At 32.1% G+C, this 72,089-nt stretch overlaps 1 long non-coding RNA gene across 1 annotated transcript; it reads right to left on the reverse strand.

The window, feature by feature from the left end:
* Positions 1-12,871: 12,871 nt before the first annotated feature.
* On the reverse strand, positions 12,872-59,804 carry LOC141559829 (uncharacterized). Its single transcript, XR_012487578.1, has 2 exons — positions 59,543-59,804; positions 12,872-13,011 (listed from the first exon to the last, which is right to left on the reverse strand). It is a non-coding gene; the product is annotated as an uncharacterized LOC141559829 (long non-coding RNA).
* Between the last annotated feature and the right edge of the window lie 12,285 nt (positions 59,805-72,089).

A 72,089-nucleotide genomic window follows, 5' to 3' on the forward strand; every position in this document is an offset into this window, starting at 1 on the left:
TCATTTCCCCATATATAAAATGCAATAATACTACCTATCACCTTCCTCATAAGGTTGTTATGAAGATAAAATGAGTTACTATTTGGAAGGCACTTTTCAAACTCAAAAGTACTACATAAATGCTAGTTGTTCTTAATAGGCATTTGGGTGACATAGTGGATATAGTACTAGGTCTGGACTCAGGCCTCACATACTTACTATGTAATGCTGTGTAAGTCACAAAGCTCAGTTTGCCTCATTTTCTCATCTGTAAAATAAACTAGAGAAGAAAATGTCAAACTACTCCAGTATCTTTTCCAAGAAATCCATTAATTGGGATCATGAAGAGTCAGATATGACTGAAAAATAACTAAAGAGTTATATTTGAGGCAAAAATCAGGATACAAGTAACAGTAGATATTCCTGGGCAGGAATGAGGAAGGGAATTGAAAATTGAATTGGGGAGAAATCCCTTTCTTTTTTTTTTTTTTTTTTTTTTGGAGAGCTTTCTGAGGCCTTAAAGAAGTAAATCAATAGGTATGTTCTCACCTCCAAGCTACATCAGGGTCTATTGTTCCTTTTGAATTCCTCCTAGCATTGCCATATCTTAGCCTTCTTTTCAACCTCTCCTTTCAGTTGTTGCCCCTGTATTGCCAATTTCCCCCTTGTGACACATTAAAACCCATGCAGAGTTAGAGATCTTATTCTTCTACTATACTATCTCTATCAAATGATATTTAGGGTTGAGAGTAAATGTTTGACCATCCACATTACAAATCTCAGAATTGCTGTCAGTTCTCAAGACCCTATTCTATGACCCCTTTAAACATGTTCTCTGCCCTGATACCAAACACGTTTATTTAGGGAGATTCAATGCATGCATAGTCACATTGAATTAAAGGCCAAATTAATGTCATACCTTGGATTTGTCCTCTTCATTACATGGTGGGCAGCTAGGTGGTACAGTGGGTAATGCATTGGGCTTACAGTCAGAAAACCTAAGGTCAAATTTGGTTTTAGACAGTTGCTAACTATATGATCCTGGGTAATTCACTTAATTGTGTTTGCCTCAGTTTTCTCATCTGTAAAATGAGCTAGAAAAGAAAATGGCAAATCTTTACTAAAAAAAAATCCCCAAAACTGAGTCACAAAGGGTCAGATATGACTGAAATGATTGAAGAATAACAATTTGCCACTGTCTACATTAAGGTTCATGTTCTATAATTAGTCATTTTCCAATTTAAGAACTAAAGGGAAAAAAAAGTTGTAATAATGAGTCTTAGATTGAATTAGATGGAATTGTCTTAGATTATTGTATGTCTGAGAAGAACTGTTTATCAAAATTGATCAATGTGCAATGCCGTGTTATTACTGTGGAAAGTGTTCTGCTGGTTCTACTCACTTCACTCCATATCAGTTCATGTAGTTTTTTTTCTTTCTTTTTTTTTTTTTTTTCTGAAATCTACTTGCTCATCATTTCTTGTAGAACAATTGAGTTACATTGCATTCATATACAACATTTTCTTGACCCATTCCCCAGTTGATGGGTATCCCTTCAACTTCCAATACTTTGCCACACTCAATTATCTCTACCAAGAAAATGCCAAATAGTCAGACACAACTGAACAACAAAATTCCATTTCAAAAATTAATCTGACCATTGATGACTGGGGTAAACTTCCTGAGGAAACATCCAATGTATGGGCTGAGCCATTAGTAGAGGGCCTAGATACCCTCAAATCCCTTAAAGGTATTAGAAAACCCTAGGGAGAAAATTGAGCTCTATCATATTCACCTTGCAGGCAGTAGGAGCCAGAGTAATCTGTCATTACATTTAATATCTTATTCTTTCCCCCCCCCAAAGAACAGAGTACTTCAAAACAATAAAAATTAGGCAGTAAAAATAAATTCATTTAAAATATTTATTAAAGCAATTTTCACCTTTGTTCTTTTTATTTTTAATAACAGATTTTTTATTTGTGAAATACATGTAAATAATGTTTTCAACATCCCCCTTGCAAAACCTTGGGTTCCAAATTTTTCTCCTTTCCTCCCCACTTTCTCCCTTCCCAAGATAGCAATAATGCAATATAAATTAAACATTTACAATTTTTAAAAATACATTCCCATATTTATCATGCTACACAAGAATCAGATCAAAAAAAAAAAAAAAAGAAAAAATGAGAAAGAAAAAAACAACCAAGCAAACACAACAAAAAAGATGAAAATACTATGTTGTAATCCACACTCAGTCAGTCCCCATAGTCATCTTTTTAGATGCAGAAGGCTTTCTCTTTACAAGTTTATTGGAATTGGCCTGAATCACCTCATTGTTAAAAAAAAGCCAAGTCCATCACAGGTGATCATCACATAATCTTGTTGTTTCTATGTACAATGTTCTCTTGTTTCCACTCACTTCATTTAATTAGTCTAAGTAATTTAAACTAATAGAAAATTAGTCTAACTCACTTAGACTAATTACATGATTTACAGATAATGTAAGCCAAGGCCTGATCATTTCTTATAGAATAATAATATTCCATAATATTCATACACCATAACTTATTTAACCATTTCCCAACTGATGTGCATCTACTCAGTTTCCAGTTCTTCATCACTACAAAAAAAAGGGCTGATACAAACATTTTTACATAGGTGGATCCTTTTCCCTTTTCTATTGATCTTTTTTTAAAATTTTATCATCCCTTAAATGTTGACATTATGGCATAGTAATCAGAAAAATATTCTGCCTATTTATATTATAACCACATTATAATTTGTTATATAAACTATATTGATGATTAGTTGTGATAAAATATTTAAAGTTGTTAATATAATTCATTCCTGAATAGTTCTCAACTTCTTTCAAATAGAATTGCATTTGATTTCAACTGGTGAAATGTCAGCAAATCTATTTCTTTAAAATAAACCTCTTGAAAAGATGAATTATTTTTTTGAAAATTAGATGTTTTGTCAGAAAAATTCATGTCAGAAACAATTACTGATAAAATATCTCTTCTATACAGAAACATTATGGATTTATATTTTTTATAATTTTTAAAATAATTTTTATGAACTCCTTATAGTTTGTGTCTATATGCTTGCTATCATTTATTTTGTGATCACATTTATCTAGCTCTGAAGAGAGAATGTTGAGATTTCCCTTAGTATAGTTTTATTGTATATTTCCTCCTATAACTCATTTAACTTTGCCTTTAATTATTTGATGCTATGCTGTTTGGTGTATATGTATTTAGTATTAATAGTATTTTGTTGTCTATACTTTTTAGCAAGATGTAGTTTCCTTAACTCTTTTTATTTTAGGTCTACTTTTGCTTTTCCTTTGTTTGAGATCATGATTGCAACCCCTGACTTTTTGTGGCTGAAGCACAATGTATTCTGTTTTAGACCTTAATTTCATTCTATGTATATTTCTTGTAAAGAACATATTGGGTTTTAAGTTTTAATCCATTTTGTTACACACTTTTTTTTCACAGGTGACTTCATCCCATTCCCATTCCCACCATGATTACTATATAATTCCCTCCATCCTATTTTCCTCTTTTTATCCTTCTTTTTCTCTTTTAACCCTGTCCCTTCTTAAGAGATATTTTGTTGACTCTGCTGCTACAGAACTGAATTTGAAACGTTATTTTAAAGTTGTTTTTAAGGGAAATGTTGAAAAAGCTATCTGTAAAGGTTTTTTTTCCCCTACTCCACTGTTTCACAATTTCATTAAGTAGTGCTTTTTCTTTGTACTATTTTAAAAATCCTACTGCATACAAAGTACTGAGATAAGCATTGGAAATACAAAGACAAAATGGAATAAACCTTGCACTAACAGTTTCTATTCTACCTATATATTATAATTTGTAGATGGATAAATAAATACAAAGTTGTATTTTGTTTTGGGTAGAAAATAGTGATTTCACTGAAATAAGAAGCTTCTTATAAGAAACTTCTGTGCTTTTAGATCTACAACTCTGACGTGATTTTTTCATTCTGAGGTACTCAGAAATTATTTTTTTCCCTCTGGAGCACAAAACTATTGTATATCAGGGGTAAGACTTGAATCCAAGTTATCCTGATACCAAGGCGAAATCTCTATCTAAAGTATCATGCTGCCTGAGTTAAAATCTGGCCCCAGACACTCAGTGACTGTGTGACCTTTGCTAAGTCCTTTACCCTGTTTGCCTCACTTTCTTCAACTCTAAAGTGAGCTGGAGAAGGAAATGGCAATCATTTCAGTGCCTTTGCCAAGAAAAGCCCAAATGGAATCATGAAGAGTAGGATATGACTAAAAATGACTGAGCAACAAGGAAAATCACTACCAGGTTGATGCATTCTTAAGCTAGGAAAACATGATAAATTCTTGAATTAGGGTTGAAGCAGTTTGAATGGAGAGAAAGGGGTAGGTGTGAAGAATCTTGTGGAGGTTTTATAGAAAATACAACACTCCAGATGGAAGCTTTTCTGTGTCCTGGGCTTTCTTTACTCCATATGGTCTCCATAGCTCCAAAACACTCAAGTCCTATCCCATTGTCTTCCAAGACTCTTTTGTTCCAGATGGTGATATCAGCCCTGGGCTGGTAGGTTTCAGATTCCTTGGGAAAGCTAGTGGGGAAATAAGGGTGGCAGAAAAGCTTCAGTCCAGCATGAGGGCAAAGTGGAAGTGGAATTGGCCCTGAAGAGTCTCCAATGGGACCTGATTCATTTTTATTTTATTTTTTTCTTTACCAGCTTGAAGGCTTCCAATTTATCTTCCTGATGCTTCCAGTTTCCAAAGCAGTGGTGATCTCCTAGCTATAAGCAGAGGAAGAATGATGACTAATGTTGGTGAAAGAAGTTCTAAGAAGTTTTTTTTTTCCCCCCAGGTCTCTTTTGTCAGGTGAATATATATGAAATCAAGAATTTGACTCTAGAGGAGGGTAATTATATGGGAAAATCATCCATGAAAACCTCACAATAAATAGTAATGAATAAAGTCAAGTCTTAAGGCAGATGGAATATCTTATTATACATCAGAGGAATCAGACTGGGTAAAAATCTTAACGGGGAAACTTTCAACTATAACTCATATTTACTATGCATGAAAAAATTCATACTAGATTAAAATCATACAAACATATTTAATGTGAGAAAGCCTTCAGAGAGACAGGAAACCTTGCTACATATCAAAAAAACTTATAGTAGAGAGGAATCCTCTGAATATAATGAAGGTAGGAAAAATCTTTAGGCAGAAAAGGAAACTTACTGTACATTAGAAAATTGATACAGGTAAAAAATCATTTAAATATAAGTCCTCAAAGATAAGGCATATTTTATTGTACATTAGAGAATTCATACTTGAAAAAAATTTAGGTAACTATATATGAAAAAGCTTTTACAGACAAGGGTTACCTTGCTTCATAGATTTTATACTAGTGAGAATTATTAATGTTATGTATATAGAAAACCTTCACAGACAAGGGATATATATATATATATATATATATATATATACATATATATATATACATATATATAATAAAAAGCTTTTCAAGAAAAGAGATAATTTATTATACTCATAGAATCCATATTGGATAGAAGTTTTATAAATGTTATAAATGTGGGAAAGCCTTTTGAAAAAAGAAAAACCTTGCTGTACAACAGATAATTTATTTTGAAAAGTAACTTTTAAGTCAAAGAATATGAAAAAGATAAGCAGAAGACTTCCTTTATCATAAGATAATTCATACTGGAGAGGAACTCATTCATTATAATCTGCATGCAAAAGCATTACTGAATATTAAATCATGGAATTATTGGAAGTGACATTTGGAATCTATCCCAATGCCTTGATTTCACAGATGACAAAGTTGATGTGTAGGGAAGTAAATTGAGTTGATCATGATCACAGAAGTATTGAATAGAAGACTTGTGAGTGAAACTGATGTTTTCTTAGTTAAATACATTCTTTTTTACACTATATCATGCTATGCTGTAATCCATAATTTGTAAATCCACATAATGGAATTAGTCTTTATCAACATGTTCCATATAAACAGTATATCTTACTCTAAGAATTTCTTTATAGGAATAGATCTCAGAAAGTGTCTAGTCCAACCTACATAGGAAGGGAATCTTAGTACATTATATGCAACAAATGACAATCCATTGTACAATGAGGGATGAAACACTATCTCTCAAGGCATCCCTCTCCTCTTCAGGATAGCTCAAGAGTTGGAAGGGTAGGAGTGTGTGTGTGTGTGTGTGTGTGTGTGTGCATATGTTGAATATGATGTCAAACAAATGACATCAATTGGAAATGTAGCTGTGATTGAACAGAAAGTATTGGTTCACTTTGGTAGGAGGAATTTTCTCCTTGAGAATTTCCTAGTTCAGTGAAATCACTGGTTTGAGAAAAAGACTTTACACTTAATTGAGTGTGTTCAGAAGGAGAGGAAAGAGTTTAAAATTACTTTAAAATAAAGACCTATGTTACTGGGAGATGTTAGTCTCATTTATAAAAATGTTTACATTTGGATTAGGTGTTGGTTTGAAGAAAAATAGAATTAGAATAGTTATGATGTAATATGTTTCTCTTTCACATATCATAAAAATTACAATTAAGATGGAAAGATGAATGAAGCTGATTAAGAGGCACCAATAATTATTTGTGTATAAATGTAGTTTTTAGAAATAAAGGAAACGATTAATTATGATGAAAAGGAGAAACAAAAATTATAAAAATGATTTTATGCAAAATAAGATAAAACATATGTATTGTTTGTATGTAGAGGAAATAATAGGCCTTAAATTGTCAGTTAACTATGCTTTTTAAGAAAAAGTTATGTTGGCTGCAATATTCTGGAAGTCATACCCCACCATGAAATCCCCCATTTTGTTTTCCTCCTACTTATGGCACCACTTCTCTGTAGTCTGCTTTGTTGGATCATTATTATTATTCCACTGAATGAAAACATCTTTTAAAACTATCCTCTCCATTCTTTTCTCTTCACCCTATTTTCTCTTGGTGATTCCATGAGTAGTATCCATCATACAAATTATTATATGTGTATAGTCACATACATATATGTGTGTGTGTGTGTGTGTGTGTAGTCACATTCATATATATATATATATATATATATATATATATATATATATATATATATATATATATATGAATGTGACTATACACACATAATAATTATGCTTCATTTTTGGGGGGATGACTTACTTCCTAAAATGTGACAGTCATACCTGGAAACAATTTTTCCCTATATTCTGACTAGGAAAAAAATCCAATCCAGTTATTTCTTCCATCCTCCATCCATTAATGCTGCTTAGGACCTTTTTAGAGACGATGTGGTGTAGAAATAGAGCACTGGATTTGGAATAATAAAGACATAAGTTTAAATCATATAATTGACATATATTAAATCAATACTCTCAAAAAATTACTAGAAGTTCTTTAAAAGAGTTTTGTTCACAAAAGAATTAAGTCAAACTGTTCATCAAGAATAAATCAAATGAAAGAAGAGTGTTAATTGTCCAGTCTGATATACTGTTCAGAAATCTGATTCAGCAGTACATCTCTCTTCATTGGATATCTTTTGGGGACAATAATCAGTAAAGAATTGTGTAGGAGGGGGAGAACAGGTCAGATTGTATTTAATAAAGGTCAGATTGTATTTAATAAACTATGTATTTCTTTTAAAAACTACAAGCTTCTCCCAAAAACAAAAGCCCATATTTTAAATAATAAAATGTTTGATAGTCTGTGGCTACAAACCATGGAATATCAATCTCAAAAACTTAAGTAGATCATGCAATATCCAATAAAGATATTATCAGTGAAAATAAATAGGTACTGATATTTTCCTAACAAATATTATCAATGAGATAAATGATGGGAAGAGGAAGTAGACTAGTCATCAAGTGGGAGTGAGAGATGACTGATAAAGAGCCCTGGATACCCACAAGTTGTCTAGAGATATTTAGATAAATAATTATAGTACAACATTTAGGCCTTTCAAAAGATTTTTATGATAGGGACACAAGTCATAGAATAAGGTGCATGGCTAGCAAAATAAAGCAAAGTAAAAAAATTAGAAAACAAAACAAATTGAAGGAGGAGATTAAAGGATAGCATGGTGAAATCTATAGAAGTCTAGTCCAAGGCTAACATGGGAATACCTATGCCTGGAGTGGAAAAGATGACAGCTAGTTTTGGAAAATTTAACTTAATACTTAAAATTGTGATGTAAGAACCGACAAGTAACCTAAAAAAGAACAAACATTTAAACAAATAGGAAGAGAAAATTTCAGTGACTTTAATTGAGTGTATATTTGTATTTCTACTGCATTCCAAATGTAAATTGATAGTTTTTCTGTAAGTCACTTCAAAGTGTGGTCCTGACACCTTAGAATTCCTCTGTGATCTTTTCAAGGAAGCCTAGGAAGACAAAATTATTTTCATTATAATTGTAACATTTTAATCTCTAAAATGAAAAATCATTAGATGTAATATACAAATGAAAGTTGCTTAGTGGAAATGGGGTCCTGCATACTTTTTTAATTGTGCAAATGATTTCTGACACCAGAAAATTTAAGAACAGCTGCTGTAAATAAAGTTAAAGAAATTTATTTCTGCTCCAATTTCCAGGTTTTTAGCAAGAATGAAATGATCATAAAAGAAAGAGGATCAAAAGTTTTATGTGAAGAGAGGATGTTATGAAATCTGTGGGAGGAGATTTGTTTTTTGTCAACACATTGAACAGTGGAAGCATTAGACAGAAGATAAACAGAAAGAAAAGGGAGAATTATACAATTAGAGCAGCATTTAGACTTTTCCTGCAGAAGACAGTGTGGGATATTCTAAGGAGGAAAAAGTTGCTCACGTCTCAAAGCGTGATATTATAGACTCAAAGAAAACAGAGAGATCTTTAATATCAGTTGTAGTTGGCAATTTCTTATTCAAAAATATGAAGGCATCTACTTATTAACCTGATAACAATTATAAAAAAGTCTGTTCTCTTCTTCAAGTATATCTCTAAAACAAAAGAGAGAATCTTTAAAGTCTTAATTAAAACAAAATGCAACTGCCCCCTTCTAGTGATTTGGATGGCCACAAATAATACCAACAGAAAGAATTTAAGTATTTTAATATGATTTTGGAATCTCAGGGAAGAAACCAGAGATTATAATGATATTTTATGTTTTCCACATCCATTGAAGGAAATGGATGCAGAAGAGAAAAATTAACTTCGGGAAAAACAAAACAAAACAAAACAAAACAAAACAAAACAAAACAAACAAACAAACAAACAAACAAACAAACAAAAAAACAGATGGCTAATCAGAACTTGTCTGAGAGTAGGAGGTAGACTTTTGGACCACAGTTTAGACTTATAGGGATTTCAAATTCCTGGTCAGATCTTTTGACCATACTCCTTGATTGGCCTGAATGTTGTAAATCTCTCCCTCTCAATGAAGCTACTATGCTTTTGTGAATTCTATGTTTCATCCTTGACATATATTGATCTTTAGCCTAAATTAAGACAGTATTGCTATAAAATCTTTATGAAAATAAATAGCACATGTATAGTATCCTTGATGCTGTTTTGAGAAAATGAACACATACCATTTGAAAACCATCTTGTATAGCAAGATACATATTTTGAGCCACATAATTGACTGAAAAGTACAGGAGAATAGCAGATACTATTGAATTTATTCTTCATCAATAAAGAACAAAGCACTTTGTTTGGTGAAACAAAGCTTCTCTTCTAATAATATAAATTTGGGTATCTTTATTGAAATCTTAAAATCCTTTGAAAGATGATACAAATTTTACTCAATTTTCAATTATAAATATAAGGCAAAACAATGGATATGCGTTTACTAAATATATTTGTATCTCAAGGAAGGCGTCTATGATAAAGTCTAAAAGAAAGAGAATTTCCCTATAGATAGTGATTTTTTTAGTTTAGTCTGTTAATTACAATATGATGATTGCACAAGGTCTGGAACAAACAAGACTAGCTTCAAGAAGATGCAAATTCACTCAAAAAATTGGTGTTTACTATCTACACAAGTAAATCCACATGGATAAAAATGATCTTTGACTAAACTTATTTTTTGGATGTAAGAATCATGAGGTATCAATGCAAATATAAATAGATATTATATATTTAAAATTCACTGATTCCACATTTTAACAGGAGGAAGAAGAGAGATTACTTTAGGAAAAAATATGTAGGAAAGAATTGAAAACTAAATGTCTTCCTTGACTCTATTCTTTCTTGTCTTACTCTCCCTTATATCCAATTGGTTATCTGGTGCTCTTTACTCTACCTTCTTGCCTTCATAATATTCTTTATATTCACCCTTTTCTTTTCTTTACACAGTGACTACCCTGATGCAGACCTTCATCACCTCCCATTTGGATAATTGCAATAACTTTCTATTTCTTCTTACCCAAGTTCAATATCTTCTATCTTTTGTCCATCCTCCACTCATCTGTCAAATTGAACTTTCTAAAGTACAGATCTGACTGTCATCTGCTATTCAGGAAATCCAGTGGCTTTCTAATTTCCCCAATGTCAATTATGAAATCTTTAGACTTTTTCTACTTTTCCAGTCTTTTATCACTGTCCTTATTTTCACATATTTCAGGGATTCATTGATTTTGGCCTCCTTTCTGTTGCTCATACAAAATATTCCCTGTCCCAACTGCTCACCTTTTGGATTATTCTTTATGTTTTAATTCTCTCCATCCTCATCTCTACCTTTCAATTTCATGTAAGACTCAGCAAAACACCCACCTTCTAAAGCAAAATGTTTTTCTGGGAGTACTAACTGGGACTAACTAAACTCTCTCAACATTTCTCTCCAAACTTTAAGATAACATCTCAAACCAAATTTTGGAATGGCAGAACCAACAAATAATCAGAGGTTTTTGTTTTGTTTGTTTTTTTTTTAAATCTCCCATGTAAGAGAAACAGCATAGGAGGTTGATAGAAGGAGTTTGTGACAGTGGTTTGGGCACCACATAGCAGCAACATCATCAGTGAGTGGTCCAAGGAGATGTTATAACAATGGTAGCAGCAACAGCAAGTTTGAAAGCTCTCAACCTGAATCGGTAAGGAGGTCAGACAAGTGGACAGAAAGATCATGGGAAACACTTTGCTCACACTGGGAGTAGCTGGTAATGATTACTACCTCTGCTGACCATCTGCAGTTCTAAAATATAGTTCCATGGTGGAGAGGAGTGTTTATGTTTGGTCATAAAGGTCTGATTATTGTTCCAAGACAAGGAGAAATACTAGTACTTATAACTGCAGGAGACCAAGGGACCCAATAACTGTTCTAAGGCCAAGAGGAATAATAAGAATTGTAGCTACAGGGAAAAACAGCCTCTTTCTGGGTAAAGATGAGCACAGACAAGAACAGTGGCCATACCTCTGCAATATCACATTACTTTGGAAACGATGAAAACTTGCAAACCTTTTCTTTCTAAAAACAAGCATAATCCGCCCCCCCCCCTGAAGCTTAGCAGTTTCTCCCCATCCCCAAGTGAACTTTAGAATGAAGTTTAAAGTAAATATATAGTCTGAAAAAACAAGCAAACAACAATTTGATCATTTAAAAAAAAAAGACCACTGCAATGACAAGCCAAACCAAGAGATAAACTTAGAAGACAATAATATGAAGATAGTTACTAGAAGCAAAGCCTCAAAGAAAATATGATAATTGATCACAAGGCTAACAAGAATTTCTGGAAGCTGAGAGAACTGTGGGAATTGTGTTAATGAAACTGACTACTTTTATTAAGACATAAGCTTCATTTTTCCTATAAATTCTGTTTGCTAGTAATGGGAATTGAGTGGTATCCTGTTTCCCATCTGGAAAAGGTCAGTTTTACCCCTCTCAACTCTCAAAATTCATTTTTCTTCTCCCACCACAGAAAGTGCATAATCTTTTCTCTAGTTAGAAATCAGTTTACTCAGTCTTGATCCCTGGTTAATATCTTGTTAATTATTTTCTTTCAATATATAAAAAGCTGTCTTCTTTTGTACTCAGGGTCCAGTGCCAAGCTAAAGGCATCTCATTTTGATTTATTATGCAATTAGAATGTGTCAATTAAATAAACTGATATATTCAGATGCTTGAGTCTTTGTTTCCTCCATTATTTCAAATTTCACAGATCACTTTTTTTTTTTTTTTTTTTTTTTTTTTTTGAGGAAAGAGGGAAGTGAGCCACTAAGTTCTAGGTCAGACTCCCACTCAATTATAAGTGCTTTAGAGCTAAGGTCAACCAACACTTTGTTGGGGCAGGAATTTTCTAGGTAGTCTCTTGAGAAAATAGGTGAGCTTCCATTTAATTTACAGAAGATTGCAATACATGTCATCCATCAAAATACTGATAAGTGATTTGGCTGATAGATACAAATAATAGTAGTTGGCAAGTGACTAGCAAACTGGTAGTAGGAGCTATTAGATTATGTAATTTAGCTGATGATATATTTCAGTCTCAATTTGGCAATTGTTTAAAAAAAAGAAAGAAAAAAGAATGAAGGAAGAAAGAAAGCAAACAAGAAAGGAGGAAGAAAGGAAGAAAGTAAGGAAAAAGTAAAGAAGGAAAGAAAGAAAAAAAGAAAAGAGAAGAAAGGAGAGAAAGAAGGAAATAGAAAAATAGTATATTTTAGTCTATATTTAGATACTATTAGTTTTTCTCTGGAGGCAGATAGCATTTTTCATCATCAGTCCTCTGGGATTGTGTTATCTCATTATACTCCTGAGAACAGATATTCACAGTTATTAATTATACAATATTGTTGTTAATGTGCATAGTAATGCCTACAGTCCAGTCTCCTGCTTTTACTTCACTCTGCATTTGTTCATGTATGTCTTTCCAAGTTTTTAATGAAAGCATCTTGTTCATCATTTTTTACATTACAATAATATTCCTTTGAAATCATATCACAATTTGTTCATCCATTCCCAAATTGATGGGCATTCCCTCAATTTCCAATTCTTAGCCACCTACAAAAAGAAATTCTGTAAATATTTTTGTATAAATAGGTTCCCACACACACATAAAAAACTTCTTTGCAATGCAGACCTACTAATAATTGGTATTACTGGTTCAAAGATGCACACTTTTGCAGCTCTTTGGCATATTTCCAAATTGCTCTCTATTGGATCAGTTCAAAACTCTTTTTATTAGTGTTGAATTTTATCAGAACTGCCTTGCATCTTTGAATTGCTGAGAAAATCTAAGTCTATCATAGTTGATTATCACACAATCTTGCTGTTGCTGTATACAATGTTTTCCTGGTTATGCATACTTCATTTAGTGTAAGTTCATGTGAGTCCAAACTTTCTGAAATCAACTTCTTTATCATTTCTTTTTTTCCTCTTTATCATTTCTTATAGAAAAATAATATTCCATGACTGTCATATATTATAATTTATTCAACATATCTAATAGATGGGCTTCCTTTCATTTTGCAATTCATCACCATAATTAGAGCTGCTACAAACATTTTTGTGCATGGGAGTCCTTTTCTCTTTTTTAGGATTTCTTTGGGAGACAGATTCAATTGTGACACTGCAAAAACATGTTTTATGAATGGTTGAATAAAATAAGATAAAATTATTTCCATGCCTACTGTATTCTTTTTTTTTTAATTTTGGCTTTTCTGTGATATGAAGGGGAAAACAAGAAACTGAATTATGACCTGGAATCTTAGGAAAAATAGTATGAATCTGAAGAATTATAAATAATAAAAAGAATTATAAATTACAAAATGAAGAATAATAAATTAAATATACTTTAAATATCAGTGACTAGCTAACAGATATGAATGTGGGCTAATACAATGCCCCAGTTTATTCTTTACAATTTCTACTATAGAATCAGATGCTTGTTGCTTCTTATTTCTAATGTTATCACAGAGTAAAGGATTTTTTTAGTTCAACCAATAATACATAGAAAGCCTCTTTTGTAATCTCAGAAAGCTTCTCACCCATCATAAAAACAAAATAAAATATCACCTGCTTTAAGAATAAAATCATATCATTCTATTCATGTGAATCTTGGCCAGACAAGATTACTGAGGCATATATATTTATTCAAAAATTCACACCTCCTGAGTCTTACAATATGTAATACAGACAAGATGAATTAATAATCAAGGGACTTCCAAATAAGGAGCTTTGTGCTTGGCAGATACACAGGAATTTCTTCAAGTACAAGAACAGAGATAGAAACAGAGGAAGCAAACAAAAAACACTTAATACATCCTGCCAGTGAGAAGTAGGGGGTGATATTAACAACTAGATATATTGAAATTTAGAAGAAAATATACAATTGGAGAGGAGAGTCGACTATTCAGGTCAATGTTTATTTTTTTTTTTTTTTATTTTGATCTGTCAAACTTTTGAACACCTTTCAGGAGTTTCAATGCAATCTAAATGACAATTGATCAGGATCACTTCAATAGGATCTTGAAAACATATTTTCTATTGCCCTTTATCAACTATCCCTTCATCTTCCCTGCTTTTCTATATGTGCATGGGCAGGATTTTGGTTTTGTTCATCTTAACCCTAACTCTTTCTTTTGGATATCTTCTTTCTCTGCATGAACATACTATGTGAGTTACAGTGAGGTTTTACTAATTTTATAGATGTAATTAATCTAGCTAAGCTACTTTGATTATTATAAACCCCATAGGAGAGAGTTTAAAATTTAATCATTTTTGTATCACCCCACAATGTCCAGTTTAAGACACTGTCAATGATAGCTATTCAATACATTTCTGCTTAATTTAATTATTATGAATTTTAAAAATATGTATTTCTCTTTGAGCTAACATTTCTCCAGTGCATTTTACATTATTCATTTTATGCTTTTAAAATACTATGAGTATACTAGTAAGTCCTCTTTTCAAAGAGAGAATATATTGTTGAATTCAGTTTGCTAAGATGAACTATAGATGAAGTCAAAAGATCTTAAACTCTTAAAACTTTTAAAGTAAATATGGGATTTCATACAAAAATACTTCTAAACTTACAGAAATTTTGCCTTATTTTATGGATTAATTGCATTAATTAAAGTTTAGGAATACCCTTACCTGGGAGGAGGGGGGAAGATAGCCCCGTGACTTTTCACAATCTTACTTAGAATTAGTAGAGTATCAGACATATTTCTTTGAGGTTTATATTCAAACTATCTAACTAATGACTACACTTTGATGAGTTTCTAATTTCATTATTATCTCTCAGATAATGCAAGTTGTGATCTTATCATAGTTCTAAACCATAGTTTCACATGAATTTACTCAACGTATTGAAAGGCTTCTTCTTGTTCTTTTAATATTATAAGGGTGCCATAGTATCATTGAGGCTGGCCATCAGTGTAATATGTGTGATAGAGCAGTGAGACTGGAACCTGGTCTGTATTTTCTTTCACAACATGACAGATATGAAAATACATTTTGCATAACAGTACATATATAATCTAAATTAAATTGCTTGCTTTCTCAATGAAAGAAAAGAGGAAGGAGGGAAGCAAATTTGCTACTTAATTAGGAAGGAAAAGGAAAAAAAAACAAAGGGAAGGGAAGGGAATGAAGGAAGAAAAACAGAAAAGAGAAGGGAAAGGAATAATAAGCTCAGAGATTTAGAGATGGAAAGGATCTCAGAGACCATGTAGTCCAATCCCCTAAATTTTCAGATGAAAAGATTGGAGACCCAGTCAATCATTGCCCCCGGGTGTACAATGACAGATCCAAAAATCAATCCCTGGTTTCTCAGTGCTACTTCTGTTACACATTTTAAAAAATCCTTTGTCATTCCCTATTCTCATATATTTGCCTTTTTCTGAGACCTAGAAAAGGGAGTAGACAAGAAGAAAAACAGTCCCAAGCTACCATAGAAGTTCATTCCCTGAAGTCTGTTCATCATTGTGAATGGGAAAAAAATTACAGAACCATTGATCAAGATTAATGTTAACTAATTGTACCTGGATTACGAGTCTTTTAGAATTGGAGGTAGTTACCTTGTCCAGTGAAATGAAAATCATTCTAGTTTTATATAGGATAAAGGTTTTGAGGGAGTGACAGACTAGAAAGATATTGAAGTCAGAGTTAAAACAGTAAGATTATATTGTTCTTGGTTTTCTGGAGGTCTTGGAGCAGCCTTCTTTTCAGTTCTGTAATCACAAGAATAACCAGGTGTTAAAGTCCAAAGTCCAAATTCTTTATTGTTTCCTTGCCTGGGGCTGGACAGTTTTCTGGAGAGCTTTTCAGACTGGCCTTGGTCTCAGTGGGGGAAGTGTAGGAGGCCAGCCATCAAGGTGGAGTGGTGTAAGATAAAGTGAATCTGTCTGAGTCTGAGGGCTTGTGCCTCAGCCTCTAGCCACCACTAAGATGGAGAATGGAATGAATCTGTTTCTCAGTCCCTTCTGGCTGTTATATACTCTATTATAATTACATCATCATAAGTGTGAATCTTATAGAATGAAGTACATGTACTGAACTAGAGATCTATTAATCACTATGCTAAACTAGATAACCATTGTATTATTAATTCCACTTATTTAGCACCTTGTAAGAATCATTGTTTTAAGTACAAGAGTTCTGGCCCATAACATAATATAAACAGAAAAAGGTGAAGAATGAAGAAAAGTTGAAAAATGAACAGCACATCAATCTCTCAAGTCAGAGTTCTATAACTGAAATGAGAAGCTGAAACTTATTCTTAACAATCCAATTTGGCTGAAAAACTGACTTTAAAAGGTTAGAAAATAACAGTTTATATAATAGAGTTTAATAAATGCTTATCTGTAATTCACTCATTCACTCACTAAGTCCTTAAATTAGTTAAAATGCATGTCAATAACATGGCAGGAGCATTAATATATTATAAGTGTACACTCATACATATTGGTATGTTTTAAAGGAGGATCTTGTTTATATGTGTTACTATGGGAAATAATTTATATATATTTAAGAATAGGGCAGTTAGGTGGTGTAATAGATAGAGTATAGGTTTGGAATCAGAACAACCTGACTTCAAATCTTGCCTCAGACACTTATTCACTGTCTGACTCTTACCAAGTCATACTTATCTCTAGTTGCCTCAGTTTCTTCAATTATAAAATGAATTAGAGAAGGAAATGGCAAACCACTTGAGTATCTTTGCCTAGAAAACTTTAAATAAGGTCAGAAAGACTCAGATATGAATGAAAATGACTGAATAGCAACAACAACAATCGAATTTTTAAAATAAGTTCTGGCTCAATTAAGATTATTACTATTGAAAAGTATAATTATTTATATCTGTATTTCATATCTGAGACCCAGCTTTGCTTTTGTTGGAAGAAGGTGGTGATTCATTGGATATAAAACTGGGCTTGGAGTCAGGAAGAGATGATTTCAAATCTGGCCTCAGACAAGCTGTGTGATCTTGGGCAAATCCCTTATACACTGCCTGCTTAATTTCGTCATCTATAAAACAGAAATTACAATATCACCTATGTCACAGAGTGTTATGAAGATTAATTGGGATAACAGTTGTAAAATGCTTAGAACAGAACCTGGAACATATTAAAAACCTTACAAATATTTATGCCCTTTCCCTATTTTTTTCCTATTTATATCTACCATCAATTCAATTCAACATAATATAAAACTATAATAATAAAAATATTAGCAAGAATGAGGTTAATTAACAATTTCTAATCCATTGCCAAGGCTTTTTTACTACTTCAACAACCTCTCTTGTTTCTTCAGAAATATATTACCCAACTATCTCCTCTATTCCCCACACCCAAATCCTAGTTCAGGATCTCATCACTTTTTTTTTTTTTTTATTTGTCCTTCATTTTTGAAGAGGACCAATAACCTCAGGAAGATGATATCATAACTTACAACTAATTGGATTTAAGTGAAAAAGAGCTGTGCAAAGTCATCAGTCTCACTTTATTTCCCAATCATTCAGAGTCCAGTGGCAATATATAGCTCAGGATGACCAGTGATAACCATAGATGCAGTGGGAGTACTTCTCTCACCAATGATAGAAACATCCTCCCAATTTCCCTGTTTCTAGTTTCTAATTTGTACAATTCTTTTTTTTCTCACAATTGCCAACAAAATATTCCTAAAATACTGCTCTGATCATATTACTCCTCTGCACTACAATCTTCAATATTTTTATTGCTTTTAGAATAAAAACAAATTCTTCTACTTGTTATTTAAAGCCTTCACATATTTTTTGAAGCTTATCTTTCTGGACTTGTTTCCTATTTCTCTCTTACATATACTTTGAGTATCAGATAAACTGATTTTTTTTTTTGTTGTCTCCTGATATCAACATTCCACTTCTTTCCTCCATGTCTCAGTAGAATGTCCACTAAACTTGGAATGCACTTCTTTCTCATCTTCACTTTTTAGAATTCTAATTTTTCTGATTTATGATCAAGGGATTATAAAAGCATACATGCTCTTTGACCTAACAACACCACTACTAGGCATGTATCTCAAAATATATATATATACATATATATATATATATATATATATATATATATATATATATATATATATATGTATATATATATATTTTTTTTTTAAATGGAAAAGGACCTATATATACAAAAAATATTTATAGCAGCTCTTTTCTCAGAAAAAAAGAATTGGAAATTGAAGGGATGCCCATCAATTTGGGAATGGTTGAATAAATTATAGTATGTGACTATGATGGACTACTATTTTTTCATAAGAAATGATGAGCAGGATGCTTTCAGAAAAGCCTGGAAAATTCTCCATGGGCTCATACAAAGTAAAATGTACTATGCACAAGGTAATAGCAGTGTTGTGGGATAATCAGCTGTGAATGACTGTTATTTTCAGTAGTACAATGATCCAAGACTACTCTGAAGGACTTATGATGAAAAATGCTATCCACATGCAGAGAAAGACCTGTATGTTTAAGTACAGATTAAAGCATACTTTTTAAAAACTTTACTTTTCTTGAAACTTTTTTTTGGGAATCTTTGTTCTTTTTTGTTTGTTTTTGCAACATAACTTTTATAAAGAAAGTTTTATATTAAAAAAAAAAATGTGCCCTTTCAATGTATGTGTGTTGGGGGAGGGAGGACAATGGTGAGGAAGGAAGGGAAAGAAACCAATGTAAAAATTTTGTTTTGCGTGTAACTGGGAAAAATAAAATACATTACAAAATAAAGAATTCCAATTTTTCAAGGCTCATCTCAGGTACTGTTTCTGCCTTGGGATGTTTTCTGGTCCTTTAGCAATTTCTCCTGATCAAAATCATTCTTATTTAGCTGTGAACATGATACACCCCTCCTCTCATTAGTATATAGCCTTTTTAAAGGCAGGGACTGTTTTTTTTTTTTTTAATTGTTGTGTTGTGTTTCTGTTTTTCTTTTTGTTTTCTCAGTGTCTTTTACATAATAGGCACTTTATTGCCTATCTTATTTAATTACTAGATGACATTAGCATAGAACTTTACTGTTTACAAAGGCTTTTCATTCTTTATCTGATTTGATCTTCACCACAGCCCTGGGGAGGTTATCCATCCAAAGATTACTTAAGTTAATACATGCTGATCTTTCATAAAATGCCCGTGGACAATGTCCCAGAAATTTTTAATCTTTACACAGGTTTTATGAAGAATAATTAACAGAAAGAGAATTTTTCATTTATTTTTCTCTTCTGAAGGAAAATTATTTTAATTCTCACACTTTTCACATGAAATATTTACTTTCTATCTGTGATGGTAACTTACTAATACCAATTTATATTTGTATTAATTGCTTCTTCTCTAATAATTTGAAATTAGATGCCTTTTTTCCATCACTGTAATTCAATTTCCATGGAGTTCAGATGCTGCAATGATTTAATCATGCAAAGATAAATTTAGCAGAAATCTGACAGGAAGTAAGAAAAATGTGTCTACCTAAACTACAGATAGGTTAAGTATGTAGAATTAAGCAGATTTACACTTCTTAAATTGGTGTTTGGCCAGAATGCTAAGGGAGCATTCTGGGACATCTTTGTTCCAGCTCTCAAGAAAACTTGCCAAATTAAAGAAACCAGCACCACACAGCTGCCCTCTACATAGTAATTTTCTTCATTTGGATGTTTTGAACTACCAGATGCCAGGGACTTGAACACAGATTGAAATTAAACACAGGCCTTGGGTCTTTTCCCCCAGAGGTAGGATCCTGCTGATTATATTTTACTCTAATTTATTTTTTTTTTAAATTCAGGATATAACAACATCAACATAGTTTCACTCCTGACTTACTGGCTAAAATCATAAGAATAAAAAAGTCTACTAATTCCTCATTAAGGTGGAATAAAGAGATGAAAGATCATAGTCTTACATTGTTTTATGATATGGATATGAAATTTAAGGATTATTCCTTAAGAGAAATGTGGAAACCCAGGATTTCCACAAAATTTTTAAGATGTAGCATTAATTGCTGAAAAAAGAGAATGTCTGTATAGTGCTCCATCCAGCCAAAGAGTAAATAAAAAGACCTTCAGAATTTTGTATCAACTCTGAAGTAGACAAGCCTCTGTCTTTTGAAAAAGGCAAGCCCAGGGAACTTAGAGAGGCAAATATTCTGAGCTCTATGATAAGAGAAATACCCTAGTCTAGGACAACAAAAGTGGGGAAGTGTCCCAGGGACAGGATAAAGCAGGGGTTAGCTCTGGAGACCTGTAATGAAAAGGTGGCCTTAAGCACAGAATCAGAGTTTCTTGAAAGAAGGCACAGTTTTAGTCTCCATTATCAAGGACCAGGCACAGGATAGCACCTGACCCAAACATAGACTTCTCTGATGCTGCTCCATCCCATTCACAACCTCCCGCAGACACATGCAACTGAGTCTTCTGGAATGAGCAAACAAAGGAAAATTATAGAATATACTAAAAGAAATAGCTTGATCTGAAAAATTCCCTGGGATAAACCTGTGAGGATGAAAATGAAAAAGTCTGGAGAAGTTCAGTTAAAGCTTTGTGTGTGGGAAAAACAGGTCCTAGGTATAAGACTATAAGATTATATATCTAGAAGAAATGAAACAGGAGTCACAAAATGGAAAATAAAATGTTTAGACAGGAAAGAAGGGAAAAGAGAATTGATACTTTAGGCCCAACAATGCAAAATCTCAACCAAGAATTAAATGTTTTGATAACTAGAATAAGCAAATCAGATTAATCAATAAAACAAAAAGAAATATTAAAACAAAACTGGAAAATAAAAGAAAAAATAAAAATGCAATGTTAAAAATAACTGAAAATATATCCAAATAAACAGTTGTTAAACAGTTACAATGAACAGATTACTATGCTGTTTTCTGTGGTATATAGTTTAGGAAAATAGGTGCCACCAGGTAAACAGAAATAATCATGTTGCATAGTATTATGTATTAAACATATTGGAGAAGTACCCAAAAAAGTATTACATGAGGGATCAGGGAAAAATCAAATAGGAGGGCTGACCAAAGAGAGCATATACCTTGAAAAATGTATAATTCATGTCTGATATGTTCTGTCTAGTATTAACCAGATGATGTTTCCTTTTTGTCTCCTTTACTGGATATTCATCTGGTTCATGTCAACAAACTTAGTGTCTTAACATCTGACCTGAACCCTCTTCTCTTCTTCTGTGCTATAACTTAATGATCTCATTGGCTTCTAAGGGTACAATCATCATCTTTATGAGATCATTCCCAGATTTAGATATCCATCCTTAATCGTGACTTGGGTAAGTTTATTTTCAGAAGGGCCTGATAGAAAGCCTGCCATTTACATGATAGATTCAGAATATGCAAGGTTATTCTATGACTCTTTCACAACAACTTACAGTGCAGCAATGTCTGCTATCTCACTCCCTACCCTAGAATCTTAAAGAAGTTTTTTGTCTTGCTCATCACCAGTGTAGAGAGGTCAACTTTGTATGTTCAATTCTAGTTTAGGCTCATTCAGTTGTGACTCAACAAAACTATCAAAAAGGTTATATAAAGGCTTACAAGATGTTTCTCTGGTTAAGAGTTCATTCCTCAAACATGTAGGGTACTGAGTTAAATTTATAAGTCTACGAGTCATATTGTAACTGATAATGTGGCCAAAAGGCATGAATAGATAATTTTTAGATGAAGAAATTAAAACTATATATAATTTTATGAAAAGATGCTCTAAATCATTATAAATTAGAGAAATGTAAATTAAAACAATTCTGAGGTACCATTTGACACCTATCTGATTTGCTAACAAGATAGAAAAAGAAAAAATGATAAATATTTGGGCAGGGGGAGTGGGGCACTAATAGACTGAACTAGTAAACTGACTCAATCCTTCTGGAGAGCAATTTGGAACCATGCCAAAAGGGCTATAAAACTGGGCATACTTTTGATCCATCATTACCAATTCTAGGTCTATGTTCAAAAAGCATAAAAATAGAAAAAAAAAGGTCCTATCTGTGAAAAAAATTTATAACAGCTCATTTTGTGGTGGCAAAGAATTGAAAATTGAAAGGATGACTATGTCATCAATTAGAAAATGACTGAACAAGTTGTGGTAAATGATCATTTTTGTTTTTGTTTTTGTGGTTGTTGTTGTTGAGGCAATTGGGGTTAAGTGACTTGCCCAGGGCCAGGAAGTGTTGTGTCTGAACCAGATTTGAACTCAGGTCCTTCTGACTTCAGGACTAGTGTTTTATCCACTACACCTACTAGCTTCCCCATGTCGCGATGAATACTATTGTATTTTTCTTTTTTCTTACTTTCTTTTAACTAATTTATTTAAAGCTTAGATACCAAATAGAAAAAGTTGCCATGTTCACAACAGTTTATAAGAGAGGATTTAAAATATAAGACAATACATTTTCATTTCAAGAAAGTCTATTTAATAAATATTGTACATTGTGTTAAAAGCTATCCATCTTTGCTTACTTGTGTTTTCTTTTGTTCTCTTCTTTGCACTTTTTACTTTATTCTTTTTTTCCCTCTCCTTCCTGCTCCTCTTTGAACTCCCCCCAAAAGGATACAATTAAGTGTAGCTAGATAAAAATATAAAACTATAGCTATAGATATAGATAGATACAGATGGGTAAACACAATACATATATACATGCACACATATACATATACATATTCATATATATATATATATACATATATATATATATATATTTTTTTATTTTTTTTAGTAATGATTACTAACCCCTGTTTTTGTCCAGTTCGTTGATCCTGATCAATCCTAATCATTTCCTGATCATTCTTAGGTTGTGTTATTTAACCCAAGTTTACTCCTCTGCTTTACTTCTACCTTCTACCTTGCTTTGCAATTATTTAACTTGTCCCACCTCCAAATATCTCTTAGTTATCTTCACTTCATTTCTTCCCTCTTTCTTTATTACATTCTCTTTAAGATACACACCCTTCTATATCTCTACTTATCCTATTCCTTTTACCTCTTATTTCTTAATAAATTTAGATTTTAATGCCTTTCTAGACATATATGTTTCCCCCTCTCATTCTCAATGATAGTAGATCTTCAGAACTGCCAGTCCTGCTCCGGCATTTAATTCCTCTATTTCAGTTCTTTCTCTCACACCTCATTCATATAAGATAATTACTCTTTTTGCCTTTTCCTACATGGTTAGGATGTTTAGAATCACATTATGCTCGGTACTACTTCAATCTTTCTTTTGAACTACTCACTTACTAATGACAGTCTTAGACATATGGTTTGCATTTCCACATATAAAACACAAATATTTTGTTCTTATTGAGTCATGAAGTTAATCTTTGATTTTTACCCTACATTTTTCTTGGATTTCAAATGGTCTTTTTGCAACAAAATTCTGAATATCTGGCAATTCATTTAATGTTTTTTTTATGTTCAGGATTATGCTAAATTTTGCTGAGTATGATATTTTTGGCCATAATTCTAGCTCTTTTGCTCTTCAATATGTGATATGTCAAGAATTGGTATTTTTTAATTTAGCTGCTTCCAGGTCTTGAGTGATTCTAATTGTGGTTTCACTATATTTCTATAGAATTTTGTTTTCCTTATAATATTTTCTCCTTGGTATGGGAGTTTTGAAATTTAGCTTGTCAGTTTCCCTCATAGGACCTCTTTTAAATGTGTAAGTGGATTATTTATTTTTACTGACATTTCTTTTTCTAACACTTCAGGACAATTTGTTTTAATTATTTCTTATATTATTATAAGATTCATCATAACTTTTAGTTAGTCCAGTTATTCTTATATTTTCTCTTCTTGATTTGTTCTCTAGATCTGTTGTTTTTTCTTCTATTTTTTATTCTCTATATTTTGTTTTATTATTTCTTGGTCTCATATCTTCTCTGGCTTCCCTTTGCTCAATTCCAATTTTCAAGGAATCATTTTATTCTTAAATATTCTTCTTTTCTGTTTGGGAATCTATTTGCCAAAGGAAAATCAAAAACTTTCCACACAAATAAAGTCAGATCTAAACAACTGGAAAAATATTAAGTGCTCTTGGATAGGCCAAGCAAAAATAATAAAGATGACAATATTACCTAAAGTAATCTATTTATTTGATTTTATACCAGTCAGACTCCCAAGAAACTACTTTAATGACCTAGGGAAAAAATAACAACAAAATTCATCTGGAAGAACAAAAGGTCAAGAATTTCAAGGGAACTAATGAAAAAAAAATCAAATGAAGGTGGCCTTGCTGTACCTGATCTAAAACTATATTAAAAAGCAATGGTCACCATAACCATTTGGTATTGGCTAAGAAATAAACTAGTTGATCAATGAAATAACTTAGCTTCACAGGACAAAATAGTCAATAACTGTAGCAATCTAATATTTGACAAACCCAAAGATCCCAACTTTTGGGATAAAAATTCGCTATTTGGCAAAAATTGCTGGGGCAATTGGGAATTAATATGGCAGAAACTAGGCATGGACCCACAAACACCATACACCAAGATAAAGTCAAAATGGGTTCATGATCTCGGCACAAAGAATGAGATTATAAATAAATTAGAAGAACATAGGATCATTTACCTCTCAAACTTGTGGAAGAGGAAGGAATTTATGAACAAAGAACTAAAGGTCATTATTGACTACAAAATAGAAAATTTCAAATATATCAATTTAAAAAGTTTTTGTACAAACAAAACTATTGCAGACAAGATTAGAAGGGAAGCAATAAACTGGGGAAACATTTGTTCCTGATAAAAGCCTCATTTCCAAAATAAAGAGAATTGACTCTAATTTATAAGAAATCAAGCCATTCTCCAATTGATAAATAGTCAAAGGATATGAACAATTTTCAGATGACGAAATTAAAACTATTTCTACTCATATGAAAGAATGTTCCAATTCACTATTGATCAGAGAAATACAAATTAAGGCAACTCAGAGATACCATTAAGTACCTGTCAGATTGGCTAAAATGACAGGAAAAGACAACGACGATTATTGGAGGTCATGTGGGAAAACTGGAATACTGATGCACTGTTGCTGGAGTTGTGAACAGATCCAACCACTCTGGAGAACAATTTGGAATTATGCTTAAAAAGTTATTAAACTGTGCATACCCTTTGATCCAGCAGTGTTACTACTGGGCTTATATCCCAAAGAGATATTTAAGAAGGTAAAGGGACCTGTATATTCAAAAATATTTGTGGCAGCCCTTTTTGTAGTGGCTAGAAACTGGAAAATGAATGGATGCCCATCAATTGGAGAATGGCTGAATAAATTGTGGTATATGAATGTTATGGAATATTATTGTTCTGTAAAAACTGACCAGCAGGATGAAAAAAGAGAGGCTTGGAGAGACTTAAATGAACTGATGCTGAGTGAAATGAACAGAACCAGGAGATCATTATACACTTCAACAACAATACTATATGAGGATCAACTCTGATGGAAGTGTCTATCTTCACCAATGAGAGGATCCAATTCATATTCAACTGATCAGTGATGAATAGAACCAGCTACACCCAGTGAAAGAACACTAGGAAATGAGTGTGGACTACTTGTATTTTTTCCCAGGTTATTTTTATTTTTCTAAATCTGATTTTTCTTGTGTAACAACAGAACTCTATAAATATGTACATATATATATATATATATATACATATATATATTATATTTTTCATATACTTTGACATGTTTACCATGTATGAGACTCCCTGACATCTAGGGGAGGGGGTGGAGGGAAGGAAGGGAAAAGATGGAGCAGAAGTGATTGCAAGGGTCAATATGGAAAAATTACCCATGTATATGTTCTGTCAATAAAAAGCTATAATAAAAAAAAAAGATTCTCCTTTTCTAGTTTACTGACTTTACATAATCTTTTGTTTTTCTTGGATTGTTCTTTTTTGCCTCTCAATTTCTCTCATTTGATTTTTAAAGACTTATTTTGAGTTATTCTATTAATTTTTAAGATAGATAACCATTTGATATTACTCTTTAGAGTAGTAAAGGCCCTTTTAAAATTTCAGTATTCTCATCTGAAGATTAACCTCAGTCTTTACTATTCCTACTGTAACTTTCTATAGTTGGGATTTTTCCTCTTTGCCTGCTGATTTTTGCAGCAGACTTTTGGTATAATTGCCTCTAGTCTTGGAATTTGGGGGATCATGCTTCTAGCTTTACGTTCTCCTTTGATTTTCTTCTCTAGCCTGGAACCCAAAAGCAAGAACTCCACCAATCTGTAATTACCCAGATCCAGCAGTGTTTATTCCTCACTACTTCAGCTAGGGGGAAAAACATTTTTGAAAAAACATGCTAGGAAAACTGGAGAGCAGTTTGACAGAAACTATTCATAAACCAACATCTCACACTATGCCATAAATAAAAAAAATTTAGATGTAAAGGATGATATCATAAGCAGCTTAAGGAACTATGGAAACATTTACTCCATCAGGTTTATAGGTAAGGTAATAATCTATGGTCAAACAAGAGATAAAGACTCATGGGAAATAAAATATATAATTTTGATTACATGAAATTAAAAGTTTTGTACCAACAAAACCAAATGCAGCTGAAATTAAAAAGAAAGCAAAAGAAAAGAAAAGCTGGGAAGAAATGGTGCAATTTACAACAGATTTCTTTGATAATGATCTTATTTCTCAAATAACTATCTGTCACTATTTTTCAATGTATTTATTTTTTATTACTTAAAAACAAAATAAGAAAAAAATAGAAAAAGAAAAACAGGAGAAAAGGAGAACATTGTGTTGTGTCCAGCAGAGTATCAGGGAGAATTCAAAATATGTAATAATAAATTTCCCTTTCAAAAGTATATATAGTAAAAGAATACATTGTTTTTGGAACTGTCCATCTTTCTTTGTTTCCTTATAAGTTTTTTTTTGTCTGTTTGGTTTTTTTTTTTTTTTTGTTGTTGTTGTTGTTCTCTGCTGTGTACTTTCTACTCTATTCTTTTTTTTTCTCCCTTCCTTCTGTCCCTCCCACTTCTCTTAAGTAGGCTAATATAATTTATGTGTATATGTATCTATATATATACCCATACACACAGAATACATACATATATGTGCATATAAATATATATGCATAGACATATGCACACATGCATCTAAAATATTAATATAGGTGGCATATAATGTAGATTTCTCTCTTCAGTGAATCTCTTTTTTTTTAAATTTGACTTTGAGATTAGTGATTATTTCTCCTACTTTTTTTTCTAATAAATACTATTTCCAATCATTGTTGTTGTGTTTGAGCAAATATCTTAATTCCTTTCTGTGACATTTCTTCTACTTTACTTCTACCTATTAATTTGCCTTGTTATTAATTTTCCTATTGCCTCATCCCATGGATCCCTCACTTTTCTTTTCCCTACTTTTTCTCTTTATCCCTTTCTCATCAATATATACACCTTATCTCACTCCCTTTAATTTATATGCCATCTATATCTCAATTTATCTTAGTCCCTCTCATATCCCCCATATTTTTTATAAAAGGATGCTATACCCTTCTTGGTTATTTTCTTTTTAACCCATTCCCCATGTGAGCAGATTTTTCAGAACTACCAGCTCTTCTGCCCTATCCAATTATTGATTTTTGCTTTCCCACCTCATTTGTAGAGCATAATAACTATTTTTTATCTTTTTCTACATGGTTTTGATTTTTAGAGTCACATCATATTCAACTCTATCCCAGTCTTTATTTTGAACTATACAATTTCTAATATCAATTTTAGAATATAATTTATATTTCCATATAGAGAATGCAAAATTTATCCTTATTGAGTCCCTTGAAATTATTCTTTGATATTGACTCTTATATGTTAAATTTTCTATTGAGTTCAGTTTTGTTTGAGACAAAATCCTGAAAAACCTTCAGTTCATTGAATGTCCTTTTTTTCATTCAATACTATACTTAATTTTTTGGACCTAATATTTTTGTATGTAACCTAGTTCTTTTGATGGTTAATAGATAGTATTATAGGACCCATATTTTTGTTTGTTTGTTTGTTTGTTTGTTTTTATTGTAACTGCTGATCAATTCTTTTCAAATCTAATTGTAGCTCAAGGATATCTGAATTATTGACTGTTGTTTTTGTTGTTTGTAAAATTTTCCTTTTGATCCAGTGGTTTCAAAATTTAGCAATGTTTCTTTCTAGGATCTCTTTGAAATGGTGATTGGTGGGTCTTTTTTATTTTTGTTTTCCCCTCTTGTGACACATTGTGAGAATTTTCATTGATTATTTTTTGCATTATTGTGTCTTTCTTGTCACAGCTTTTAGGTGATCCAATTACTCCTATGTTTTGTTTATCTTGAATTGATCTCAGATTTGTTGTTTTTCTTATATTTCACATTCACTTCTATTCTTCATTTTTAAATTTTTTTTTCTGAAGCACTCTTGATTCAAGAAATCTGAGATACCACCTCATGCTTATTAAATAAGCTAACATGATTAAAAAGGGGAATATGATAAATGTTCAAGGGGATGTAGGGAGGTGAGAAATGTACACTCATATGTTATTGGTAGAGTTGTGAACTGAACCAGCTATGTTGGAGAATAATTTTTAATTGTGCCCCCACTTTGCATACCCTTTGATGCAGCAATATAACTAGTATGTCTATATCCCAATGAGATTAAATACAAGGGGAAAAAAGTTATATGAACAAAAATGTTTAGTACGACTCTTTTTGTTGCGACAAATAATTGAAAATTGAGGGATTGCTTATCAATTGGGTGATTGTTGGACAAGTAACAATATATTTTTGATAATATTATTGTTTTAAAAATGATTAAGGGAATGTTATCAGAAAAAAAAACTGTGAAGATTTGGATGAACTACTATAAAGTAAAATAAGCAAATCCAGGAAAAATTGAACTTATTAACAGCAAGATTTTTACAGTAGCCAAATATAAAAGCATTAGCTACACTGATCAAAATAATGATCCAAAGTATTCAGAGAGGCCTGGAGAGACTTTCATGAATTGATGCTAAATGAAATGAGCAGAACCAGGAGATCATCCTGGTTGCAAGTGGTGGAGGTGTGAACAGTTGTGATTATATGATGGCAACAGCAAGATTATATGATTATCAGTTCTGATGAACATGATTCTCATCAACAATGAGGTGATTCAGACCAGTGCCAATTGCCTTGTGATGAAGAGAACCATCTACATCCAGAGAGATGACAGTGGGAACTGAATATGGGCCACATAGTGTTTTCACACTTTTTGATATTGTTTGCTTGCATTTTGTTTTATTTCTCATTTCCCCCCCTCTTTTTATCTGATTTTTCTTGTGCAGCATGACATTTGTGGAAATATGTATAGAGAAATTGCAAATGTTTAACATATATTCTATCGTTGCTGACTGGGGGGGATGAAGGGAAGAGAGGGAAAAAATTAGAATACAAAGTTTTGTAGGGGTAAATGTAGAAAATTATCCATATATATATTTTGAAAATATAAAAGCTATAATTAAAAAAAATAAATAAATAAGCAAAAAGATAAATAAATAATGTTAATCCAAGAGAATTCCAAAGAACCCATGATGAAAAATGTTATCTACTTCTTAGAGATTTTTGATTAACTCTGAATGCAGACTGAAAAGTACTTTTAAAAATCTTTATGTTTCTTGCTTTGTTTTGTTTTCCTCTGAATCTTGGCTAATATTGAAATATGCCTCATAAGAATTCACTTATATTGTTTATATTAAACTGCTTGCCTTTTCAATTCATGGGAGAGGTGTGATAGGAAAGGAGAATCTGGAACTCAAAATTTAAAAAAAATGTAAAAAAATTAACAAATTAAAATATATAGGAATACTTTAGCATAAACACATATCACTTTAAATAAGTAATAGGAAGGGATTAAGGACAGATATATGCCGGTAGATTTCTTCAATAAAAGTGAAAGTAACTTATCTTCAGATGGAGTCTTAGATCCAAAAGGAAAATTAAAAAAAAAAATCCTTCGTCTGCATGAATTCACTCAACAATATGTTGGCAGGCATTGAACAAATGTTTCAGTCAAAAAGATTTGCTTCAAAAAATGGAGGAATATTTCATGACACTTTTGAAACAGATCATGCTCCTTGCTATTAAAGAAAGATTTCCCTTTAATTTTTTTTATTAATACTCTACCCCTTCCATTCTCTCTCAACCAATTAAATAAACAAAAAAATGCTTTGCAATAAGTAGGAATAGTCAAACAAAACAGATTTGCTCATTATTCATAGCTAAAAATATGTCTCATTATGCATTTTGAATCTACTCTCTTTCCATCAAGAAGCAAACAGTATACTTAATCTTTGGTCCTTAGAAATCATGCTTCGGGGGGCTGCTGGGTGGCACAGTGGATAGAGCACCAGCCTTGAATTCAGGAAGACCCAAGTTCAAATCTGATCTCAGATACTTAACACTTCCTAGCTGTGTGACCCTGAGCAACTCACTTAACCCCAGCCTCAGGAAAAAAAAATCATGTTTGGTCATTGTGATCACATTTCTAAAATCTGTCTAGTTTGCTTTTTATCTATTGTATTATGGTAAGTTGTCATTCTGGTATTTCTCACTTTATAACAGGTTATATAAATTATCTAAGTTTTCTTTGAAACCATTTATTTTGTCCATTATTATGGCATGAATCCTATCAAAATTGGCATTGGTGATGTAAATTATCCTTATTTTTAAAAATGAAACCAAAAACTGACTGGCAATAAGATTAAATAACTTGTATACTATTATACAATGAATAAGTATTAGAGACAGGATTTGATACAACCACCTTTTGACTCCAAGTAATATCCTCTCAAATAATCCAAGTGTTAATAAAAATATGTCTTTGAAGCTGAAATTGCTTAATTTTTTTTTGAATTTCAAATTTTCCCAAGGATTAATTTATTTCTGAATGGTAGGATGTGTACATATGTGTTTAAATATACATGTGCATGCATATATTTATGAATACTTATGCAGATAGGATAAAATACACAATACAAAACAGCAAATTTAGTTTCAAAAAAAACCTGAAAAACATATTCAATCTATTTGAAATAATGTCAAGTTCATTCAAATGTATTTTCAATGGAATTTGATTTAGCCTCTTAGTATGAAGGGCTTAGGAGACCTACTAATACTTAATAAATACTATCTAATATTAATTTTCTATTCAATGAGACAGCTGCTTTAAAATTCCCAAAGCTTTGTTCACTGAATTAAAAGGATAGCTAAACAACAACTATAAGTAACTGAGCTATAATCAACTGGAGACACAGAGAGGTCAGATATGTGGGAAATAAATATTTTCATCTAAATCAAATCCCTGTAAAATCACTTTAATGCTAATGGTAACTAAGGAAACAGAGATAGTCAAAAGTGTTCTTGGCCTTGTTAATGGCACACACATTAATGGCTATACTAGTATTTCCTAAGTAACAGTTAACACTTGGTGGTACACTATAGAAATGCCTGAATAACCCAGGAGAGAATAAGTATTTTTGTCACACCCATATTAAAAGTCTATGCTTGTATAGGCATAGCTAAATACTGAGGAAGCATGATTCATGAATGAGTTTTTCTTAGAATTAGGAGATTGGTTCTCCTTACTATTGCTTAATATAACAACTTGCTCAATATATACTAATTATTTTAATAGTAAACAATATATATTTCTTTATAAAAATTCTCATGAACTTTATAATATACAAAATAAATTTAACTAGATAGATTTATAGTGAGGTCCTAAGGAAAAATCATATTTCCATTATTGCTCTTTGAATTTTAATAGCTATAAACATATATGTGTACAAATATATATAGAAGCATTCTATTAGAATCAGTTGTTTAACTCTAATATTTTGCTGTTACTCTCTTCTCTTTTTGATGGAATTTAACTTTGTTCAGCCAATTATTTTTAATCTGTTATTCAAATTAAATTTAAAAAATTAAGATTAAATTTAAAATATTTTCCTTTTGGAAAAATCTTACATATCCATTTCAAATGCATAGGTAGTAATTATTCAATAAAGTGTAATATATTGCTAGCTTGCAGGGTAGGTAGATGCTAGGTGATGCGATGGATAGAGTCTAAAGCCAGACCTGGAATCAGGAACACCTGAATTCAAATCCAGCCTCAGATACTTACCAGCTGGGTGACCCTGGGCAAACCATTTTTTCCTCAGTTTCCTTAACTGTGAAATGGCATGAAAAAGGAGATAGCAAACCACATCAGTATTTTTGCCAAGAGAACTCCAAATTGTGCCACAAGTAGTTTGACCCAACTAAAATGAATAAATTAAAAAGAACTTTGCCCATCTTCTTTTTCTTTCTTTTTTAGGCATAATCAATTAGCATCCTATCAAGTATATAGAGGCCTAGAATGGACCTACTTCAAGGCATGAAGCTACATTTCCTTTTTGATAGGATTTTAACTATTAGTAAATCACATTTTTAGACTGCAAGCAATAGGAATTTTAACAAATGCTATTCCATTATCAAAATTAAGTCTAGCTTCCTCAAACCCAGCATTTTACTTTTTAATCCTAAGCAATCATGTTTAAACATACATTTGTTTTTTTCACTTTTTTGTAAGATTAATGCAACACTAAGCTTCAATTGAATGTCAATGTTTGGATATGCACTCAGAGATATTGTTAACCACGGTCTAATGCATCTGGAATAAAAGACATTATTGGAAGTGTATGTTAATAATGTGAAAATGAACTGTCTCATTACAGCTTTTTTCTTTTAAAAGCTTTTTTTAGATGTACTTACATTCATAAATGAACTTCATTGACTATTAAGTAAGAATTATATTTTCATGCATGTGATTACAAATCCAAAGTGAAGGATATATGCAAATATCCTTCACTTCATTTATCAGCATATGAATTATAATATGATTTATAAGTTAACAGGATCAGTAGCCATAGTCAGGTTTTATGTAACAATCACCATTTTAACTTTTAATAAAATTGGATTAATCATAACAATAATACAAAAATCCCTGAACTTACTTTCTTATTTTTACCATAAATTGGAATTTGTTTTGTTTTATACTCTAGGACAAAGAGTAGTCATTGGCATATCAATGAGTTTCTATTCTGTACCATCAATGCTTTTCAATATGCGTTATATATATAACAAAGCCTCCACAAATTTTTCATTGAAGAGTTTTTAGTTCTCAGAGTTGAACCATTAGACATTCTATAGAAAGATGCCCACTTGATCAATATGCTTTAAATGCCTGTTCCAACATTTGATTACACTTTGCTCCTGTTTAAGCAACTTTGTTCACTAGAATATCAACTTGAGAAGTGAAAAAGAGCTTTGTGGTTATCAATAATATGGTAAAAACAAATTTTATAGTTTAAATTTTTAACATTCAAAAATTTTTAAAGGGATTTAGGTTCACTTATGAGTCTGTATCTTGCTTTCCTTTGAGGATTATGAGGATAAATGAAATTAATTATGAAGAAACTTTTTGGAAGAAGATGTACATCCACAAAATATATTTTGTTACAATCGATCTAAAATAAAGTCCCTACTTACATTATGGGATTTTGTTAAGTTTTACAATGTTTAAAATATTTGTTCTATGTGTTGATATAATGTAAGTATTTCTTCAAATATTTAAAGACTGACAGCAGCAATAAAAACAGATTTAAAATAAAAATCAACAGCTAAATTATCCCACATTTATATAACTCTTCTACTTAGATAACTGAATTAAATGAAATAGATTTGGAATAAAGGTCTAAACATGAATCAGTCAAACTTCTGGCAGAATGAAATAGCCATTAATGTCCATAAATATGATTATTCTGAAGAGAACAGAACAACCTGACTCCTAGCAGCATAAAAATCAGCAAACATTAATGTCTCTGCTTGAGCTTAAAAATTAAGATGAAACTAGGGGAGAGGAATTACATTTTTTTTTGTCTTTTTTTCCTGCAGCCATGTTCTCAATTTTATTCTGAAATAAAATAATGGTTAATTTTGATCTTATATCAGTTCCTACATTTACATTCATTTGGTAAGATGCTGACCAGTCAAGAGATCACATTAAGCTGTGAGTTTCTGAAAGTTCCTCCAGTAAAAAAAGACATGCACAAGAGGCTATTAATGGGCTACTAAGTTTGAAGACTTAAGAAAGGGAAAGAAAAAGGTCCAAGAAATAAAAAGAACATAGTGTAGTGGAAACAATTCTGGCTTTGTAGTCTGAGGACTGGAGTTTGAATCATGTCTGTAACTCCCTTTGTCCATAGGGTCAAGTCCTTCTGAACTTGATTTTCCTCATCTTTAAAATGTGGAAAATAACTTTGACACTATCTGCCTCATTGTGTTGATAGGAGAAAGTGCTTTGTAAATTATAAATATGGAAATATGAATTATTATGAATCAATGAAAGGTAAAAAGTTTGCATGTTTCCTAAAAGAACATATTTTGATAATCATAATAATATAAAGGAATGGGGTTATGAGCCCCTGGTCCTAAAAGACTTTGAAACTAATTTAAATCAACAAATATTTATTGTTTACAAGGTGGATATACCCAGTAGCTGCTGTATAGTAAGTTCAAGTTATTTAACTGATGGGTAGAATAAAGGCATTCGGAAATATAGAAATATGAAGGACTTCACAGACTAGCCTGTCCTTCATTGATGAGGAATTATTGGCCAGCTTCATTTGAACAAACACTTTTAGTAATATAAGAAGTATAATTACAATCAGAAATATTGCAGACATTGGCTAAAACCAGCTGTAAATCTAGTGACATGGTGCAATGGGTAGAGTTCAGGGCCTGGAGTCAAGACCTGAATTCACATGTAACCTCAGACACATACAAACTGTGGGACCTTGTTCTTCTTTACCTCCTCCCATATAAAATGAGATGGAGAAGAAAATGGCAAGCTACTCCATATCTTTGCCAAGAAAATCCCAAGTAGGGTTTCAATGAATTGGACAGGACTGCAACAACTAAAGAACAACCACCTCAACTACAAATCAAAGAGTTTTCAAAGGGAACTGAATGCATGAAGATATTTATTACATGGGTCTTTGTTTTGCTTGCATGCATGATCACAGATAGAGATCAACATCCTCTTTTAATAGATTAAACAGGGATATATATTTGCATGTTTTAAAACTATTATTTGATATGTCTTCTTATAATGGGACTTTAAAATTTGCCAATACCTTTTTGTGCAGATAATATCCTATTTGATACTACTAAAAATCTCTTAGAAATACACACACACACACAGATAAAATATGTGTGTATATATATATATATATAAAACTGCATATATATTTATATGTACATGTGTGTATATATATGTACACACACACACACACACATATATATATATATATACATATATATATATATATATATATATATATATATATATATATGAAATGTGTCTATACACACATATATCCATAGATAGATAGATATTTAGATAGGCTGATATATTGTGCAATGCATAAAGCTCCTAGGTGGGCACAGAGGATAAAAAGAGCAGTTCTGGAGTCAGGAAGTTGTAGTTGTTTAGTCATTTCAGTTATTTAAAGGAAAGATTAAAAGTAAAGAAAAAATGTAACAGCCTGCAAATGGGTCTACTTTGGGTAAAGACAGACTAAAGTGCTATCAGACTAAGCTTAGCGAGTATGTGTTTCAATGGCTTAAATACATAACTTTTAGTTGCAGGAAGCCTTTCTCAAATGGGAATTATTGGAATTTTTTGGAATTATTGGGATTCTCAAGAAATTCCATTTAGGAACTCTGGGTGATGACTATGAACCACTACATATAATTCCCAATCCCTCTATTTTTGTCTGTCTGCATTTTTTATTTCCTTCACAGGCTAATTGTATACTATTTCAAAGCCCGATTCTTTTTGTACAACAAAATAACTGTTTGGACATGTATACATATATTGTATTTAACATATATTTTAACATATTTCACATGTATTAGTCAACCTACTATCTGGGGGAAGGGGTGGGGGGAAGGTGGGGAAAAGTTGGAACAAAAGGTTTTGCAATTGTCAATGCTGAAAAATTACCTATGCATATATCTTGTAAATAAAAAGCTATAATAAAAATAATAAAAAAAGAAATTCTCTTTAGGCATAGTATATACTCTCTTCTGAAACTCTGAATTTATACCCAATCTGTCTTTGTTTCTCAATTCACACATTCACATCAGTTGTTCCAGAACTGTTGGTAGGACATGGATAAGAAGATGGAAAATTCAATGTCTTCTGGATTCTTTGCCAAAGTAGAAAGGCAGGACAAAGAAAATTTATGGAAATATTCAATAAAATAAATAAAAAGTACAGGTAAAATAAATAAAAATAATTATAACGTTAATATGTGGTTTGTATGGTGTCATGGCCCCCATTTCAACTGGACTTTGACAATTCTGTTGCAGATTGGAATGGTAAGAGGTAGTATGACCAAAAAGGAGTCTATCATAATAGTCAAGAGAATTGTGATGTCGGAATAAACAAGATTGATGTATGTGTGACAAAAGTACTATGACCCCATATGCCCTGTGATGTATCACCAGTATGTGAATTTCAATCAATTCATTTTATCTAGTTTCCAATATTGGTAAATAATATGTTACTAAAAAGATTGAGTTGAATATATAAAACAAATCATAGAAGGTTTCTTGTGCATGGAGTGATAATAATAAAATTGATTGATTTGTAAATCTGTACCTTAAATCAATAACTTAGAAGATGTGTCCAATAGTGCAGACATGCATCTGATTTCTTACTCCAGAATTCTTTTTACCTAAGGCAAGTTCTTTCCTCTTCAAAATTAGTACTGAATATCTTTCTCAGTGTTTGTTGACATTCGATTCCAAAATAAATATTTTTCTTTTATATCAATTTGCTCTCTATGAAGTTTCTACCCATGTATAAAAGTTTTCTTTCAGAGTTTATTGCCCAAAGAACTGCAGACTATAGAAAATTGATTATATGCATACATTCCTGCTGCCATAATCTAATTTTTTTTTAGGAATAAAGTTTTTTTTTTGGTTTGTTTTTTTAACCAATGATACTACATTCGCTTAATTAGAATGGAAATCATCCAATTGATTTGGATAAATTAATTGTTTAATTATTTATCAGTAACTCCAATCAGGTCATCTACTCTTTAGGGATACATGAAAATAGTTGTGTGATACTTTCTATTGAATATTTGAATGATGGCAAAAATAATATTTCAAAAGTTTCTGAAAGAATTCTGAATTATGTGTTATTTTTTAAATAATTATATTTATAAAATATTAAAATTTCATTCTAATTCTCACTCTAAAAGCCCCAAAGTAAAAAGCTTCTTTAATAGTTTTCTCATGAATTGTTTTTTCTTTGAAATATTTATAATACTTTATGAAAATTCTGATTTGGTCACCCTGCCATTAAGTGCTAAATTTATATTCTGTTCAAGTCCTACACAATTCTTATATTCTATAAGATGAGAGTATACCCATGCAATTTCTACTGTAAGGGTGCTGGGATATACATATATATAATATATACATATATATATATATTACTTTAAAAATCAAGTTATAAAGTTGATTCTATCTTTGCTGTGCTGTGACAAGCTGAAAGAAATATTGTGTGAGAAGAGAATGATGGCGTACATGAATAATACCAAACTTATTAAATTACTTATTTTAAGTGATCATTATCAAAGAAAGAAAAATGAACCCACATATTTAAGTGATTTCATTTGTATCAATAAAACAAGTCATGATGCTATAAAACTATTCAACATGTATGTTAAATATGTTTTTAATATTGTTATTTGTAAATACAGAGTATTACACAAAGAATTAAACCTCTACTAAATGGTAGACTAAAAATTGTTAGCATGCATGTATTGACCCATTTCCCCCACATGTATGTATATCACTTTAAAATGTACATACTGCTTATATATGTTATCTCATATGATCTTTACAATCATCCCAAGAGGTAAGTACTACTACTATCTCCATTTCATAGCTAAGGTACTAAAGGGAGGTAGAGATTAAATGACTTATCCAAAGTTACATAGCTAGTAAGTATTTGGGGCTAAATTTGAATTCAGTCTTCCTTCCCCAAATCCAGTGTCTACGACTATAAAGACTATAAATAGATGTCTTCTTCCCTTATCTCTTTTTATATCTTGGCAATTCTCTCCTATTAAGCCAGAATTTATTACAACAGCTATTTCTCCTATCCCAAATTATCTATTACTTTGCTTTTCATAACTCATAATATGCAGCCTTTTTTGAAACACTGCATAAGATTCCCCACATCTAAGAAATTTGTCCAAAATATTTCCAACCGGCTTCATTCATTACAGTAATTCACTCATTAAAATGTATATTTGTCCATCTTTGGTTCCTTGGCAGTCATGTATAGTATTGTATGTTTGAAATTGGTTTTGCATATCATTTCATTTTATATACTCAAAAATAGTGGTATTAAAATGGTACTGTCTTTAAGCATAGTGATCTCTACTTCCCTTTGACCCATACAAGATGAGTTTTTACACATGTTTTAATAGCTCAAGGATATTTAATTTTGTTTATGTGATATTCTCTCTGCTGATATAGATTAAAATCCCTTTTTAATAGAGTAAGTGGTATTTAAATATTGTCAGTGAAAACTCTATCCTTCCATATCCATCAATGTGGACCTTAGGGAATAGATACACAACCTATAATAGGGTCCATATTTAAGATTTTTTGTTTGTTTTAATCATTGTGGGACCTGCAAGTTCTTGTGCTTTGTTAACATGCCTGTCAAGTACCTAGGGTCACTTAAAGACCATGATGACACATTGGGGTAGGGCTTTGAAGATAACACCTAATGAAAAATTAAGATTTAATGTGAACATTTACTTTCTGAAAATGATAAACTTATTAAACCAAGGCTTGATTCATTATTTTTCAAATTTCCTATACTTAGAAAAAAGTGGGAGCATGTTAATAATATAGATTAAACTTAAAAGCATGTTGTAATTTTTTTTCCTATGGAAAGTGAGTTGTTAAACTTTTATCAGCATATCTATAAATATATTGGCAACTCCTATTTTTGAATCATAAAGGATATAATCTGTTCTTATCTGAAGCCTGGTTATGACATTATAACTGGTTTTAAGCACTATCATGCATATCCTACCCCAATAAGACAGCAATCTGAATTATTGATTTGTCTCAAATAATTACACTAGGAATTGTCAAACCATAAAATTGGTTGGCACATTGAATTTTGGCAAGTAGGCCAGCTGCACTGTCATAATCCTAAAGTTTTCCCTCTCCAAAAATTTTCCCCTCCTTGAATAGGGAATCCTAGGAAGAAATAGTTGGCAAATTTCTATAAGTAGAGCATTCAGTATTGTTCTTTACTACTAAGAAAATCTGGCACATTTCCCACCTACAGAGGCTAACAATATTTATTGTCAATAAATCTTTCCCCATCCTATTACTCCTTCAGTAACCTTAAAATTTAGGGGAAATAATTTCCTAATATTTTAATTCCCAATTCCCAATATCCTAACCTAAAATTTAGGGGAAATAACCAATTTCTTCTTAGGAATAAATTGGTCATTCTTGTTCTAAATTGTTTTTAGTTTTACTTTTTTGTATTTTTCAGAAGATTTTAAAAATGCATTAGTTTTTCATTTAATAGGAAATCTTTCTCATTGATGACAGCTTTATATGATGTTTTCATATTCTTGAGGCAAAGATGTTCTATGATCATACATATGAATGATATAGGTTTAATTTTTCTTTAAAAAGTTTTGTTCTTATTTCAAGTATACAACTGTGCAAAATCAAGAAAGTGAACTAAATTTGAAGAAGCATTGAGCCAATCTGTCTCTATTTATACCTGCTCTATTTTAATGTATAGTATGTTAGGTAACATTTGTCACCCACAGGGACTTGTCAGTTAAAGGACCATTGAACAATGTCTATTTCCAAGGAACTGCAATTATGGAACACTTGTGATAAATAACCTAGTACTGAGATACTGTTTTAAAAAAATATCCCACAGGGAAGCATACTCTAGGTATAATGCATTGGATTGGATGAACACAACCCCAGTTAAGAATAACAGAAGTTAAATGTGCAATGATTTGTGAAGAGAGACAAGTACATGCTTTTTGTTTTTTCTTATCTTTATTTTTAGTAAATTAGACATTTGTGAAAGGTGCCAGATTTACATACTTTAGAAAATAATGTCCATTTTCTTTGGATTAGGCAGAGAATAGGTTGTACTATTATGAAGTCTTCATTTAATTTCAACATATATAAAATATTGCTCTAGTCCTTCATGTAACTGTAATTTCACTTGTGCAGATCACACTTGATCTTTACAGGTCAAATTTCCTTTGAGACTTTGCAGATGGTATTTAAGAGCTGGTGAGATGGTCAGATCAGGAAATCTGCCTTCAAATATTGCCCCTCTAAAAGTATTGTCTGTGTGATCTTGAAGTAGACTGTTAAACTCACTGGCCCTCAGTTTCCTCAACTATAAAATGTGAAAGTAACATGTGAAAGTAGCTAGCCTCTGAGATCATTTAGGTGGTTTTTAGATTGTAAACTCCTTGAGGGCATAAATGGTTTTTCTTTACTTTTTTGCATAACTCTAATGCTTAGCACAGTGCCTGATGTAGTAGTAACAGTTTTATAAATGTTTATTTTCTGATTGATTGAAGTCACTTTTTAATCTTACTTTGTATTCTCAAAGACAATTATGCTCTACAAGAAATTAGAATTTCCTAGGAATCATCAATTGCTTTTTCATAAATTGAGTACTAAATTATATTTTTAACACTGTTAGAATAAATTAAGTGACCAGATAAGCCCCATCTCTTTTGTTATACTCTTCATCCTTATTCCATGTTAAACCTATAATAGTAAATAATTACTAATAAACCTATTTTGTTTTCCTGCAATTTCTTTCCCTCTAGTAAATTGTTTTTTGAAAATAAGTTTATTTTTGGGGAGGCTAAGTAGTAGAGTTAATTGTGTACTGAACAATGAGGTTGGATTCAGAAATATCTGAGTTTAAGTCCAGCTTCAGACACTTTTTGGCTATGTGACTTAAGGCTATGATAAGTCCTTTAATCTCTTTCTGCCTCAGTTTTCTCAACTGTAAAATGAGGTTGATTATAGCATCTATCTCCTAAGGTTGTTGTGAGGATTAAACAAGATGGTATTTGTAAAACACTTAGAACAATAAACTGGTGGCTAAAAGCAAAATCATGGAAGGGGAAAGAAGAATATATATCTATATATTGATATAATTTTTAAAAACTAATTTTTGAACAACAGTGTTGAAAGTAAGACTACTTAGTCTTATGGACAATATGTATTCTGCATGATGTAAGGACATAAATGTGAAATCTGGTGAGAGGTAGAGGAGAACTAAAGATAAATTTAATCTCTTTTCACAAATTGTCATGTACCTGAAAATTAAAAATTAACTAATAATTCTGGGGCACACTTTTTGTTTTTAAACATATACACACACATTTTACATTAATTTACAATATATTTCTCCCATTGCCTTCTGCTCAGTGGAGTAATGATGAAAAAATAAAACTCTCCTCACAGACATGCATAGTTCAACAATATAGATTTCCATATTGGCTTTGCCCAAAAATTATGTCTCTTTCTGCATCTCTGACTAGAGATAAGTTACATGAATGTTTCATCTTAATTCTTCTGCACTCATGGGCTATCATTTCATTGATCTGAATAATCAAGTCTTTCAAATTTGATTTTTTTTATAATATTTTTGTAATTGTACAAATTGCTTTCCTAGTTCTACTCACTTAACTTTACATGAATACTTGGATGTCTTCCCGATTTCCTCTGAAAGTATCCAGTTTTTATTTCATTTGGCATGATTACTTTCCATTGCATTGATATATTTATTCAGCCATGGCCCAATAGGAGGATATTTCTCAAATGTTTCCTTAAAAAAAAATTACTAGAAAGCATATTATATATCTTTTTGTAAATTTCCACTTATCTGAACTTAGACATTATGGTCAATGCTTTATAAGGAATATACATATTATAAATAAACATATGTAATATATAACATATATGTACAAACATATAACATTTATGTGCACATAGCCATGTATGTAGCATCTATATGCAACATTATTTTTCAAAGAATTAAAATCCAACAAAACATTCAACTCTGTAACAATTATAACAGTGAATCTGCTCTGGTCTCACTGAAACCAGCTATATCTCACCTCAGAATGTTAGGGAGGATTTTGAAATTTTCTTTAATTTTATCAGCTTGAAGCTCCAGTCTCTTCCTGATAGGCTCCCTGATAGAGATAACTGACTAGTACACCAAATCAAATGACATCAATTTGCTTTTTACAAAGGGATAATTTTTAAAAGCCATAAAAATAACAGAAGAACAAAGTATTTCCTGTCAGTCTTAAAGTTATACTCTTCACATCCCACTATATTTTCAAAGGAAGGGGTATCACTTAACTCAATTCCTACATAAAAGTTAGTTTCACCAAATGCACTGTTGATTGACATATATTCATCTCAGCTTGATGCAAAACTGTGATATAAAGGTCTATCTCAAAAATAATTATTTGCTCTTTTTATCATCAGTGCAGTGCTGGGTGGAAAATCTGAGTTCTGGAGTGCTAAGACACCAGGTCCCCTTCAGTGAGACAAAAGAACAAATCCTAATGTAGTCATACACTCCAGAAGTATTAGTCATCTTCACAAATTGCAGCATAAGGAGGGTTTATGCATTGTTTCTCACTAGTTACCATTAATGCAGGAGTCCAAAAAATTCCCAATGAACATAATAAATGAAATTATGGACAAAAAGATTATACTTGACTTTTTCAGAAAGTTTTAAAGGCACCCCTAAAAAGCCAATTGCAAAAGATTTTAACTACATGGATAACAGATCAGAATTAATCAATTGCAGTTTGAATTCTAATTTTCTTTAGTGCTGGCCTTTTTTTTCTTGCTGCATTCCTACTGCTACGCACAATGTCTGGAACATACTAGGAACTTAGTGAATGCTTGCTGATCTTTTGAGTTATAGAATGTCTCTATATACTCAAGTCTCTGAAATGAATTTCCTCAAAACAGCTTCCTCAACCTCTCTATCTAAAGATTTTGCAATGGCAAAATGGACTCTGTGAATCTTCCAGGTATACTAAAATCATAGAACTAGTAAAGGACCCAAGGAAATACTATAGAAGGGAAAGGGACCTGTATGTGCCAAAATGTTTGTGGCAGCCCTTTTCATAGTGGCTAGAAACTGGAAAATGAATGGATGCTCATCAATTGGAGAATGGTTGGGTAAATTATGGTATATGAATGTTATGGAATATTATTGTTCTGTAAGAAATGACCAACTGGAGGAATACAGAGAGGCTTGGAGAGACTTATATCAACTGATGCTGAGTGAAATGAGTAGAACTAGGGGATCATTATACACTTCACCAATGATACTGTATGAGGATGTATTCTGATGGAAGTGGATATCTTCAACATAGAGAAGATCTAATCCAATTCCAATTGATCAATGATGGACAGAATCAGCTACACCCAGAAAAGAAACACTGGGAAATGAGTGTAAACTGAGAGCATTGGGTTTTATTTTTGTTTTGTTTTGTTTAGTTTCTCTTCCCAGATTATTTTTACCTTGCGAATACAATCCTTCCTTGGCAACAGCAACAACAACAAAATGCGGTTCTGCACATATATATTGTACCTAGGATATACTATAAGATATTTAATATGTATGGGAATGCCTGCCATCTAGGGGAGGGGGTGGAGGGAAAGAGGGGAAAAACTCAGAACAGAAGGGAGTACAAGGGATAATGTTGTAAAAAAAAATTACCTATGCATATGTACTGTCAAAGAAAATGTTATAATTATAAAAATTAATTTAAAAATTAAAAAAAAACAAATATACCAAATTGGCAAAACTAAAAAAAAATGAATTAGTAAAGGAAAGGACCATGAATAGATTATGTCTATATGATATCTATCTATCTATATATCATTGTTTTACAATTTTGGCTTGATGACAAGAAAAGATAACATGTTTTGTTTCTGAAACAGTCTCTGAGTCTTTACTTAGTCCTTAGTTAAATATCTCTTACAATTCTATATTCTCTGGTTGAAGGCAAGCCAGGGATATATTGGAAGCAAATTCAAAATACCTCAAGAGATCAAACTGTTAAATTTTTAGTATTAGTATTTACTTCTTGGAAATCAGCAAATGTTACACCTGAGGAGCAATCAATTTCTCTATACTTTAAAAAAATAAAAAGATGTTATAAGTGTAGATTAAACTTTAAACTGTGTTAAAATATGCAATTTCTCTCAATAAATTAAAGTTAGATGTTAAACTTTTAACATCATGCCTTGACCCATATTGAGATTAGTAAAATAATATATTTCGGTGATATTAATCACAATAAAAAGAAATTAATTTTGAACAGGAAATTAATTTAGATGTCATCATTGGGGCAAATGAGAAAAAAGACAGCATAGAAGCAGGCTAGGATGGCATGGAATATGTGCAGAATCAAAAGTAATAAGATCATTTGTAGTAAGTATTAATGACATGTGGACATTCCTTTATTTTGGTGTTCTTTTTAACATAACTTTCTAGCATGAGTGAAAACAAAGACAAAGAGAAACAGATACTTACTATACACGTTGTTTTCTGATTTTCGCTTTATTATCATCTTGGTTGCATTGGTTTTGTTTGTATAAAAGATTGTTAATTTGAAATAATCAAAATTATCCATTTTACATCTCATAATACTTCCTGTTTCTTGCTTAATCATACTTTTTTCCTTCTTCACAGATCTGATAAGTAAACTACTCTTTACTAGTTTTAGAATAAAATCAATTAATTATAAAAAAGAAAATTATTAAGAAAATAAGAAAATTAATCCTCTCACCAGTTTTCTCCAACAATAAAATATTAAACATGTATGGCTATATACATAAACACACACACACACACACACACACACACACATACACACACTAATATATGTACCTGTGAAAAAGTTTTTTTAAATCTACTATTGCTGACCATGGAAGTCATCATTGAGAAAATCCAGAGAAATTATCCAATCCCTTCCCCTTGCATTGCATATGAGGGCACCAGAGGAGTAGTGAAAATGATTGACATATCAATTAATGAGTAAGAGAACACCAAATTAGAATACAAGTCTTCTCAATTATAGTCTGGTGCTGTTTCTTCTTCAACATTCATTCTTTGCGGTAGTATATTTACAATAATGGTGAGCTTTGCTTTAAAGATAATTAGTATTCAGTCTACAGATGCCACTTTTAAGTCTTCTTACTCATCTGATTCCTCCTATAGATCTTTTAGTTTATCAGTTTTGTTGTTACTCAGTCATTTAATTGTCTCCAACTCTTGGTGACCTTATAGGAAGTTTTATTGGCAAAGATGTTGGTGTGGTTTGTCATTTCCTTCTGCAGTGGATGAAGGCAAACAGAAATTAGATGATTTGCCCTGTATCACATAGCTATTAAAGGTCTGAGGTTAGATTTGAACTCAAGTCTTCTTGACATCAGACCCAGCACTCTATTCACTAGGCCATCTAGGTGCCTAATTTACCATCATTCCTCTTTAACTATGATGTCCATAACCAGATCCTGTATCAGTGCATGTACATGATCCACTTCACTTGTTCTGAACTGTCTGAGCCTGCATTCAAATGGAGTTCTAATTCAGTATTTTTTCACAATGCTTTTACTCTGAGAAACTGAAATATTTTCTAAATCATGAGTGAAACATGTTTAGCAACAAGTATGTACTTTCAAATTCTAGTACAATATAGGGATTCACATATAACAATGAGCACCAAAAGGTATGGTGACAAGCATAATTTAAATTTAAGTAGAATATGTAAACAAGAAATATAATATCTTTCCCCATCTTTGTATCATGTCAATCTGGTTTTAAGCTTGTGGATATTGTAATTAAGTTTGTTTAAAAATAAACATAAACAAAATAAAATTAATAAAAAATAAAACAGGCATTTAAAAATTCCTAAATATGTTAATATTAGACATTGATTATGCACTTGTGAAACACTACATACTTCATATTATGTGATCTTCACAACTCTGTGAAATAGGTCTTTTGATTATTATCTTCTCTCCCCAAACCTTTCCATCTTCTTATTTATTATAGAGTAAAGCATCTAGTGATCTAATATCACAAACCCACATATAATTCTACACTCCTCACTATCTCTCACCATCCATACCCAATGTATTGCCAAGACTTGTTGATTTACTATCATAACATCCTTCATAACTCCTTCCTTTTCTCCTGTGATACTGTCACCACCTATGTAAAGTCCTCATTAATTTATGCCTGAATCTATTGAAAGGGTCTTCTGGTTGGTTGCCCTATTTTAAGGTTGTCATCATTCCAATGTATCTGAAACTCCACTCTCAAAATTATCTTCATTGAGCATAGTCCTAAACTCTTACTAAGTCATTCCACTCTTCAGTACTCTGATGGAACCCTGGTAATTTAAGCATCAAGTATAAATCCTCTATTTGACTTTTAAGTCCTCCTGGACTCTTCCAATCTTTCTATTCTTCTTTCACCTAAAACTTTCTCCATTCCTTATACTCTATGACCCAAAGGAATTGTCCTTCTTGCTGATATTCTTCAAATAAGATACTCTATCTCCTAACTTTGGGCATTTTTATTTTCTGTCCCACATTCCTTGAGTAATCTTCTTCCTCATCTCTCTCTCCTAACTTCTGCCATCTTCAGGCACCAGATAAAATCCAGATCTTTGCTGATCACCTTAAATGTAGTGATTCCCCTCTGTTGATTATTTCCTTTTATTGTTGCTGCTGTTTATAGCTTATTTGTACATAATTTCTTTTAAGTTGCCTTCCCTATCAGACTGTGAGCTCTTTGAGGGCAATCATTGCCTTTTGTCTTTATATCCTCCTTCCTTAACTTAAGGCCTACCATATTTATATTTTATTGAAGCTTTTTATTTTATATATTTATTTTTATTTATGCATGTATTTTATACATGCATAGATACTTTTCAACATTCACCCTTGCAAAACCTTGTGTTCCAAACTTTTTTTTCCTCCTTTTCCCCAACCCCCCCTCCCCTAGTCAGCAGGTAATCCAATATAGGTTGAACATATGTAACTCCTCTATACATATTTTCACAATTATCATGCTGCACAAGAAAAATCTTATCACAAATACAAAAATGAGAAAGAAAATAAACTGCAATCAAACAACAAAAAGAGTGAAATTACCTATAAGATACTATATTGTGGTCCACATCAAATCCCAATGTTCTCTCCCTGAGTGCATATAGCTTTTTTCATCACAAAACCATTGGAACTGGTCTGAATCACCTCATTGTTGAAGAGCTATGGACATCAGAATTGATCATCATATATTCTTGCTGTTGTCATGTATAATGATCTTCTGGTTCTGCTCATTTCATTTAGCATCAGTTCATGTAAGTATCTCCAGGCCTCTCTAAAATCATTCTGCTGATCATTTCTTATAGAACAATAATATTCATATACCATAACTCATTCAACCATTCTCCAACTATTAGGTATCCATTCAGTTTCCAGTTTCTTGCCACCACAAAAAGGGATGCCACAGACATTTTTGCACATGGTGGGTCCCTTTACATCCTTTATGATTTTGGGGGGATACAAACCCAATAGAAACACTGTAGGATCAAGGGGCATGCACAGTTTGATAGCCCTTTGGGCATAGTTTCATAGTGCTCTCCAGAATGTTTGAATCAGTTCACAACTCCACCAAAAATATATTAGTGTCCCAGTTTTTCCACATACCCTCTAACATTCATCATTATCTTTTCTGTCATCTTAGTCAATCTGAAAGGTACCTCAGTGTTGTCTTAATTTGCATTTCTCTGATCAATAGTGCTTTAGAGCACTTTTCATATGACTAGAAATGGTTTTAATTTCTTTATCTGAATATTGCCTGTTTGACCATTTATCATTTGGTGACATCTTATAAATATGAGTCAATTCTCTATGTTTTGCACTACCAAAGATATACATAAAAACAATAACAATAACAATAACAAATGTTAAGAAATTCTGACCCAGAGAAAGGACTCCAGTGTATCACTACTCCTATATTGTAGGCCATGATCAAAATATAAGATGATATGATTGGATTGAAATACATATTAGTCATATTAGCATCATCGAAATAATGGACTCGGTGATGTAGTAACACAGTAGACTAATAGGATAACACAATGCCCCTAAACTACTAAGTAAGGATTTGCTTTTCAAAAAAAATTTATGGGAAAGCTTGAAATCAGTCGGGCAGAAATTAGATTTAGATTTAGGTCAATAACTCATACCATATACCAAGATATATATATATATATATATATATATATATATATATATATATATATATATATATATATATATATATATATATATATATATATATATATATAATTGATATAAAACTTAACTGAAGTTATAAGTGGCATGATTGATAGACTAGAGGACTTTAACTCAGGAAGACTTAAGGTGAAATCTGTCTTCTTGTCATTTAGAAATTATGCGATTCTTAAGTCACTTAATCTGTTTACTCAACAAATTTTTTTTGTATATTTTTAAAATATACATATATTTGTAAAATGGACATAGTAAGTACATAGTAAGATTTCAAATATGTGGATGTGTGTATACTTATTTTTTTCTCTCACTTTATTTAAAAGATCATCTGCCAAACAAATTTAAAGACCAAGGAAGAAATTAACTTTAAGATTTATAGACATAATATCTAACTGAGCAAATATGATAGAAAAAAACCATAGAAATGCATACTTTTGGATCACATGTAATTTAAAAAAATTAAAATCGAAACTCAGAGAAATTTGTTTTATTTATTTTTTACTTTTTAAAATTAATTTTATAATTATAAATTTTTGACAGTATATATGCATGAGTAATTTTTATAACATTATCCCTTGTATTCATTTTTCCAAATTTTCCCCTCCCTTCCTCCCCCTACTCCCTCCCCTAGATGACAGGCAATCCCATACATTTTACATGTGTTACAGTATAAACTAGATACAATAGATGTGTGTAAATCCAATTTTCTTGTTGCACGTTAAATATTGGATTCCGAAGGTATAAGTAATCTGGGTAGATAGACAGTAGTGCTAATAGTTTACATTCACTTCCCAGTATTCCTTCTCTGTCTGTAGTTGTTTCTGTCCATCATTGATCAACTAGAAGTGAGATGGATCTTCTTTATGTTGAAGATATCCACTTCCATCAGAATATATCTTCATATAGTATTGTTGTTGAAGTGTATAGTGATCTTCTGGTTCTGCTCATTTCACTCAGCATCAGTTCATGTAAGTCTCTCCAAACCTTTCTGAATTCATCCTGCTAGTCATTTCTTACAGAGCAATAATATTCCATAACCTTCATATACCATAATTTACCCAACCATTCTCCAATTGATGGACATCCATTCATCTTCCAGTTTCTAGCCACTACGAAAAGAGCTGCTACAAACATTTTGGCACACACAGGTCCCTTTCCCCTCTTTAGTATTTCTTTGGGATATATAGCACTGCTGGATCAAAGGGTATGCACAGTTTGATAACTTTTGGGGCATAGTTCCAAATTGCTCTCCAGAATGGCCGGATTCTTTCACAACTCCACCAATAATGCATCAGTGTTCCAGTTTTCCCACATCCCCTCCAACATTTATCATTATTTGTTCCTGTCATCTTAGCCAATCTGACAGGTGTGTAGTGATATCTCAGAGTTGTCTTAATTTGCATTTTTCTGATCAGTAGTGATTTGGAACACTTTCATATGAGTGGATATAGTTTCAATTTCATCATCTGAAAATTGTCTGTTCATATCCTTTGACCATTTATCAATTGGAGAATGGTTTGATTTCTTATAAATTAGGGTCAGTTCTCTATATATTATGAAAATTAAACCTTTATCAGAGCCTTTAACTGTAAAAATATTTTCCCAATTTGTTTCTTCCCTTCTAATCTTTTTTGCATTAGTATTGTTTGTACAGAAACTTTTTAGCTTGATGTAATCAAAATCTTCTATTTTGTGATCAATAATGATCTGTAGTTCTTCTCTAGTCATAAATTCCTTCCTCCTCCACAGGTCTGAGAGGTAGACTATTATCTGTTCCTCTAATCTATTTATGATCTCATTCTTTATGCCTAAATCATGGACCCATTTTGATCTTATCTTGGTACATGGTGTTAAGTGTGGATCCATATCTAATTTCTGCCATACTAATTTCCAGTTTTCCCAACAAAAACTCAGAGAGATTTAGCAAAGAAATGGCTAATTGTGAAAAAATAATTGTAAAAAGTTTCTAATAAAGCTCTGATATTCAAAGTATATAAGGATTTGTTTCAAAGAAATATTTTAATTAATCACTGATAAAAAGAATATGAATAGGAAGTTTTCTAAGAAAGAATCTAAAGTATAAAAAGTTAAAAATACTCCAAATCACTACTAATAAAAGAAATTCAAATTTACACATCTTGGAGTTTCTCCCTTACCTCTTACACACTACCAATGTTATAAAGTGGAAAAAGACAAATGTTAGAAGGGCTATAAGCAAAGAGGCACAATGATTTACTACTGTTGGAGTTATAAATTGATTTAGTCATATTGGAAAACAGTTTAGAATGATAACACAAAAATTACTAAAATATATATGACATTATATTCAGCAATATGAATAATTAGGTCTATATTCCAATGAAATAAAAGAGAAAAAAGACAGAAATGCAAAATATGTATAACAGTAATTTTTGTAGTGGTAAAAAGGAAGAAGCATAAGGGAATTTCCATTAATAGAAGAATGTCTAAACTAATATGTTTGTGGATTATAATGCAATACTTCTGTTCCCTAAAATATAATAAAAGATTATTTCAGAAAAAAAGTGAAAATTATGTAAAGTGATACAAAGTAAAATAAGCAAAACTAGGAGAATATAATTTAACAGAGCAAATAAAAATATATTTGAAGAACTCTAATCAATGCAATGACAACTATGTTTTCAAAGGAACAATAATGAAGCTTGTCACTCCATTTTGTAAAATATGGTCAATAGGGGCAGAGGCAAGATGGTGGAGAGGAAACATATCTTCCCATATCCCTCAAAGTAACAGCAAATTAAGCCTACTTGTTTTGGAGTGACAGAACCCACAAATATTTGGAGAGTGACAAGTTTCCAGCAGAAGATAATTTGGAAATTCTTCAGAATAGATGTGTTTTAATTGGACACAGAGGGAGGCAGGCCAAGCCCAGGCAACTGCACATAAATCTGAATGCAGGAAGTACAGATACCTAAGGTGGTGTGGTCTCCATGCAGTAGGGAATCTACCAGGAGGAATTTACAGCAGTGTTGGCTACTCTGTCCTGGTTGCAAGCCAGCAAGTCTTACAGCAGGTTAGCTACAAAACAACCAACACAAATACAAAATGTAACTAGTGAGCCTCTAAACACAAGAATATCAGTACTTGGCCATTCCCACACAGCACCTGAAGTTAGTAAGCACTAACCCAGTGCAGAAAGTTTCACCTGTACAAGAGGCTTAGACAGTCTCCCCTTTGCCATAAAAGTGGACCTCACCCTTTAAAAAATGAGCAAAAAAGCAAAAAGAACTCTGACCCTAGGGTGTTTTTTTTAATAGAGAAAGAGAAGAACAGACCTCAAAACCTGAGGACACTAAAAGCAGAATGTCTCCTGATGAAGCCCCATTGGGTGATATGAATTGGTCCCCATCTCACAAGGCTCTCTTTGAAGAATTGAAAAAGGACCTTAAAAGAGAGTTAGAGGAAAATGGGGAAAAGAAACAAAAACTTTGTAAGGGTTTGGAAAAGGAGAAACACAAATTATCTGAAGAATACTCTTTATAAAATAGATTTAGTGTAATGCAAAAAGCATATAACTCCTTACAAAATCGACAACAGAATGGAAAAAGAAAACAATTCCTTGAAAAACAAAATTTGGAAGTGGAAAAAAAAATCCATATAACAAAACAACTCATATAAAGATTCAATTGGTCAAACACAAAAGCAACAACAACAACAACAAAATTAACCAATGAAAATAATTCAGTAAAAATTAGAACTGAAAAAAGTGGAAATGAGTAATTCAATAAGACATCAAGAATCACTGAAACAAAATTAAAAAATGAAAAAATAGAAGAAAATGTAAAATACCTCATTGTAAAACAAATGACAAGGAAAATAAATCTAAGAGTGATAATGTAAGAATTGTTAGAATTCCTGAAAACATTGATGAAGAAAAAAAAAAAAAAAACCATATATTATATTTCAAGACATCATCAAGGAAAATGACCCTGATGTACCAGAATCAGAAGATAAAATAGCCACTGAAAGAATTCACCAATCACCACTTAAAACTAACCCTAACTTAAAAACTCCAAGGAATATCAAAGCTAAATTTCAGAATTATCAAACAAAGGGAAAAATATTGCAAGCAGCCACAAAGAAAGAATGCATGTATTGAGGAGCCACAATCAGGATTATCCAAGACCTAGCAGCTTCCACTATAAAGGATTGAAAGGCCTAGATATGGTCTGATATTCCAAAAGGAAAAGGAAATCGTACTGCACCCAAAAATCAACTATCCAGCTAAATTAAGCATTATCGTTCAGGAAAGAAGATGAACAGTCAATGATGCAGGTGAATTTCATTTATTAGTGATCAAAGGACCAGAGCTGAATAAAAAATTATATATATAAAGAACTCTTGAAAATTAAATCTCTATTATGGGTATATAGAGAGAGTGCAGGCATAATTTGATTTGTTATAACAGGAAAAGGAACTAGAGATGGAAAGAGGATTGTACTAGAAAAAGAGGAAAATGGAGGTAAAATGAGGAAAATTACATCTCATGAAGAGGCAAAGAAGGACTATTATAATTGAGGGAAAGAAGGAAGAGAATCAACATTGTGTGAATCTTACTCTCATTAGATCTGGCTCAAAGAGAGTATATTAGACATAGAGAAACTTATCTAATCTTATAGGGAAGTGGGAGAAAAAAGGAAAAAGAAAAGAGAGAGGCTAATAGAAAGGGAAAACAGAAGTAGTAGAGGGAAAATATAAGAAAGGGGGAGAGGATGCTTGAAGGGTGATTCGACCAGAAGCAAAATACTGAAGAGGAGGGAAAGGGGGAAAAGAAAAGAAAAAAAAGAAAAAACAAAACAAAACAAAAAAACAAACAAACAACAACAACAAAATATAGCATGGGGGTAAATTAGGTGGCATGAAATGCAGAATTAATCATTTTTTATCTGTAAATGTGAATGGGATGAAATTTCCTATAAGAAGGAAGTACATAGAAGATTGGATTAAAAGCCAGAATCCTACAATATGTTGTTTATAAGAAAGAAACATATTAGAGCAGAGTGAAACATTTAGAATGAGGATAAAAGGCTAATGCAGAATCTATTATACTTCAGATGAAGTAAAAAAAAAAATCAGGGGTAGTGATCCTGATCTCAAAGTAAGCAAAAAGGAAAAATAGATCAAATTAATAGAGATACGTAAGGAAATTATATTGATAAAGGGCACCACAGATAATGAAGTAATATTAATATTAAACATATATGAACCAAGTGGTAGAACATCCGAATTCCTTGGGGAGAAGTTAAGAGATCTCCAAGAAGAAACAGACAGCAACTGTATTAATGGGGAATTTCAGCCTTGTTCTCTCATTATTAGATGAATCAAACTGCAAAATAAATAAGAAAGAAGTTAAAGAGGTAAATAGAATTTTAGAAAAGTTAGGTATGATAGATCTTTGGAGAATATTGAATGAAGAAAGGAGTATACCTTTTTCTCCCAGTTCATAGAACCTATACTAAAATTGACAATATATTAGGGCCTAAAAATCAAATAAAAAAAATAAAAACCACAAGCAATAAAAGGGCAGGGGAAAATAGAGCAAAAAGTAATTGGAAACTAAGTAATCTAATCCTAAAGAATGAATGGGTGAAGCAACAAATCATAGACACAATCAATAATTTCATTCAAGAGAATGAAAATAATGAGACACTATATCAAAATTTGTGGGATGCAGCCAAACCAGTTATTAGGGGAAATTTTATATCTCAAGATGTTAACTTGCATAAAATAGAGAAAGAGATTAGACTTTGAAACTAAAAAAGGTAGAAAAAGAACAAATTAAAAACCCCTAATTAAATACCAAACTTGAAATTTTGAAAATAAGAGGGGAGATGAAAAAAAGTGAAAGCGAAAAGACTATTGAAATAATAAACAAAACTGAATTGCTTTTATGAAAAAACAACAACAACAACAACAACAACAAAATAGATAAACCTTTAGTTAATTTGATTAGAAAAGGGTATGTAAATCTAATTGTTAGTCTCAAAAATGGAAAAGGAAAACTTTCCACCAGTGAAGAGGAAATTAGAGTAATAATGAGTAGTTATTTTGCGCAAGTAGATGTCAACAAATTGGATAATCTAAGTGAAATGGAGGCAAACCTACAAAATATAAATTGCCCAGTTTAACAGAAAAGAAGATAAATTATTTTAAAAGTCCTATTTTAGAAAAAGAAATAGAACTAGCTATTAATCAGCTCCCTAAGAAAAAAATCTCTAGAGCCATATGGATTTACATGTGATTTCTAAAAACATTTAAAGGAAAGTCAATTACAATTATATACAAACAATTTGGAAACAGGGAAAGGAGTACTACCAAATTCCTTTCATAACACAGGTATTGTGCTGATAAATAAATCAGGTAGAGTCAAAACATAGAAAGAAAATGATAGATCAATTTCCCCAATGAATATTGATGTAAAAATCTTAAATAAAATATTAGCAAAGAGATTATACAAAATTATCCCAGGATAACACACTACAACCAAATAGTATTTACACCAGGGATACAAGGTTTGTTTAATATTAGGAAAACTATTAGCATGATTGACTATATCAGTAACCAAACTAAGAAAAAACATATGATTATCTCAATAGATGAAGAAAAAGCATCTGATGAAATTCAACACCCATTCCTATTAAAAACACTATACAAGATGGCAGAGAAGATACACATGACTCTGTGAACGTCCTTATTCCCTCACAACCAATTAGTTAAATCAGCCTCAAAAATAGCGTTGGACTGATAGATACCACAAGGACTGGAAGCACAACTTACCAGCTGAAGAGAATCTGGAGTTTCAACAGAAAAGGTCAGTTCCCAGGGGAGGAAGAAGAGAGGCCAGCACATACGGTTGGGTGCTGGCACACTGTGCCGATCGCGCTAGGGAAGGCTCTGGGATCAGAGAAGCCACTGAGATAAAGGAATCTGGCACAGGCTGTTAGCTCTTCTCTGCTTATAATACAGCAGTTCAGAAGAGAAATCTAAACTACTTTAAAAATTCAAAGATAGATTAGATCTTCCCCGATCCTGGGGGTGACTCAGCAGATCTCGGCACGGGGGGGGGGGGGGGTGGGGGGTGGGGCCCCTAGCTCCAACCTGAGAATAGTTAAGAGATTGAGAGGTGGGTGGATACGGTCCAAGGCAACACACACTGCCTAGCTCAGCTGAGGGCTGTGGAAATCAGCTCCTGAAGTCCCAGAGAAGCAGAACCTTTGAACTAGGGACCAAGGTTTCTGGCAGACACTTCCAGTTTGAGTGCAGGGGCTTTTTGCGTCACCTGCTACTGACATCCACGCCCCACCAGGACGCATAGGCTGGGCTTTGTGTCGCCTTTACTGTTCGGTCTCAAATCTCAGGGAAGCCACTAGAACACAGCGCCCTCAAAGCACAGCAGTGCTAGTCACCTCTGAGGCACCTCCAGGGAAGGGGTGGGGAACTCTCTTCCATAGCTCTCTCTTAGCTCAGGCGCAGGAGCCGCTGCATCCATCAGGTCTGGGAGGAAGCTGGCAAATAAATAAATAAATAAATTCCTACCCCAGGGACCCCAAAAGATTTTTTAAGAATGAGCAAAAAAGCAAGAAAAACTATAGTTCCTTCTACACAGAGAAAGAGCAGGTATCCAACCCCGAGGAAGTTAACAGCAGAGAGTCAGCAGATAACAACCTAAAGGGGAATGATTCCTGCCCCCCATAACATAACTCTCTCCTCGAAGAGACTATTAAAAAGCTAAGAGAGTTTGAAGAAAAATGGGGAAAGGAAAGGGAAGCTATGATAGAGAATAACAACGACCTGAAATTGGAGTTGGAAAAAATAAAGAATTCACAGGAGATTCAGGGAAACAAAATTAGTGAATTAGAAAAGGTTAAAAAATCAGAGGAAAGTAGGATTTATGAATGGGAAAAGACAAAAAAAGTCTCAAGAAAATAGAATTTGTGAATTGGAAAAAAGAAAATAATTCTCAAAAATAATTAGGGAAATGGAAAAAAATTCAATAGAGCAAAATAATTAATTTAAAAACGAAATTGGGCATTTACAAAAAGAACTAAAAACTGTGAAAGAAGAAAATAACTCCTTAAAAGTCAGAACGGAACAAATAGAAAAGATTGATTCACAGAGAACCCAAGAATCAGTCAAACAAAACAAAAAAAATGAGAAGTTGGAGAACAACGTCAAATACTTACTGGGAAAATCTATAGACCTGTAAAATAGATCTAGGTGAGATAATCTGAGGATCATTGGACTTCCCAAAAACTATAACCAAAAAAAGAGCCTAGATTCTATTTTACAGGAAATTATCAAAGAGAACTGTCCAGAGATAATAGAAACAGAATGGAAAGTAGATGTGGAAAGAATTCTTCGAACTCCTTCTGAAATAGACCCTAAAAAAGAACACCACGGAATACTGTGGCTAAGCTGCAGAATTACCACACAAAGGAGAAAATCTTGCAAGCAGCTAGAAAAAAACAATTTAAATACCAAGGTGCCACAATAAGGATCACTCAAGATCTGGCTGCCTCCACATTAAAAGACAGAAGGGCCTGGAACCTGATATTCCGTAAGGCAAAAGATCAAGTACTTCAACCAAAAATGAACTACCCAGCTAAGTTTAGCATCTTTTTCAATGGAGGAAGATGGTCATTCAATGAAATAGAGGAATTCTATATGTTTCTAAGAAAAAAACCAGACTTAAACAAAAAATTTGATCTACATCCACAAGACTGAAGAGAAACAGAAAAAGGTACACAGAACCCTTGAGAACTGTAACTCTGTTGTGGGTATATAAAAAGTACTCATGGATAACTTGATTTTACTGATATAAAAGAAAAAAGGGGGTGTAGTAAAGGGAAGGAGGTCATTTCAGAAAAAGGGGAAGGAATGATAAAAAGAGGGAAACTACATCCCAGGAAGAGGCATAGAAAATACACCATATCTGAGGTAATTTAGTGAGGGGGAGAATCATTGTGTGAATCTTACTCTCATCAGAAGAGGCTCAACGAGTAAATAATTGACATATTTGTCTTTCAGAGAATTTTCTCTCACCTCATTAAAAGGGGGGAGAGGAAAAGGGAAAAGGAAAAGGAGAATAAGTGAAGGGACTTGGAGGGAGGGGGGAGGGATACTAAAAAAAGGGAGGGATGCGGGTCACAAGGGGGGTCTGTAAATTAAATATCGGGGAGGGGGATCAGGGGGGTCAAGGGAAAAAAGTATAATCTGGGGATAATACGATGGCAGGAAATACAGAATTAGTAATTTTAACTGTAAATGTGAATGGGATGAACGCTCCCATCAAATGGAGACAGATAGCAGATTGGATCAAAAATCAGAACCCTACAATATGTTGTCTGCAGGAAACACACTTAAAGCAGGGAGATACATACAGAGTAAAGGTAAAATTTTGGAACAGAGCCTATTATGCTTCAGGTAAAGCCAAAAAAGCAGGGGTAGCTATCCTTATCTCAGATCAAGCAAAAGCAGAAGTTGATCTAGTTAAAAAAGATAAGGAAGGAAACTATATCCTGCTGAAAGGTAACATAAATAATGAAGCCATATCAATACTAAACATATATGCACCAAGTGGTATAGCATCTAACTTTCTAAAGGAAAAGTTAAGAAAGTTGCAAGAAGAAATAGACAGTAAAACTATAATAGTGGGAGATCTCAACCTTGCACTCTCAGATTTAGACAAATCAAACCACAAAACAAATAAGAAAGAAATTTAAAAAGTAAATAGAACATTAGAAAAACTAGGTATGATAGACCTTTGGAGAAAACTGAATGGCAATAGAAAGGAATATACTTTCTTCTCAGCAGTTCATGGATCCTCTACAAAAATTGACCATATATTAGGACATAAAGATCTCAAAATTAAATGTAGGAAGGCAGAAATAATAAATGCCTTCTTTTCAGATCACAATGCAATAAAAGCTACATTCAGTAAAAAGTTAGGGATAAATAGACCAAAAAGTAATTGAAAACTGAATAATCTCATCTTAAAGAATGACTGGGTGAAAGAGCAAATTATAGAAACAATTAATAATTTCACCCAAGATAATGACAATGATGAGACATCATACCAAAATCTGTGGGATGCAGTTAAAGCAGTAATAAGGGGAAATTTTATATCTTTAGAGGCTTATTTGAAGAAAATAGAGAAAGAGAAAAAATTTTTTATTATATATATATATATATATATATATATATATATATATATATATATATATATATATATATATATATATATTTATAATATTATCCCTTGTATTCATTTTTCCAAATTATCCCCCCCCTCCCTCTATTCCCTCCCCCCGATGACAGGCAATCCCATACATTTTACATGTGTTACAATATAGTCTAGATAAAATACATGTGTGTGAATATCATTTTCTTGTTACACAATAAACATTAGAATCCGAAGGTACATGCAACCTGGGCAGACAGATATTAGTGCTAACAATTTACATTCACTTCCCAGTGTTTCTTCTCTGGGTGTAGCTACCTCTGTCCATCATTGATCAACTGGAAGTGAGTTGGATCTTCTTTATGTTGAAGATTTCTACTTCCATCAGAATACATCCTCATACAGTATTGTTGTTGAAGTGTACAGTGATCTTCTGGTTCTGCTCATTTCACTCAGCATCAGTTGATTTAAGTCTCTCCAGGCCTTTCTGTATTCCTCCTGCTGGTCATTTCTTACAGAGCAATAATATTCCATAACCTTCATATACCACAATTTACCCAACCATTCTCCAACTGATGGACATCCATTCATCTTCCAGTTTCTAGCTACAACAAAAAGAGCTGCCACAAACATTTTGGCACATATATGTCTCTTTCCGCTCTTTAGTATTTCTTTGGGATATAATCCCAGTAGTAGCGCTGCTGGGTCAAAGGGTATGCACAGTTTGATAACTTTTTGGGCATAATTCCAGATTGCTCTCCAGAATGGCTGGATTCTCTCAGAACTCCACCAGCAATGAATTAGTGTCCCAATTTCCCCACATCCCCTCCAACATTTATCATTATTTGTTCCTGTCATCTTAGCCAATCTGACAGGTGTGTAGTGGTATCTCAGAGTTGTCTTAATTTGCATTTCTCTGATCAGTAGTGATTTGGAACACTCTTTCATGTGAGTGGATATAGTTTCAATTTCTTCCTCTGAGAATTGTCTGTTCATATCCTTTGACCATTTATCAATTGGAGAATGGTTCAGTTTCTTATAAATTAGGGTCAGTTCTCTATATATTTTGGAAATGAGACCTTTGTCAGAACCTTTGTTTTTAAAAATATTTTCCCAATTTGTTACTTCCCTTCTAATCTTGTTTGCATTAGTATTATTTGTACAGAAACTTTTTAGTTTGATGTAATCAAAATCTTCTATTTTGTGATCAATAATGATCTCTAGTTCTCCTCTGGTCATAAATTCCTTCCTCCTCCACAAGTCTGAGAGGTAGATTATCCTCTGTTCCTCTAATCTATTTACTATCTCCCTCTTTATGCCTAAATCATGGATCCATTTTGATCTTATCTTGGTATATGGTGTTAAGTGTGGATCCATATCTAATTTCTGCCATACTAATTTCCAGTTTTCCCAACAGTTTTTTCCGAATAATGAATTTTTATCCCTAATGTTGGAATCTTTGGGTTTGTCAAAGATTAGATTGCTATAGATGTACCCTTTTTTGTCCTTTGTATCTAATCTGTTCCACTGATCTACCGGTCTATTTCTTAGCCAATACCAAATGGTTTTGGTGACTGCTGCTATATAATATAGCTTTAGATCAGGTACACTTAGACCACCTTCCTCTGAGTTTTTTTTTCATTAGTTCCCTTGCAATTCTCGACCTTTTATTCTTCCATATGAATTTTGTTGTTATTTTTTCTAGGTCATTGAAATAATTTCTTGGGAGTCTGACTGGTATAGCACTAAATAAATAGATTAGTTTGGGGAGTATTGTCATCTTTATTATATTCGCTCGGCCTATCCAAGAGCACTGAATGTTTTTCCAATTATTTAAATCTGATTTTATTTTTGTGGCAAGTGTTTTGTAATTTTTCTCATATAATTCCTGACTTTTCTTTGGTAGATGGATTCCCAAATATTTTATACTCTCAACATTTGTTTGGAATGGAATTTCTCTTTGTATCTCTTGCTGTTGCATTTTGTTAGTGATATATAAAAATGCCGAGGATTTATGTGGATTTATTTTGTATCCTGCCACTTTGCTGAAATTTTGAATTATTTCTAGTAGCTTTTTAGCAGAGTCTTTGGGGTTCTCTAAGTATACCATCATGTCATCTGCAAAAAGTGATAGTTTAATTTCCTCATTTCCTACTCTAATTCCTTGAATCTCTTTCTCGGCTCTTATTGCCGAGGCTAGCGTTTCTAGTACTATATTGAATAGTAATGGTGATAGTGGGCAACTTTGTTTCACTCCTGATCTTACTGGGAAAGGTTGCAGTTTATTTCTATTGCATATTATGCTTACTGAAGGTCTTAAATATATGCTCCTGATTATTCTAAGGAATAGTCCATTTATTCCTATACTCTCAAGAGTTTTTAGTAGGAATGGATGTTGGATTTTGTCAAATGCTTTTTCTGCATCTATTGAGATGATCATATGGTTCTTATTAATTTGATTATTAATATGGTCAATTATATTAATAGTTTTCCTAATATTAAACCAGCCCTGCATTCCTGGAATAAATCCTACTTGATCATAGTGTATTATCTTGGAGATGATTTTCTGAAGTCTTTTTGCTTATATCTTATTTAAGATTTTAGCATCAATATTCATTAAGGAGATTGGTCTATAATTTTCTTTCTCAGTTTTCGCTCTACGTGGTTTAGGTATCAGTACCATGTCTGTGTCATAGAAGGAGTTTGGTAGGACTCCTTCATCCCCTATTTTTTCAAATAATTTATATAACATTGGGGCTAATTGTTCTTTAAATGTTTGGTAGAATTCACATGTGAATCCATCTGGCCCTGGGGATTTTTTCCTGGGGAGTTGATTAATAGCTTGTTCTATTTCTTTTTCTGAAATGGGACTATTTAAGCAATTTATCTCCTCCTCTGTTAATCTAGGGAGCCTATATTTTTGGAGGAAGTCATCCATTTCACTTAAGTTATCAAATTTATTGGCATAAAGTTGGGCAAAGTAACTCATTATTTCTCTAATTTCCTCTTCATTGGTGGAAAGATCCCCCTTTTCATTTGTAAGACTATCAATTTGATTTTCCTTTTTCTTTTTTCTGATCAAATTTACCAAAGGTTTATCTATTTTATTGGCATAAAACCAACTCTTGGTTTTATTTATTAATTCAATAGTTTTTTTTTTTACTTTCAATATTATTGATTTCTCCTTTTAATTTTTGTATTTCAAGTTTAATTTTTGGTTGGGGGTTTATAATTTGGTCTTTTTCTAGCCTTTTAAGTTGTAAGCCCAATTCGTTAATCTTCTCTGAGAAAGAGAAAATTAACGAATTGGGCCTGCAACTTAAAAAACTGAGAAAGAAAATTATAGACCAATTTCCTTAATGAATATTGATGCTAAAATCTTAAATAAGATATTAGCAAAAAGACTTCAGAAAATCATCTCCAGGATAATACACTATGATCAAGTAGGATTTATTCCAGGAATGCAGGGCTGGTTTAATATTAGGAAAACTATTAATATAATTGACCATATTAATAATCAAATTAATAAGAACCATATGATCATCTCAATAGATGCAGAAAAAGCACTTGACAAAATCCAACATCCATTCCTACTAAAAACTCTTGAGAGTATAGGAATAAATGGATTATTCCTTAGAATAATCAGGAGCATATATTTAAAACCGTCAGTAAGCATAATATGCAATAGAAATAAACTGCCACCTTTCCCAGTGAGGTCAGGAGTGAAACAAGGTTGCCCACTATCACCATTACTATTCAATATAGTACTAGAAACACTACCCTCGGCAATAAGAGTCGAGAAAGAGATTCAAGGAATTAGAGTAGGAAATGAGGAAATTAAACTATCACTCTTTGCAGATGACATGATGGTATACTTAGAGAACCCCAAAGACTCTGCTAAAAAGCTATTAGAAATAATTCAAAATTTCAGCAAAGTGGCAGGATACAAAATAAATCCACATAAATCCTCAGCATTTTTATATATCACTAACAAAATGCAACAGCAAGAGATACAAAGAGAAATTCCATTCCAAACAAATGTTGAGAGTATAAAGTATTTGGGAATCCATCTACCAAAGAAAAGGCAGGAATTATATGAGCAAAATTACAAAACACTTGCCACAAAAATAAAGTCAGATTTAAATAATTGGAAAGACATTCAGTGCTCTTGGATAGGCCGAGCGAATATAATAAAGATGACAATACTCCCCAAACTAATCTATTTATTTAGTGCTATACCAATCAGACTCCCAAGAAACTATTTCAATGACCTAGAAAAAATAACAGAATTCATATGGAAGAATAAAAGGTTGAAAATTGCAAGGGAACTAATGAAAAAAAAACTCAGAGGAAGGTGGGCTAAGTGTACCTGCTCTAAAGCTATATTATATAGCAGCAGTCACCAAAACCATTTTGTATTGGCTAAGAAATAGACCAGTGGAACAGATTAGATACAAAGGACAAAAAAGGGTACATCTATAGCAATCTAATCTTTGACAAACCCAAAGATACCAACATTTGGGATAAAAATTCATTATTTGGAAAAAACTGTTGGGAAAACTGGAAATTAATATGGCAGAAATTAGATATAGATCCACACTTAACACCATATACCAAGATAAGATCAAAATGGATCCATGATTTAGGCATAAAGAGGGAGATAGTAAATAGATTAGAGGAACAGAGGATAATCTACCTCTCAGACTTGTGGAGGAGGAAGGAATTTATGACCAGAGGAGAACTAGAGATCATTATTGATCACAAAATAGAAGATTTTGATTGCATCAAACTAAAAAGTTTCTGTACAAACAATACTAATGCAAGCAAGATTAGAAGGGAAGTAACAAATTGGGAAAATATTTTTAAAAGCAAAGGTTCTGACAAAGGTCTCATTTCCAAAATATATAGAGAACTGACCCTAATTTATAAGAAACCAAACCATTCTCCAATTGATAAATGGTCAAAGGATATGAACAGACAATTCTCAGATGAAGAAATTGAAACTATATCCACTCATATGAAAGAATGTTCCAAATCACTACTGATCAGAGAAATGCAAATTAAGACAACTCTGAGATACCACTACACACCTGTCAGATTGGCTAAGATGACAGGAACAAATAATGATGAATGTTGGAGGGGATGTGGGAAAACTGGGACACTAATACATTGCTGGTGGAGTTGTGAAAGAATCCAGCCATTCTGGAGAGCAATTTGGAACTATGCCCAAAAAGTTATCAAACTGTGCATACCCTTTGACCCAGCAGTACTACTACTGGGCTTATATCCCAAAGAATTACAGAAGACATAATAAAATCTATTAATAGTCTTTTTTTTAATTAATAATTTTTTATTATATATATATATATATATTTTTTTTTTATAATATTATCCCTTGTATTTATTTTTCCAAATTATCTCCCCCTCCCTCTATTCCCTCCTCCCGATGACAGGCAATCCCATACATTTTACATGTGTTACAATATAACCTAGATACAATACATGTGTGTAAATACCATTTTCTTGTTGCACAATAAGCATTAGATTCCGAAGGTACATGTAACCTGGGCAGACAGATATTAGTGCTAACAATTTACATTCACATCCCTGGGTTTCTTCTCTGGGTGTAGCTTCCTCTGTCCATCATTGATCAACTGGAAGTGAGTTGGCTCTTCTTTATGTTGAAGATTTCCACTACCATCAGAATATATCCTCATACAGTATTGTTGTTGAAGTGTACAGTGATCTTCTGGTTCTGCTCATTTCACTCAGCATCAACTGATGTAAGTCTCTCCAGGCCTCTCTGTATTCCTCCTGCTGGTCATTTCTTACAGAGCAATAATATTCCATAACCTTCATATACCATAATTTACCCAACCATTCTCCACCTGATGGATATCCATTCATCTTCCAGTTTCTAGCTACAACAAAAAGAGCTGCCACAAACATTTTGGCACATATAGGTCTCTTTCCGCTCTTGAGTACTTAATAGATGCTTTTTTGATTGATTAATGCACTTCAATATATCCTAAGTAAATAATGAACAATTGAGGGCATTGCAAGCAATGAATATTGGTTCCCAGCATGCAAATGGTGCTTCCTGGTAGGGTGTATATTATAAACCAATTTGCTTGTACATAGATTTGGACACACACACACACACACACACACACAGAGGGAGAGAGAGAGAGAGAGAGAGAGAGAGAGAGAGAGAGAGAGAGAGAGAGAGAGAGAGAGAGAGAGAGAGAGACTCAGACATATGGCTAAGCCTGGTCTTTCCTAACAATTTCACTTAAAAATATAATTTTAACAACAGTGATTCTGTGTCCTAGATTTTCTGGAACAGTTATGATTTTGAGGAAAAAAATATATATGTATATGTTTTCAATGAGATTTTGCAAAAGATGTGTCCTTTGTCACTCTATGTGCTCCAATTTCTTATTCAGAAAATATGGCCACCTTTACTATAACAAAGTAAAGCTTAACAAAGAATGTGCAGCCTCTCCATTATTGTCAGTGGTTCTAATTATTTTAAATGAAAAGAAATCTCATTGCTATTCCCTGTAGAATCTTCAAGACCGTGAAAGCAGAAGGCTAAGCAGAATTAGCATTTTCATATGTGTAACTCACTGTGTGGGGAGGAAGGACACTGAAAGGTATATGGGCAATCTTACCAAAAAATTCATCATTTTTGATTTTCCTTAATCTGGCCTGAACAATAGTCCTTATTAATTCAGTTGTTTCTGCCAAAATACTTCTTGGAGCCAGGCTGGGGAAAATCTTTTAAACTAATTATCTGTAGAGAATCACTCTGAATATAGTTTGTATTTACTTATTTGAGTATATACTTTTTTTCTTACCAATAGAAATTTGTTGTTGTTTTGTCCTTCATTCTTGAAGAGTACAAACCAGTAGACAGTAAACTCTTTCAGAGAAGTAATTGTTGTATTTGTCTCGGCATCCACAATATTTAGCACATGGCCAGAACTTAATAATGTTGGTAGAACCAAATTAAAATTGTGAATGTCTATTCTAATAATGCACAACCTTTGGATGGTTCAAGCAAGTTTGAAAGGTTTTGAGGAAGGCCTATCAGTGGATAATAAATATATCTTTTATTCAAACACCAATCAAAGTAATGTAGAAAAAGCTCATCACCAGGAGTCTGGATATTAGATAATAAAATTCTTTCTGCTCCAGCAACTTACAATATTATAAAATACAAAGTCTCTCAAGATCACATTCTACTAAAAGTGTACAAGTTGATGGATTGCAGAAAGGATTGCCTACAATGTAGTTTCTTATCCCTGAAGCATTGGAATGCATTGATTTCTTTTAATATACTTAGTAATATTTCCATTCAGCTTCATTCTGGTCAAAGTTCTACAACTATGCAAACTCTCTGAGCCTCAGATTTTTTTTTATTATTTATAAAATTTATTCACTTAAGTTTATAGTAAATGAATAAAGCACAAATGTAATGGAAGCTAACTATGCCATTATTCTCAGCCTAATTACATTAATGCACATTAGTACACACGATACAGAATTAACTGCTGATGAATATTTGTGTTTGGTCAATTCATCTGGATAACAATGGATTCCGACCTCTGCAATATTTATTTAAGCAGCCTTTCTGGAATGCCTTTTATAACATTAGCCTTTCCTTTGGCATATTGTTGCATGAACAATTAAGAATATGTGTGTGTGTTTGTGTGTGTGTGTGTGTGTGTGTGTGTGTATGTATGTATGTGTGTGTGTAAATTCCTGGAAGAGCCTAAAGTACTGTATTAGATTTGGAATGAGAGAATTTAATGGAAATGTGAAAAGGGAACAGACACCTAAGTACTTTTCTTTGTTACAGTGTATTATATTTTTATTATCACAGAAGTGAATTAAAAATGTAAGGAATTTAAGATCCCACTGTGTTTAGATTTCAATTATTAAAATAATTTATATTATCAAAGCAATATGTAGACTTAATTGTATTTCTACCAAGTATATGATTATGTTAAAATCAAAGATTCCTTTATTGATACAATCACAAAAGTTATGTTGTTCAGAAATGCTTATTATTTACAGGTGAGCTCAATCAGCTAATAGTGAAATATAACAGTTAAGAAATATAATGTAATTTTAGGATATGAAAATAAAAGTATGATGTCTGGAACTGGGGTAGTTATAATCCTTATATACTCCACTATATCAGATCATATGGAAAAAATGTTTATTTTGAAGTTGGGTAGACACATTTGATGAAGGACAATGAAAAGTCAAAGAGAATAAGAAAAGATCGACCAGAATTAAAAGTGCCTTGATTTAATGCCACATGAAGAGGGATTGAAGGAACTGAAATTATTTAACTATGGAAGGACATAGAAAAAATCATACATGATGAGAGAGTATGATTAGGATCACAACACAGACATATCTTATTTTATTGTGCTTATCTTTATTGCACTTTGCAGATTTTTTTTTTTTAACAAATTGAAGATTTATTGCAATGAGAAAGTGTACTGATACCATTTTTCCAACCATGTATGATTACATCATTTCTCTATATAACATTTTGGTAATTTTTATATTTCAAACATTTTCATTATTACTATATTTGTAATACTTAGCTGTGATCAATGACTTTTGATATTACTATTGTAATTGTTTTAGGGCACCACATACCATGTCCATATAATATGGCAAAATTAATTGGTAAATATTGTCTAATCTCAATCCCTCTCCTCAGACCAACCTATTTCCTGAGAGACACAAAAATATTGAAGAATATTATATAAACTTAGTTGATAAGACAATGGCACAGTTTGATAGGATTAACTCCAAATTTGAATATTCAGTTATAGGCAAAATGCTACCAAAAAGCATCATACAATACAGAGAAATCTTTTTTAAAAGGAAGACTCAATCAATTTTCTTATTTTAAGAAATTGCTGCAGTCACCCTAATCTTCAGCAACCACCACCCTAATCAATCAGCAACCATGAATATCAAGGTAAAAGTCTCCACTATCAAAAGGGTTATAACTGGCTGAAGGCTCAGATAATGGTTAATGTTTTTTTTTTTTTTTTAAACAATGAAGTATTTTAAGTTACTTTCTTTTTATTAAAGCTTTTTATTTTTAAAACATATGCATAGATAATTTTCAATATTTACCCTTGATAAACCTTATGTTCCAAGTTTTTCCCCCTCCCTTCCTCCCATTCCCTCCTCTAGATGTGAAGGTAATCCAATATATGTTAAACATGTGCAATTCTTCAAAAATTATTTCCCTAATTATCATGCTGCACAAGAAAAATCAAATCAAAAGGGAAAAATGAGAAAGAAAGCAAAATGCAAGCAAATAACAAAAAACAAAAAATGAAAATATTACGCTGTGATACACACTCAATCCCCACAGTCCACTCTCTGGATGCAGATGGCTCTCTTCATCACAAGATCATTGGAACTGGCCTGAATCACCTCACTGTTGAAAATAGCCATGTCTGTCAGAATTGATCATCATATAAAATTACTGTAGTTGTGTATTAAGTTCCTTTCCATATATATATATATATATATATATATATATATATATATATATATATATATATATATATATATAAACATATATATATGTATGTATGTGTGTATGTGTGTGTGAGTGTGTGTAATATTATATACAACATTATCATAACTTTTATATTTAGTGGAAAACAAAATTATATAGTGCTTTATTACAATATTTGCAATACTGGTTTGGAATTGATCTTAAAATATATTCAAAGTATGCCTGAACCCATTGAAAGAATAAACATGTTGATTAGGTCAAAGACATGGATCTGTTAAAATATGGAAAATATTACTGTTGATAATAAATAGTTATGCCTTTAATCTTTAAAATCTTTTAAAAATCAGAGAGGATTCAAAAAGAAACCATGAAATCAGCTTTAGAGCTGTTAAACTATAGATATCACAGAATAGGCTGAGAAACTATAAAGCTTATTAAATCAGCAATTACAATTATAGACAGAAATAATATTTTAAGAATATTTTCTGATATATTAGTACATATATATTTTTCTTATTTTAGTGGACAATTAAAACGTATTCACTTATGTATTAGAATAAACAAATAAAAATGGAATGGAAGATAATTTTATCTTTATCTTCAGCTTAATTGAATTAATAAACATGTGAATTAAATTTACCTATTAAATCATGTACTTTTTTTGAACAGTTGAAGTTGGTTGAGAGTAGACACTGGTCTCTACAGTAAAAATATGGAGTTCTAAGTGTTTTAGAGCAGTTTTAAGTTTCAATAGTTTCATTATTTTAATAGGTTTAGGTTGCATTTCATTATTTTAATAGTTTTAGGTTGCATTAAAGGTTTGGGGATACTGTATTTAAGTAGCTTATTAAAATTATTCAAAATAACTTCTTTAATGTTTGAAAAAGTGGCCATTTTATTTTATTTATTTTTATTAATTTTATAATTATAACTTTTTTGACAGTAAATATGCATAGGTAATTTTTTACAACATTATCCCTTGCACTCCCTTCTGTTCCAAATTTCCCCCTCCTTCCCTCCACCCTTCCCCTAGATGGCAGACATTTCCATACATATTAAATATGTTATAGTATATCCTAGATACAATATATGTGTGCAGAACTGAATTTTTTTGTTGTTGTTGTTGCAAAGGAAGAATTGGATTCAGAAGGTAAAAATAACCTGGGAAGAAAAACAAAAATGCAAACACTTTACACTCATTTCACAGTGTTCCTTCTCTGGGTGTAGCTGATTCTGTACATCATTGATCAATTGGATCTGAGTTAAATCTTCTTGTTGTTGAAGATATCCACTTCCATCAGAATACATCCTCATACAGTATTGTTGTTGAAGTGTATAATGATCTCCTGGTTCTGTGCATTACACTCAGCATCAGTCATATAAGTCTCTCCAAACCTCTCTGTATTCATCCTGCTGGTCATTTCTTACAGAACAATAATATTCCATAACATTCATATACCATAATTTACCCAACCATTCTTCAATTGAAGGGCATTCATTCATTTTCCAGGTTCTAGCCACTACAAAAAGGGCTGCCACAAACATTTTGGCACATACAGGTTCCTTTCCCTTATTTAGTATTTCTTTGGGATATAAGCCCAGTAGAAGCACTGCTGGATGAAAGAGTATGCACAGTTTGATAACTTTCTGGGCATAATTCCAGATTGCTCTCCAGAACTCCACCCATAATGCATCAATGTCCCAATTTTCCCACATCCCCTCAAATATTCATCATTATTTTTTCCTGTCATCTTAGCCAATCTGACAGGTGTGTAGGGGTATCCCAGTGTTGTTGTAATTTGCATTTTTCTGATCAATAGTGATTTGCAACAAGCTTTCATATGAGTGGAAATAGTTTCAATTTCATCATCTAAAAATTGTCTGTTCATATCCTTTGACCATTTATCAATTAGAGAATGGCTTGATTTCTTATAAATCAAGAGTCAATTCTATGTATATTTTGGAGATGAGGCCTTTATCAAAACCTTTAACTATAAAAAATGTTTTCCCAATTTGTTACTTCCCTTCTAATCTTGTTTGCATTAGTTTTATTTGTACAAAAGCTTTTTTAATTTGATGTAATCAAAATTTTCTATTTTGTGATCAATAATGATCTCTAGTTCTTCTTTGGTCACAAATTCCTTTCTCATCCACAAGTCTGAGAGTTAGAATTCCTCTAATTTATTTATAATCTCGTTCTTTATGCCTAAATCATGGACCCATTTTGATTTTATCTTAGTAAGTGCTGTTAAGTGTGGGTCCATGCCTAGTTTCTGCCATACTAATTTCCAGTTTTCCCAGCAGTTTTTGTCAAATAATTAATTCTTATCCCAAAAGTTGGGATCTTTGGGTTTGTCAAACACTGGATTGCTATGTTTATTCACTATCTTGTCCTGTAAACCTAACCTATTCACTGATCAACACATCTATTTCTTAGCCAATACCAAATGGTTTTGGTGACTGCTGCTTTATAATATAGTTTTAGATCAGGTACAGCTAGGCCACCTTCACTTGATTGTTTTTTTCATTTATTCCCTTGAAATTCTCGACCTTTTGTTCTTCGATATGAATTTTGTTTTTATTTTTTTTAGGTCATTAAAATAGTTTCTTGGATGTCTTATTGTTATTGCACTAAATAAATAAATTAGTTTAGGGAGTATCATCATCTTTATTATATTTGCTCGGCCTATCCAAGAGCACTTAATATTTTTCCAATTATTTAAGTCTGACTTTATTTTTGTGGCAAGTATTTTGTAATTTTACTCATACAATTCCTGACTTTCCTCTGGTAGATAGATTCCCACATATTTTATACTCTCAACAGTTGTTTTGAATGATATTTCTCTTTTTATCTCTTGCTTGGATTTTGTTCATAATGTATAAAAATGCTTAGGACTTATGTGGATTTATTTTGTATCTTGCAACTTTGATAAAGTTATGAATTATTTCTAATAGATTTTTGGCAGAATCTTTGGAGTTCTCTAAGTAAACCATCATATTATCTACAAAGATAGTTTGATTTCCTCATTACCTACTCTAATTCCTTTAATCTCTTTCTCAACTCTTATTGCCAAGGCTAGTGTTTCTAATACAATATTGAATAGTAATGGTGATAGTAGGCAACCCCTGTTTCACTCCTGATCTTACTGGGAAAGGTTCCAGTGTATCACCATTACATATGATGTTTACTGACGGTTGTAAATATATGCTCCTGATTATTCTAAGGAATAGTCCATTTATTCCTATACTCTCAAGCGTTTTTAGTAGGAATGGATGTTGGATTTTATCTAATGCTTTTTATGC

Source organism: Sminthopsis crassicaudata, chromosome 3 (genome assembly GCF_048593235.1).
Source record: "Sminthopsis crassicaudata isolate SCR6 chromosome 3, ASM4859323v1, whole genome shotgun sequence".
Classification (NCBI taxonomy): Eukaryota; Metazoa; Chordata; class Mammalia; order Dasyuromorphia; family Dasyuridae; genus Sminthopsis; species Sminthopsis crassicaudata.